This window comes from Amblyomma americanum, chromosome 5 (assembly GCF_052857255.1).
Source record: "Amblyomma americanum isolate KBUSLIRL-KWMA chromosome 5, ASM5285725v1, whole genome shotgun sequence".
In the NCBI taxonomy this organism is placed as follows: Eukaryota; Metazoa; Arthropoda; class Arachnida; order Ixodida; family Ixodidae; genus Amblyomma; species Amblyomma americanum.
This window is the reverse complement of record NC_135501.1, coordinates 109,839,475-109,910,637: the sequence shown is the minus strand read 5'-3', so window position 1 is coordinate 109,910,637 and position 71,163 is coordinate 109,839,475. Positions and strand designations below refer to the sequence as shown.

The 71,163-nt window shown below is 48.2% G+C and overlaps 2 protein-coding genes and 1 long non-coding RNA gene across 4 annotated transcripts; all 3 read right to left on the bottom strand.

Moving 5' to 3' along the window:
• Positions 1 to 17,442: 17,442 nt before the first annotated feature.
• LOC144134911 (uncharacterized) lies at positions 17,443 to 24,765 on the bottom strand. Of its 2 annotated transcripts, XM_077667718.1 has the most exons (5): positions 24,655 to 24,765; positions 24,285 to 24,445; positions 23,659 to 23,695; positions 20,749 to 20,850; positions 17,443 to 17,639 (listed from the first exon to the last, which is right to left on the bottom strand). In XM_077667718.1, the coding sequence occupies exons 2-5, from the start codon at positions 24,395 to 24,397 to the stop codon at positions 17,505 to 17,507; spliced, it is 387 nt and encodes a 128-aa protein (XP_077523844.1). In that variant the 5' UTR covers positions 24,398 to 24,445; positions 24,655 to 24,765; the 3' UTR covers positions 17,443 to 17,504. The 2 variants fall into 2 exon arrangements, 1 of the variants encoding a protein (XP_077523844.1); XR_013315297.1 differs by lacking the exons at positions 20,749 to 20,850; positions 23,659 to 23,695; positions 24,285 to 24,445; positions 24,655 to 24,765 and adding an exon at positions 18,819 to 18,943 and having other exon boundaries at positions 17,551 to 17,639.
• Positions 24,766 to 27,627: 2,862 nt separating this feature from the next.
• LOC144134910 (uncharacterized) lies at positions 27,628 to 41,996 on the bottom strand. The gene is made up of 9 exons (XM_077667717.1): positions 41,909 to 41,996; positions 40,844 to 40,972; positions 39,127 to 39,222; positions 37,572 to 37,685; positions 36,367 to 36,472; positions 34,953 to 35,087; positions 33,178 to 33,283; positions 31,555 to 31,683; positions 27,628 to 27,707 (listed from the first exon to the last, which is right to left on the bottom strand). Exons 5-9 carry the CDS (start codon positions 36,390 to 36,392, stop codon positions 27,636 to 27,638), a joined length of 468 nt encoding a protein of 155 aa, XP_077523843.1. The 5' UTR covers positions 36,393 to 36,472; positions 37,572 to 37,685; positions 39,127 to 39,222; positions 40,844 to 40,972; positions 41,909 to 41,996; the 3' UTR covers positions 27,628 to 27,635.
• Positions 41,997 to 44,287: 2,291 nt separating this feature from the next.
• LOC144134909 (uncharacterized) lies at positions 44,288 to 63,952 on the bottom strand. Its single transcript, XR_013315296.1, has 8 exons — positions 63,900 to 63,952; positions 63,010 to 63,143; positions 62,372 to 62,513; positions 61,684 to 61,784; positions 60,922 to 61,057; positions 58,758 to 58,849; positions 50,974 to 51,076; positions 44,288 to 44,324 (listed from the first exon to the last, which is right to left on the bottom strand). It is a non-coding gene; the product is annotated as an uncharacterized LOC144134909 (long non-coding RNA).
• Positions 63,953 to 71,163: the final 7,211 nt, after the last annotated feature.

Sequence of the window (71,163 nt, the reverse complement as noted above, 5' to 3'; positions counted from 1 at the left end):
TGCCTCCTAGGCACCTATTACTGCTGCCTGAATAAAATAACTTTGACTTTGACTTTGACAGTTACTGTGCTTCGGGCGCTCGCTGCGCCATCTGGCATGATGTCACGCCGCGCGGCTCGCCGGTGCCGCCGTTTGGTAGGACGTCACAACGCGTTCCTCGTCGTTGCGCTCGCCTCCGCTCGCTTCGCAGCTGAGTCGCATCCCTGTAACGTGCCGATCAGAGTATTGAAAAAGAGAGCTCGCGAGCGCCGCAACCACAGTTGTGTCGTCTTTAGTGCGACAACATAGCTAGACAACCAGACTAACCTGGATTTGCAATCACGATCAACCAAGGCTAACAATGCTATGCCTTAGCTTTCGCTACGTATATCTTGGCATAGCCGAGCTGAGCCACTGCCAAATTTTATTCTCTGGAATGGTGTCATCTCAGATGAACACATAATTTGCGCATTAAAAATACGACGCCATCGAAATAAAGGTTAGTTCCTATATATAAGAAATTGGTCACACTCGACTTTACACCCATAGATCTCTGACAATCCTCATACCTCTTCAGGCGCAGTGGTGCAGCTGCTAAGCGGTGAGCCACTGCCCTGCGATGGCAGGGGATGCTACCAGTGGGACTTGCCCTACGTAGGTTGCTTTTCCTGACTGATAATTCACTTACTGCCACCTGTAAACGTGGTCGCTTTCCTCAAATGCCGGTGAGAAATTTGTGATGATGTCAGAAGGTCATGTGCGCTAGGTGGCCATCTAGGTTGCTTCTCCTGGGATTTTTTCTCGCAGCGCCAGCAACGACGCCGGATACTTCCTGCTCAACGGAAGTTGTAACGCAACAGCGTAAAACTCTTTAGGGGACGCTTTAAGTTACCGGGCTACTCACCGGCCACCTTCGAGTTCGTTCATTCTTCTACGCTCCTCCGTGACCCTGTAGACCGTGTACTGCTAATAGAAGAAGGAATGCAGTGCTGCGAGTTCACCCCCAGCCTCCGCCATGCTTTACCTGAGTGGGGACTGCGTGCAGACAGGCAGTCAAATTTGATTTTTTTCGTTATTGGGCGAATATAACAAATTTCCTTAGATCCTGGAAAGAAATGATATGTTTCAAAGCAGTCTGGAGGAAGAATATTTTGTGCATATAAAAATAGACAGTGGTAGACAAAGTATCAACTTTGTGCCATGTATGATAAAGCGTTAACGTGGAACGTGTGTATATCGTGAAAAAGGCCATGGAGTGCGATGAGGAGTGGCCACGAGTGCTTGACAAAATGTTCTTTGAGGAACTGCGAGATGAGCTGGACCAGTGCAATCTTGAAGCATGGCCGCCATGGAGTGCGATGAGGAGTGGCAACGAGTGCTTGACAAAATGTTCTTTGAGGAACTCCGAGATGAGCTGGACCAGTGCAATCTTGAAGGCAGCCGACGCGCCGGCCATTAACCCACGCGGCGATGTTTCTGCTGGAACGAGTCTGCTTGGTATACGGAGTCGCACCTACCTGAGTCATCGTTTATGGATGGACGGGCCCAGTTAAGAGCATTGGGAAGAAGCATGATCAAGAATGAACTCGGTGCCACGTGTCGCCAGGGTACAAGAAAACCTGTCGCCGCCAAGGTGAAGCTCAGTCTGCTTTCATTAAACGCCAGTTATTATTATTAAACAGTTTTCACCACATTTCTGCGTGTATTCTATGCGCTCCGCGTCCGCGTGCTTCTGTGCTCACCGGTGGCATGTTGTGCTTTTACAAGGATAGTTGGTTAGTGCTTCTGCCGAGATCGTGATCTCGTGGTTGCTTGTGTCACTGTCCATATAGTGCGTGGCACCGAAAAAGATCGTAGCTAGGCACTAACCACACGCAGCTGCGATGAGGCACGCACTTGAGATGTCCTGCCCGAACCGCGCCGTAATGACAGGGATAAATGAGGGAGTGAAAGAAGAAAGAGGAAAATGAAAATTGGACTTTGCTTCATTGGCACTCTACTCCATACCTTAGCCAATCCCCCCACGTGGGTATGTGCCATATTACTTGAGGAGAAGAAGAAGAAGAAGAAGATGAAAGGCGCGGCGCAGCAGTGTAACACCTGTGGCTCGCCGCTACCTATAGCTAATACTAAACCTGAGCTGATTTTCAGCGACTCTAAAACAGCCATTCGGAATTTGGCGAGGGGCAGAAATATCTCTCACAGCGTCACGGTTGCTAAATCGGGCCACGGGGCCAGGGACTACGGAGGTGGAAATTGTCTGGGTACCGGCACTCTCTGGGAACCCTGGGAACGGTGCTGCTCACATGAGGGCTTTAGGTTTCGTCAGCCAAGCAGGTGAGCCAGACGTTTCGGGGAGGTCCACGAGAGATGAGCTTTTTGTCTTTTCACAACATTACTAACCATTACAATCTTGAGCGGAGAATTTACCCGCCCCCGGACAAGCAATTGGTGAAGGCGCAGGAAAGCGTCTTGCGAAAATTGCAGACGATATCTTTAACTTATACGTGTTAAAAAAAATCTACCCGGACGTTCAGTCGAAATGCAAATGCTGTCAGGAACTGGAAAACTGTGACAACATATTATGGAGCTGTAGCATGGCGCCGCCACCGGCGGATATTATGCGTGATCTTTCTCTCGAGCAGTGGGAGGCAGGCCGTGTTGCCCAGCTCAGACCCGGTCGTCCGGACCAGGGCCGTGGAGTGGGCCACCCAGGTCGCCGTCAGCCATGGGTTGATGGTCATCTAGCACGGAATCGTCCGCACATCCATGTGGCTCGGGGCAACTATTGACTAGCGACGCTTACCCGAAATGCGCTGCTTACTAGAGAGAGAAAAATGATATGAAAAATGTTTTTTTTTGTAGGGGGGAGGAAATGGCATAGTATCCGTCTCATATCGGCGGACACCTAAACCGCGCCGTAAGGAAAGGAATAAAGGGGAGGGAAAAAATGAAGAGGTGCCGTAGAGGAGGGCTCCACAATAATTTTGACCACCTGGGGATCTTTAACGTGCACTGAAATCGCACAGCACACGGGCACCTAAGCGTTTTGCCTCCATAAAAACGCAGCCGCCGCGATAGAGTTTGAATCCGAGAACGTGATCCTGATCAGTGCCAGAGCGCCCTAACCACAGAGCCACCATGGAGGGTCAACTGGCAACATGCCAAAAATAATTTCGTATCAAAGCCTGGCAAACCCCTCAGCCTGGGAGATATGCGACCTATATCCCTAATCTCATGCGCCGGAAAAGACACGGGTTCGATCCCGGCCGCGTCTGTCGAATTTCGATGGAGGTCAAATGTTGGAGGCCCATGTACTGTGCGATTTCAGTGCACGTTGAATAACCCCAGGTTGTCAAAATTCCGGAGCCATTTGCTACGGCATCCCTCATGACCTGAGGCGCTTTGGGACGTTAAATCTCTATAAACTATAAACCGTAAACTGTTGGAGCATGTTGTCCTCAACATGCTGAGTCGATACATGGTCGACCAACGGCTGTCCGCACACCATGCTCGGCTATCGGTTTTGAGGAAAGGAAATAGCGCTATATCTCTCTCAGTTCTCGATGGATACCTGAACCGCCCCTTGAGGAGAGAGACGAACGTGGGAGTGACAAAGAGAAAGATGTGCTTTAGTGGAGGGATACGGAATAATTTGGACCACCCTTGGATCTTTAACGTGCACTGACATCGCACAGCAGACGGGCGCCTTCTGCGATTCGCATCCACCGGAACGTGGCCGCCGCGGATGAGGGGTGGAGCTTCACTACGACGCCTCTTTCTCTTCCTTCTTTAACTCTCTCCTCCATCCCTTCACTCACGGCGTGGTTCGGGTAGCTCGGGTGTCTGCTAGATGTGGGGCAGTTATTATTCCTTTCCTCAAAGCCAGTTTCCCTTAAAGAAGGTAAGCAAGGATGTGGAACCGGACTGACGCAAGAGAGAGCATGAGACGTATTAAAAGAAGCAAGGGAATCACTTGATCGCGCGGTGCTTCGCTGACGTGGCCTTCCTTCCCACAATGCAACCTGTGCGACAGCCGCTGAACCAGACGCGTCTGCAAATATCAAACCAGGAGGAGGCCAGCGCACATTGTCCTGGGCCCGATGCCAGCCTTCATTGAAAAAGGCGCTTAGGGGATTCCCGGAAGCTACCAGACACTGAATGTGGAGGATACCTGGGGCTAAAGATGAGACCGGCAGCTGCTTTCCACAGAAGCAATTAGTGCTGTGGATCGACACGACATCGCAAAAGGTGAGGACTCCAGGGTCCACTAGTAATGGGAAATGGTACCATCAACAAGGTGGGCCCGCAACGAAAGGAGGTTACTCCGGGGAAGTATGGTTTGGACGTCTGGGAACCATTCAGCAGCCTGCATTTTCGCCTGCTGCGTTTCAGAGTTTGGTGTGCTTCTCTGCTACTTTAGCCGATGAACTCTCTGCGTCTGTCTTTGTCTATGGCCGGTAAGAAAATGTAGCCGGCATTTGCGTGTGCGACCTGATTCTGAAATACGTGCTTCAGCTGCGAGCTATTTTAACGGGGGTTCGAGGCTTTCGTTAAGCCTAACGGCTTAAAGCGGTGAGAGATGGTGGCGATTCACTTTCCCGCATGGTCGGGTAGGCTATTAGCCTCTATAGTCCTAGCGTCGAGAACCGCCGCGTTCAAGTGAGACGCCAGAAACGCTGCCCGTCGGTGTGCGTCTGTAGAACGTCGTGTTTAATCCTAGCCTTGAGATAATAATAATTGGTTTTTTGGGGAAAGGAAATGGCGCAGTATCTGTCTCATATATCTTTGGACACCGGAACCGCGCCGTAAGGGAAGGGATAAAGGAGAGAGTGAAAGAAGAAAGGAAGAATAGGTGCCGTAGTGGAGGGCTCCGGAATAATTTCGACCACCTGGGGATCTTTAACGTGCACTGACATCGCACAGCACACGGGCGCCTTAGCGTTTTTCCTCCATAAAACCGCAGCCGCCGCGGTCGGGTTCGAACCCGGGAGCTCCGGATCAGTAGTCGAGCGCCTTAACCACTTAGCCACCGCGGCGGGGCAGCCTTGAGATGGAATATATGTGTTTCGGACGCTGCAGCCGCTGCCCAGGCCTTTTCCTGGACGCTGGGTTGCCCGGCCGTTCCGTGGGCCGAGTGGTCCAGATTGTGCGAGATCTTTACGACTGCATCCTGCTCCTCTATAGTTCGCTCCTTAAATACGACCTTCATTATATGCACTGTCAGGGAGAAGAGTGTAAGTGCATTTAATATGAAATAACGGCGGAAACGCCCGTCGTCCGGTCGGGAAGACGGCGACGCCGATGAATGGAAGGCGTACGACGCTGTTGCCACGGCCGTTGCATGAGTCGTTTCCATCACCGCGGTTTGTGAACAGCGGCGGCTGTTCCAACGAGGCCATTAAGTAGTTCAGTGCGCTGCTGTGCCCGTGTAGTCGACTAATACGTCACAGGCATTTCATAGTAGCGTGCCGGGGAACGACTGGTGCTGGATGGATCCCGTTCTCCGCGGCCGTTCCCATTACACTGCAAAGTGAGCAGACGGCTCAGTTAGCGGGCGTCTCATTATGATCTGTTCCCTGTATTGGTTGTCTCGCCGTCGCCGCAAGTGATGGGGATGCATGTCCAACATTCTTGGGCAGAAATTTTAAATACAGGAAACTTTAAGGTACTGATATAGAAATATTGAAGGTATTCGTCCATTCTTCCTATATGTATCAAAATCATTCTTTGTTTCCGTCGCTCACATCGAGCACATATAACTGCCATAGAACACAAATGGGGGAACGTTTTTGACGACAGCAAAAACGCTTAATAGCTAACAAATCGTCCAGTCGTCGTGTGTGTGCGTCTTTTCGCTGTGTTCGTTTTTTTTACTGTTTTTGTTCGTGAACGTGTACCAAGTGACCCAGATTTCAACTCTACAAAATTTAAGCTTGCCAATGCGAGTTCTGCGGATGTATTGATGGTTATATAGTTAAATCTTACAATGTACGTAAATATTGCCTCCACCGAAAGGCTGCCGCCGCGGTTGGGTTCGAGGCCGGGTACTCCGGATCAGCAGCCGAGCGCCCTAACCACTGAGCCACCGCGGCGGGGGTGAACATGCAATGTCAATTGAGACGGAGACGGGGGTTGAGAATGGAACGCCACTGACTGAAAGTGAAACGCTATCTCCTGAAACAGACACTATAGAATTTTGAACGCTGCCGACAGTGATTGCATTGAAACGCTGCCAATCTGGAACAGAACGCTCACCTATCCTCTCTTCCTGTTCCCTCACCTCTTTCATTTCATTTCTCCATTCTGCCTGCCATCCTTTATTTCCGCTGCCCCAGCTCAGGCGCTTCAGTATCGATGGCAGATGCCGGGGCCAGCAAACATCTTTTCCTTCCTTTTTACTATTATTTTTAATAAAACCACTACCACCAGTCCATGTTTTGAAGTAACGCCTAGGTATATAACCGACTCCACCAGCGGAATTGGAGTGGAGCGGTGTACTAGCGAGATGTACAAATGAGCGTCGGACGGAAATACCAGCACGCCACATTGGCTGACATTAAGTGATAAATAAATTTGGACTATATGGAACAACCGCGGCGAAAGCCAATCTGTGCGGAGCTGAGGCCGTCAACGTGATGAACATGCTCTGTGAGGCGACTGTGAACTACTCTTTCATTTAGCTTTACTAAATTTGAGGTTTACGCAATCGGCCGAATATTAATTGTCTAAATAATAATAATAATAATTGGTTTTGGGGGAAAGGAAATGGCGCAGTATCTGTCTCATATATATATCGGTGGACATAATAATTTGGTTTTTTGGGGAAAGGAAATGGCGCAGTATCTGTCTCATATATCATTGGACACCTGAACCGCGCCGTAAGGAAAGGGATAAAGGAGGGAGTGAAAGAAGAAAGGGAGAGAGGTGCCGTAGTGGAGGGCTCCGGAATAATTTCGACCACCTGGGGATCTTTAACGTGCACCCACATCGCACAGCACACGGGCGCCTTAGCGTTTTTCCTCCATAAAAACGCAGCCGCCGCGGTCGGGTTCGAACCCGGGTACTCCGGATCAGTAGACGAGCGCCCTAACCACTGGACTACTGATCCGGATACTGGACTACTGATAATAATCGAACTGCTTAATTTGTAAACAGCCCGAAACAATAGACCATGCTTTTTGCATTGCTGGGAAGGGGTTTATTTTTGGGATGTGTTACAAACGCGCAGGGAATTCGTTATTTAAGCACAGACAATGAGGATGGGGTACCATTTGATCTGATAATGCTCTTAGGCCTCCACTGTATATGGCGCTCCAGAATGGCAGGCTATTATTGTGACAAAGACGCACGACCTGCCCGAATTTATTTTTGGGAAAGAATGGACTGCTTTCTGGCCACCCAGAAAGCAGCTGCGGAGCCTTCCGAGTGGCTCTCGAGGCTAGAGCCGCTCTGTATGCTTCGTGAATTTTAGAATGACGAAGCCAGCCTCATGCTGGCTGACCACGACAGTGTCTTATGTACATAGTGTTTTGCGTGTTTTTTGTTGAATGTTTTTTTGGTTAAATGTTATGAGCAAAAGCCAGGCAATAAAGAAAAAAAAAGAAATGAAAACGCTTTCGTTTCTGTCTTCTCCTACCATGTCTTATTCGCGCACTTCTACCTTTTAAAGAAATCAACCAACTAGCCCACAAGAACATTCTACTTAGGAGATATGTTCTGCAAGTTGTCCAATCTAACTTGGGAAAAGAAAGACAAAGAAAAGCGGCAGAATAAATAACTCGAATATCCCGAAGCGAAGCGGACGTGCTGACGTGTTCTTGCTGGCCGCTGCAGTTTTCTGCATCTTCTGGTGGTTCCGGCTTGTTCATCCTTGGTGAGCCCGTACTACGTTGGGGGGAAGGGGGGGGGGTTTGAGCCAAGGCGTAGTTTAAGACGCAGTTCATGTGAACCGGAGAGCGCGTTTTGCTGAGAGATGTCGTTTACCTCCCCAGGTGGGGGGTCGGCAGCTTGGTTTGCCAGCTTGCCAGCCCAAAGCCTGCCACTTGAGTCCTTCCACAAAAATGGCATTGATGCGGCTCCCGTGGCTACCGTCGCAATCGGTGAGGGTGCGATCAAAATGAAATCCCCCAAACTAATTCAACAGGAGCTAAGATCATTGACTGCCCAATACCTGCAGATCGCTGAAGTGCGTCCATTTGGCCGTCGAGGAATTGTGTGCAAGTCCTCGGACATCGCTTGTGTTGCAGACTTGCTTAAGTGCACAATTTTCAGCTCGCTGCCGGTGAAAGCATTCACTCCCGAACAGCTTGCATGCGTCAAGGATATCGCACCTGGTGTCGACCCAGCATCATACCCGCAAGAATTTCTAGAAGAATTTCAGGATACAGGAGTTGAGGTCCTTCCAGTCTACCGCTGTAGTAGAGAGGCAAATGGCTCGTAAGTTGCTACTGAGTCTGTAATAACAACTTTTGCTGGCTCTTCCTGCCCTGCTGGATTAAGAATTTGGTCGATTGTATACCGTGTGGACACTGTGAAATGCCGCCTTCTTCAATGCACCAACTGCTGGCGGTTCGGGCATATATCGGCAAAGCATGCAAGTCGAAGACCCGCTGCCGTTTATGTGGGGAAGGTCATTCTGCTGAAAACTGCACCTCAGGGCAGCCTCATTGTTGCCTCTGCAGCACCATTCACTCAGCTAATGATGATGACTGCTCAAAACGTAGTGAAGAGCGTAGCTTGTTGGACATTATCAAAGAGAAGCGGTGCTCAAGAGCCGATGCTTACGCTGTTCTTAACAGGAAAAAACACTCATATGCTAGTCGTGTGCGCGCTTCTATTGGGGACATTGAGTCCAACTTGACTGCTTCAATTGTGACCACAGTAGAAAATGCTCTTAATAATGTGGTTGAGCGAATGCTAAACACTTTTTCTGAAGCGTTGACTGAGTTTGTTGCAGTTCAGTCTGCGTCAACAACAGCACCCGTCCTGGCAGCAACGTCTGTATCTGTTTCAGCTTCTGCAGCTAGTGTTAGCCGCTCTACATCACTTTCTGATGCTCCCCAGGTCCCACCTCACATCTCTGTTCCTAGCAGTGAATGTCGCAGTGGCATTCGCACAACAGATGTCGAAATGTCGTGCCCTACGCAGAAGCGCCGTGCTTCCTCATCACCATCTAATTCTAGTTCTCCACAGCTGAAAGCTAAACGAGACCACCCAAACTTCATCCCCATGTTGATGTCCTTAAAGAGGCGGTTTCGGCCTCTTCAATTGGTCAATAATCATGGCAGGCATCAAAGTGTTACAATATAATTGCCGTTCCGTCTTGTCTTCTCTTCCAGACCTAGACATACTTATTCACAAGCATAAGCCCGATATTGTACTTTTTACAAGAAACGTGGTTATGACCGTATAAATCATTTTCAATGAGAAACTTTCGAATTTTCAGGTCAAATCGAAATGTTGGCAGGGGAGGTGGATTGGTAACCATGCTATCTAAAAATTTATGTCATCAGGCATCTATTTCTAAGAAAATTCTTCTCCATGACTGTGAGCTTTTAGCGATCAAAATTTCATTTTCGCATTGTGCTGATATTACAATTGCTAATGTCTATTTTCCTTTAGGTGTACACAGGACAGACTGTTTAGACAGCTTGGTGACTGGCACAAACGGTGCAGTCATCGGAGGAGATTTTAATTCTCACCATAGTGACTGGGGAAGTCGTACTGATTCCTGCGGCCAGCTTCTCTGGTCGTGGCTGTCTGCAAATGCTGTACGCTGCGGCAATTCTAGAGAAATAACCTTTATGCGAGGAGTTTCTCGCTCAGCCATTGACTTAACATTACCAGCAGGTAGGCTAGATGGGACTGATTGGTCGACAGAGGATTCGGGTACGTCTACTGATCACTTTCCTATAACTTTCACTATCCGGTTATCTACTCTTAAAACTAGTTGTGTAATTTATAAATTTGTCAACCACAAAATTTATAAAAATCTGATGTCCGCCTCACTTGCCTCTATAGTTAATACAAGCCGGGATGACAGAGCTCAGCAAACGGTTTCATTTTTGCAAAATGCAATAGACCACTCAATATTCGCTGTGCCCGCAGCAGCCTCTAATAAACAGCCGTCTCCTTGGTGGACAGAAGAATGTGAGAAGGCCTATCGTCGCAGAAAAGCGGCCTGGATGAGGCTGTCCTGCAACCAGAGTCCGGCTAATTGGTTAAATTACAAATTCTTCTCTGCATCTCTCAAAAGAAAACTAGCAAAATCCAAGGAGGAGTACAACCAAAATTTAGACACATATCTTTCAAATCCTTGTCATCGGAAAACCCTATATAGATTCATGAAACGTAACAAGAGTTCTGCCGTCCCTCTTCTCACTAGTTCAACAGTGTTATCACCGCAAAAGACTCAGGAGAGCTTGGAGTGTATTGCTCAGGGATTGGTGTTACGCTTCCAGACGCAGAGAAACGTCCCTTTGTGCACAATTTCACCCTCTTCAGATTATACCGATGTTGACGCATCAGAGCTCCTCTCAGCCCTGGCAATGTTGCATCCTGCAGCTCTTGGGCCAGATGGTGTCACTGTTGGTATGATTAAAATTTTAGCCCAGGAGTTTACAAGCGCCCTCTTATATATGGCCAATTCTTCTCAGGAAAATGCATGGATTCTAAGCATTTGGAAGACGGCGAAAATTATTTTATTAATGAAAGATGTAGGAAAAGGATACGTCTTAGATAATATTCGGCCCATTGCGCTGACTTTAAATTTAGTCAAATTAATAGAAAGGATAGTGCACAGTCGCCTCACAAAACATGTTCATGACATCAAGGGTCTCAGCTCAGCCCAGATTGGCTTTCGTCGTGGATGCTCCATATGGTCCGCGCATGTGGATCTAGAGCGCAGAATCCGGCTCTCGCTATGCAGAAGAGAAGTTTCAGCTTTGGTCACTCTTGATGTAGCAAAGGCCTATGACAGTGTACAGCATACTATTTTACTTAACAGACTTGCTCAGTTACATCCTCCAACCTATATTTATGCGTGGATATCTGAATTTCTGAAGGACAGATTAGAGAGTTTTAGTTTCACATACGTAGAGGGTTCATGTACGCAAACGTGAGAAGTCTACGTAGCCTGCACGCAGGTGGTTTGAAACCCTTATAGTTACACGTACGCGAAACACGCCGCGCGTTACGCCTAGCGGCATCTACTAAGAAACACAGACACTGGTTGTAGCCAAAATCATCTAAGACAAGTCATTAAGCGAAGTCATTCATAGCGAGACCGTTGCTATGACGACGACCAACGCTACTTCGTCAGGCTGAGCAGCTGAAAAATCGCCCTTCTGTCTGAAAAACAAAAGCTATTTGTCGCTTGAAACCTTATGCGAGGTAAGAATGGGCAAATCGAAGGCGAGTACAACAGTTTAGGACACTATATCGCGTCGAGGGATTAGCGACGAAGCTGTTATCGCTGTGAAGCGGCGGGCAGGGCGCCGCCATGTTTGTCAACGCTACGTACGCAAGCAACGCAAAGACCGCAACGTAAAAATTCGAATCTCACGTACGTACGTGAGACTCGCGCATACCCTTTGCGTTCTGCGCATGCGCACTGGTCACCCGTAAGAGCTCTACGTGCGTGAAGCCTCTACGTACGTGAAACTAAAACTCTCTATTCTTTTACTGCGCCGAGGGAACCCTATGTTCAAATGCATATTATCAATCACGAGGTGTGCCGCAAGGATCGGTTCTATCCCCCTCTGCTTTTTAATATTTTGGTCAGTGGCATCCCCATTCATCCTGATATAAGTTTTTGTGTAAGCAGATGACATAGCTTTTTTCGCCTCGGCCAGATATATCCACTCCCTTTATCACATTCTGCAGGGATATTTGGATGCTCTTGGAGTATGATTGCAGGGTATTAATTTATCCCTGAATGTAGACAAATGCGGAGTTTTGGTATTTCCTTCAGACAGGCCTTTGCACATTTCATTAGTCCATCGCTCTCTCCAGATTCCACAAGTGGAATCCGTAAAATATCTGGGTGTTACTTATCACCCAGCCTTAGATTGGAGCCTTCATATAAAGAAAAATGCGTTTAAAGGGGAACGCGCTCTAGGCCGGCTGACAAGAATCGCCAATAAAAAGTTTGGGATGCGCCGCGACACGTTATTGTTACTATACAAAGCCTACGTAAGACCTATACTTGAATTTGGTTGCATTCTGTTCTCTGGTAGCGCAAGCTACAAGATTCAACCCTTAATCTTACTGGAAAGGCGCGCTCTCCGCCTTTGCCTTGGTATCCCAAAATCAGTTTCAAACGCAGGCCTGCTTTATCTGGAAGCCCGTATCCCTGATTTAACTTCCCGTTTTCAAATACTCACGGTACGAACTTTCCTCAGGTCGATGGACCCAGCGACTGATGTCAGTACTCGTATTTTTGTCTCAGCCGGCCTTATTCTTTCCTCATCATTGGCCACGGTATCAAATGCAAAATTACGTTAACGCAGAACCTATTACCACTGATTGGTGTTGATCTCAGTTCTTTGCAGTGGGTTGATGACACGCCGGCAGCAGTGGAATTCCATTTCGACCACATCTTCCCTTCTCATGCGAAACACATGCCCGCAAACATTTTAAACGGTATTCTCTCGGATCACATAGAGGAATACCCCCATCATACGGTGCTTGCTACCGATGCCTCCGTCAACTGCCAAAAAGCTGCAGTTGGCATGTTTTCGCAGGATTTGGCATGGAGCTATTCGGTCCGCATCCCAGATTATATTCCTATATTCTTTGCGGGATTTTTGGCTCTTGGAATAGCCCTTCACAAAATTCCATGCCATGTGTCTCGTGTTATTATTCTCGCTGATTGTTTGTCAGTGTTAGTCTCCCTTGAAACTCCACAAGAATATTTTTGAGCCGTACCCTGCGATTTTTTGTCCCATGCACTTTGAAGGTGGTCCGTTTTGTCTGGGTTCCTGGCCATGCTGGTATTCATTCAAATGAGGTGGCTGGTTACTTAGCAAGGTCGGCTCTTGACGGGTCAGTTAAACATCCCGTCCCGAATTTCAGCCTGCTGGCGATTTCCAGGTTTCAGCTGTTCCTACATATATCAGCCAGGTTACGAGATCCCTTACTAAATACCACTAACTATCAGCACTTAACATATAATTGGAACGTCCGTTCGTGTAAATCCAAACTGTGTGAGGTAACAATGACGCGGTTGCGGTGCAGGATTCCAAGTTTGAATTTATATCTATGGAAGTTTGGGTTGACACCGACGAACTTATGTGACGCATGTGGGAAAGTTGAATCTTTAGACCTTTTTCTCCTTTACTGCCCAAAGTTCGCACTTCAGAGAAAGATTTACCTGGAGGTCCCTTTCTCCAGGTTAGGGATCCCTTTATATTTGCCAGTATTATTATCGTTTGGTGCGAACGCCAAGGGATTTGCATTGGGTTCTATTTGTCGGTTTCTCCACGATTACATAATTGCAACTGGTAGGTTGATGTGCTAACTCTTTTAAAGTTCTACGAGCTCTTCTTTTTTCACCAAAATGCTGTCTGTTATTTAACTGTCAATATTGTTCTGCTGTTTTTATTCATTGATTTTTCAAAATTCACGATTGGTGCTACAATTTTGTCATCTTCCATGGAAACTTCTTTGTTTATTCGACTACACCTTGGCCAATTTCCCCGCGTGGGCATGTGCCATATACCTAGGGTGAAGAAGAAGGCAGAGTTGCCGTAGTGGAGGGCTCCTGGACAATTTCCACCACCTGGGGATCTTTAACGTGCACTGACGTCGCACAGCACACGGGCGCCTTAGCGTTTTGCCTCCATAAAAACGCAGCCGCCGCGGTCGGGTTCGAAGCCGGGGACTCCGGATCTCTAGTTGAGCGCGCAAACCACTGAGCCACCGCGCCGGGCTGAACATATGTGAAGTACCAGGAACAGAGTAAAATTAACTTTTTCGACTCCTTTATTCTTCACTCTCGTCATCGCCGGTGTCACTGACTGGCTAACCGAATCTTTTATTAAGCCTTCTTCGGTCCCCGAGATTACACACCAGACCGAACTATGGAAAAGGAAAGGGGACATAGGAACGCAAGGTGGAGTGTTCGGTGGTGGGGGTGGGAGGCGACAATTGAAGCTGTCATGGTTGGGTGGTGGTGGGGATGGAAAATAAATTTATTGGTCAGATTTTGGTCATTATTGTGGAATTTATTGGTCAGAGGACTTCGGTCTGGGAGTGGAAGAAGGAAAATATCTATTGCCGAAAAAGGAGGTTCAAGGGCTTCTGGGCGGGCCGCCTAATCCTGCAGTCCACTGGCTTGCAGGGCAGCGTGGGCCCCGCGTGGCAGTCCGCGCTGGTGATCAGCGTCTCCGCTGAGCAGCATGGCCTCCCATTGCCCAAGGTCTGGGTTTGGTATAGGGTCGATAGCGGGATCTGGTTGGCAAGCCATGCATAGCCAATGCATTGCGGTCAATTCGCGCGATTGCGGAGAGGCTGGGCCTCTTAGTAGAAACGCGCAGCTCTGGCTGCAATTTATCGCTCTTGGCGAACCAGCAGAATCTAGTGGCAGGGCAAGGGGACTGAAAGTCAATGGTCCCAAGTGGGGCAGCAGCTGCGGATGGGCGGTTGGGCAGTGCGGGCACATTCACACACTAGAGTGTCATCGGGGGTCTGTGCGAAATCTTCGAGTTGTGGGGCTGTCACTGGCGTGATGGGAACGTTATTTTCAGGGCAGGGGAAGGTGCCTATGTGTAGCTGATGGTATAAGACTACTTCCTTTCTAGACAGTGTGCTGTTAGGTGGGTATAAATTCTGCGGTCCTCACGGAGGCCATTGTGAGAAATTCGAGCTCAAAAGAATTAAGCGACGATCAATGTAATTGATGAGACGGAACGCGATAGCATGAACTTTGTGTCCTGACTTAAGCGTTTCTTGTTTGATGCGACCCTGCTCCGATGGTTAACATCTGCTGTTTCATTCCACCCGAAGCATGTCAGATGACGCTCCAATGCGCCTTTTTTTGAAAGGGAAGGGGCGCATCAAGGCCATTTATGGTTTATGGGAGTTTAACGTCAGAAAGCGACTCGAGGTATGAGGGACGCTGTAGTGAAGGGCTCCGGAAATTTCGACCACCTGAGGTTCTTTAACGTGCACTGACATCGCACAGTACACGGGCCTCTAGAATTTCGCCTCCATCGAAATTCGACCGCCACGGCCGGGATCGAACCCGCGTCTTTCGGGCCAGCAGCCGAGCGCAATTACCACTCAGCCACCGAGGCGGCTTCTCAAGGTTATTTAAGATAACGTCCTTACTGACGAAGGTCATAGCGCTTAAGAAATGCGATTGACTCTATTTGCCAGGCTCTTAGAATCCTTAAATAGATGCACAAGACACATATCCCCACGGGCCCGAGAATCCAGGAGCTTATGTTCATGAAATATAAAGAATAAAGCAGTTTCACGAATTTACCGCAAAAAAAATATTAAGAACCACCACCTCACCGGGCACTGCGTGGCGAAAGGCAGATTCAGATTCATTATGGTTTAAATACTTGTTACACATAGTTACTTCTCTTAGTGGACTAAGTCAAAACTAGAAAATTTTGTGGCTCTGCCTGGCGCCTGACTTGTTTGAAGTTTTCAGAGCTGCTGATGATGTAGGCTTTTTACTTTCCACGTTTTATGCCGGACATAACACATACTCAATCCGAAAAGCGCGGACAAAAGCCTTTCGAGGAAAGGGTGCAGTCCCATTTCACTGTGTAATGTAGACTATAATATGTGTTTGAGAATACATTCTTCCCGCTTGCACATTATGGCGGTGTAGTTTCGTATTGCGCATGCATCAAGCATGCTGCAGGATCCCTCAAATGACTGCGCACAAAGGCCAACATCTCAACCAGGCGATGGTGAGAGACCAAGCATGAATGTGTGGACGTGGTGTGGCGCCATCCCGTGGCAAAGGAAAGCATTTGACCTGAACAGATGACCGCACCGTTTGAACTTCTAACGCATTTATAGCCTTACCTCAATCGGGTCTTTTATCTGAAGCGCACAATGAGGCTCTAGAGGACACCAAAAAGATATTCGGAATATTACGGTGTGTGTCGCCAAGGTGCTCGATGGACTCTACCTGTAAATTTTGGCCCACTGTATTGTACTACTACTAAGACAAAATAGGTGCGCAGATTCGCCTTCGCACAGGTGCACCAAAAGAGATTGGGTGCTGTGTGCCTAGGAGCTCTTGAGGCAGTCGTTGTTACCGTGGCTCCGTCGCGTCGTTAGTGCGAGAAAAACCATGCACAAGTTTTCCACTTCTCGCAGAGGACACCAGGAGCGCTGCGAGTGGGTGTGGCATCAAAGTTGATCTTGAAGAAGATGAGTAGAAAGGTTCCATTGCACAGGGGGGCTTGTAGGAGCAGTGCGGAGTGATGCAATGATGTGGATGGTAAAAAAAAATTAGCTGCCGTTTAACTACTGATCAACATGGTTAGGTAGCAAAAGCTGCGGTGTATAGGGAAAGTAGATGTGGCTTGGCATCTGTAACGTTGCGTGCGTTCCGCACACTCTAAAGGCAGTGCGCCCACTCTGCCACCCTGGCAGGCAGGTGGCAGGGTGGCGCGTGGCTCTAGTGGTGAGTGTAGGGAAAGTAGATGTGGCTTGGCATCTGTAACGTTGCGTGCGTTCCGCACACTCTAAAGGCAGTGCGCCCACCCTGCCACCCTGGCAGGCAGGTGGCAGGGTGGCGCGTGGCTCTAGTGGTGAGTGTGCGCCAGAACGTTGTCAGCACTAATGCATACAGTTAATTCATGTCTCTCGCACTATCGCTAGGCATTTACTAACCCAGGGAGGAAGTTATGAGCTCTTGCTTTCCTCAAAATCATCGGAGTCTAGAACCTTGTCAAAGCCAACGCCAATACCACCGACGGTAGTAGCGCGCTTATCTCCCCTTACCGCCATGTAGGTTAAAGCTCCACTGAGGTGTCCACCGTCTCAACGGGTCTGTCATGCACATTTGGTTTCGAAGCTCCCGCTCATTGTCAGTTTCGGCACAGCTGCGGCTCGGCGACGTCACGTGATCCTCCTCGGTTCAAGGCCCTATGAAAAACACGTCGAACAAGCTACAGAAAGTAGTAGTAACGCTTTCGCTTTAAAAGTGGGCACTTGCTCCTAAAAAAAAAATGTGAAGGAGCCGGTGAACTCTAGTAGCGCAGGGATTCTTTGTCTTCGCCTTCCATCTGGGTGCTCGAACATGCAGGAATGTTGCGTTTAACTCAAGTTTAACTCTAAGTTTAAAGTCAAGAAGAGAGCGATAAAGGATGAATGTTTAGAACGTAAAGCTTCAATGCAAGTGGCGCGTCTCCAGCTGAAAGTGGACATACCGGGCTTGGAGCTTCCTTTTTCATTATAAATTTTATGTTTACCCTCCTGTTTCTCTTGTTGTCACACACAAGGTCCGTACAGGTTGTGCTGGCGTATGTTGGCTGCAGCCCCTTGGGCTGTAGCTAAGGCAGTGTTGTAGCTGCCGCGGTACCTCCTCGCTTGGACTTCTTTCCGAGCCAGACATCAAGGGGTGGGCTGTTTCCAGAAAAACAGGTCGGTGCGGGTGCCAGGTCTGGCTTCCATGTTGAACACCGAGACTAAAGGAAAAGGAAAACACGAGACACGATTAGTGAAACTTAATATACCAAGCATTGAAATACGCTCGTTACATATACCCAACTATTCAAGACAAAAGCATTTTTGAGCGGGAAAGAGGGCAACCGTATCTGCAGATCAGGCTTGCATTTTTTCGCTATTAAGGTTATTGCTATCGACTGCCAGACGCGAGCGAATGAAACACAAAAAGAAAAAAAGAATTGACCATTACTTTCAATATTTAAAATTTTTGTCTCCTAATGTTTGACACAATGTAGAACGGTACTACGTAGTGAGTCTTACTCGGGGGAAATTTCTAACAGCTCCATTTAACATGTGGTAGGACATTTTACATTCGCCGGAGACTCATTTGATACCTCAACCTAATTCAACCTAGTAAGGTGCCATGTAAATAATTATGCAATAGTGACCGCCATCCCAAGAGGCGCAAAAAGGAGAGTTCAAATCATTCGCATGCCTTGACTTTTCTAAACCTCTCAGAAACTGTGTGAAAAAAGCCAATCGCTCTCGTTATTGTTATCGGTATCGTTATCGCTCTCGTTACCACAGCGCATTAAGTAGCGATTACTTCACTCCGGTGATCCGTCACTTGTGCTAACAATTTTTATTCCACACCACTGTACATGTGGTTAGGCATTTCACTAAGCCCTCTGACGGCTTTCCCACAACAAATTAAATTGGTAATAAAATTTCACGTGACACTGATTTTACCGAAACGTTGCCAAGCTAACACTATAAGTCACTCATGTTAGGGCGACGCAAGCAATTAATAATTAACCTAATTCATCTGAACAGACGCGCAGTCAACTGAGGTCACTGAACTTCTATGTTCACACCCCACTGTGGGCCACGAGGTTCTTCGTAATGGAAGCCTTTCGAATATATACGCCTATCTGTGGTTCTACAATGGGAGATAAAATTAAAATATGCAGCCCGTTCAGAATTTCGCCTTCATCAGAATACCATGGCTGAAGGACAAAATACCATCAAAGCGAACAGTGAGCTGTACAGGGTATGCGGTTAAACTACAGTACCGCGCCGTTAACCAGAATACCAGCTTGCATGGATTTAGCAGAGACATTCATGTCTTGTAAGGGCACCAGTTCTATCACGACAACATCGGCCACGAGCGCGAAAGGACGGGAAAGACGCAAGCGTACCGCAATTGCTTGCCCCTGGAGGTCTACGAAGGCCAAATGGAGAGACAGGTGCCATTGATGGTCCAACCCTTGGACAGATGGCCACACTGGACGCGGGTGCCGATAGAGTAAGCCCCGTCGTCCGAGACTCTAGGTGAAGGGGAGAGCAAAGAGGCCATTCATTACCTTCCGATGGGCACGGGAGTAGTGCTGAGATAAGGGAATGTCGTTGGATAGAGAAGAACAGGTTGGAGGAACCCGGGCGGTCGCCGATGTCTTTGCTCGGACGGTCGCTATCCGACGGAAGCACTCAACACATTCCCTTTTTAATGGTCCAATAAAAGTTTTCCACTGTAGAGTAATGACGGAATTTCGGACGCTGCTCTTCGGGCTGCTCTCCGCGGGGTTGCTACATCTGAGGTCCATACACGAAGACGACCCAGAGAAAGCGGTTTAAGGGCTCTAGGGCAGAATTTCCGATGGGCACGGGCGTAGTGCTGAGATAAGGGAATGTCGTTGGATAGAGAACAACAGGTTGGAGGAACCCGGGCGGTCGCCGATGTCTTTGCTCGGACGGTCGCTATCCGACGGAAGCACTCAACACATTCCCTTTTTAATGGTCCAATAAATGTTTTCCACTGGAGAGTAATGACGGAATTTCGGACGCTGCTCTTCGGGCTGCTCTCCGCAGGGTTGCTCGATCTGAGGTCCACACACGAAGACGACAAAGAGAAAGCGGCTTAAGGGCTCTAGGGCAGAATCCGTGCTGCGTAAGACACATTCGGTGGTCGATTGAGTACTTTTACGGAAACACTGAGCACGGAAGGAACGCGAAGTCTAGGATGGTTAAGAAAAAAAAGGAAATTGGGAACAGCAATCTGCATAAACTGATAGATTGATATCTTAATAAATTGATTAAATTGGTTATTTGGTTCAATTGATGTAATTTATTTGATTATTGAGAAATGGTTTAATTTAGAAACTGACTGAGAAATTGCTCGATCGGTTGATTGAGACATTGATTGATTGATTGAGAACATGACTGAAAATTTGAGAAAGTGAATGATTGAGGAATTGACCATTTGAATGAACGAACCCAACGAAATTAATCGGAGAATGAAATGCGCGATGGGTTCCATAATCAACGTGTGCGAAAGTTTGCAAAGAATTCCAGTGTAGTGAATAGACTAAATAGAACAGGACTATTTTTAAAATCTCTAACATTATTCTCTGCGGGAAATAATGGGTTAGCGTTCTGGTACCGCCATGAAGATAAGTACAGGAAAGATGCGTGTCGTACCAGAGTTACTGCAAACACCTTTGTCGTGCGAAAAAGCCCAGGATAGGAGCCTCTGTTGCACAACACAATGCACGAAGAAAAGCTTTTCTCGCGGCACAAAATTGTGTCACGCGACAAAAAGTTCTGTCGTGCGTTTTTTCGTGCCGCTCGCCAGTCAGCCGATATTTGTTCCAGATCCTTCATGCTTCTTTCTTCCTTGAACCTGCGTCCTTTTTACGTAGTTCGAGGGCTGTTTGAATATGGTAAGGATTAAAATTTTTTCACGGTGACTATTATGTAAGCAAACGAAAGCACAGGACATGAACTGGCTAAATTAAGTGACGCTATTCAGTTGTAGCTCCTGGGCATTTGTGCTGGATCGACTTCTCATCCTTTCACTACCAGATTACCTTGCTCAACAATGGGATGAGTACAGCAAACAGGAAGCATTCATTCATGCGCACAGGCTGGATAAATATTTCTTACTCATTTCTTTGATAACAAACTATGTTTTCTCTTTCATGTTAAATGCTGCTTCATATTTAACGGCTGCCTTTTCTCCACGCAAAAAGATACTGAGAAAAATTGAAAACCAATATGTGCGACACCGACAATACTACAGGGGAGACCAGGGAACTTGTAGAATCAATGACGTCATAATGATTTACCAACCTGTGATGTATACGGCTGGGTGCTGCCCTGGTACCACAACCAGGGGATGAAGGCATGTTCTCGGCAGGTGATGTGGATGTCCTCCTGCCAGCCTTGGCAGCGCTGCGAGAATAGGAACGAGCTTATTTTATATGTTCGAATAAATGGGGTTGTTCGAGCCTACGCTAAGTAAAATCTCCCCAATCAAATGAAAAAAAATGACGGTTCATTTGCGCAGTTAGAAAAAAATGCGAATTTGGTGCACTAACAGTTTGTTTCTGATTTCGGTTTCGGTGTTCAGATCCAGTCTTCACGGATGGCAGTCGTTCGGATAACGATAATGAGTCCGTATGTGCGGAATCGCATTCACTAATTTACATTCATAGATCTCTGTTGGGAGAACTCCTACCAGTCCTGGTTCAGTGGTGCAGTGGTCAAGCGATACGCCGTTCTATTTCCCTTCCCTTCATACGCTGAATGTTGTGCCGAATGCGATGCCGAAAAGCTATAACCGCGAACGCGCGGGCCCAGGCCGGTGAGATGGGAAGAGGTGGTCATGCAAGTTGGGGACATCGTTAATGACTAACCGGCCTGAATTTCCGCTCTGGATGTGGACAAACTGCAAGCAAACCAGTGCGATGAAAGCAATTTAAAAATAAAAATCACAGCAATGCTCCAGGTTTAGAGAAACCTCCCAGAAAATTAGTGGAAAAAGCCAGCCGCTCTCGTTATCGTTATCGCTGTCGTTACCGCAGCGCATTAATTATCGATTACTTCACTCCAGTGATGCGTCACTTTGGGCTATTTGTGTTCTACGCTACTGTACAGACCAAGCGCCCAGGTAAGCGGCCTTTTACTCTGCCACGCAGCGCTGCCTTGCGACAGAGGAGGAAGGCAACCAAACATTCTTGCACGCAGACTGATTACAGTGCTCAGCTTGCAGGCAGATGGCGGCGCCTTCCTGAACGATTATTGACGGTACGATTCGTTTTGCCACCTCGTGGTGAAACTGCACAAAACTGCTCTTGAATGCTTACCCGCCTCCACAACCTGCTGTAATACTGCAGGTGGTAAGCGCGAAAGCAGGCGTACGTGGCAGAAGGCGGCATCCCTCAGGGGGTTCAGGCTGGCAGGCCCACCGCGAACAATGGAGGCCAGTGCGGGAGGAGCTTCACCCTTCCTCACAATTGCCTGGGGCTCGCCTTCTTTGTGGCCACTTGCGCAGATACGGAACCACTCTCCTCCTTCCCTAGACTGCTCGGTCCACCCTCTTCACCGATGAGGTCCCCCCGCACTCTAGACCACGTAGAGCAAATATGGATAATCATTTGACCACAGGAAGGAAGCGAAAGCATTGTATGATTGTTGTATGATTTGCGGCATCAGATCAAGTCGAATATCGGAAGGAGTTTTAAGGAAGTGATTGCTCCACCAAACAGGATAGCGGTGCAATTCACGCTGCCAAGCTTGCTATCAGTGCAGCCGTCAGCTCGCGAGGAGTGCGTTCGTGGCCGTAAATTTAAGACAGTTCTGGTCCAAAAGCACGACAAACTTTTTGCCATCCGGTCGCAGATTCACTTTTCTTCAAGTACTACGAAGCCGCCTTCTTTGAAAGAACTCCATCTGTCACTGTGAAAAGAACGAAATAAGCTTCTGTTGTTACTGGATCAATTCCGTCCTTAAGAGCCGGCTACTAACTACCCCTACATTTGTTTCAGGCCGCATTGATCATCTTCGCGAAGTAGGTGTTCCCTCATGCCATACTAAACACACTTTTTCTTCTTTTGTCCCCAACACTTCAAACAGTTGGAACCACCTTCCCAGGCACATTGTCGATACTACTAACCCAAGATCTTTTAGGACTGCAATCTCTATTTGCAGATTTTAGTTTTATTTTGCGTTCGTTTTTGCTGTCTTATTGCTGTCCGCCGGAAAAGTTCTCATTTTTGGGGATTTGCTGTTTTTTCCCCTTTGCCTTCTTTTGCCTTATTTTGAGTTATGATTTATTCATTTTTCGCCGCGTTTTCGTTTCTTCTATTGTGCTTTTCTGCTGCACTGATCGGACACAATGTATGTCCTTCCCACTCCCCTCTTTAATGCCTTCGGGTCCTGAGGGTATTTGAATAAGTAAATAAATAAATAAATAAATTCTTGTTGTTACTAAAAGGCCAGGCACGAAAATACCACCGGGAATTCTGTACCGACGACACAAAATTTTCTGCTGCGTTTTGATAGGACAGCTCCCATAGTACATGTAAAAATGCCTTTTCATGGCCGCACCCACATCAAGTCATCGACGCGATGATTTGGATGGCAGCATCGGAACACAACTATCAAAACAGCGCAGGTTTACGGCCGAGGAGACGAATGTCGCAAAGAGAAAAAGGGGAAAGCAAAGTTGCGCTGCAGCTGGCATGCCCTCGCGTATGTGTAGAGGCAAAGATCAGCTCTTACAACCTCACTGGCATCAGGGATGGTGGGTCATAAACTGTGCACCACTTGCACTGCACAAGCGAAGCATAGGAATTCACATGCAACCTTTTGTGAGGAGATCTCGTTGCATTCATTACTGTGTATGGCTCCTACGGAATAGTTGATGTGTAGCTGCTCCCGGGAATGCGTGTTCGCCTGGTCAAGTTGAGCGATGTTGGTGGCACTTAGTGCACATCGAATTCAGCACCTTGGGATTTTAGGGTGCACCACCTCCGTCCATTCAAGCGCCCTACCTACGTAGAACGATCATGAGGTATGGATATGTGTATGGATATGTGTGTTGCTGCTGAAAACAAAGAGAACCTTAGAGGCCCGGTTCCTGAAAACGTGTTACGCATCACAAAGCCGTTGTCAGAGTTCTTGGAGTGCAGTTGGAAATGTATTGACAGCTGCCCCTCCCGAGTTAATTTACAAAGTATGGCAGAGTTGGCCACGTACCTGATAAGGTGAGGCTGACGGCAGACAGTCGCAGCCCCTGTAGTGGGAAAGACAGGGTCAGCAAAGATGCGCGGTGATGTAGTGTTTAAAAATACTCCGCAACAAATTGTTTTAGATACTGTTTTAGTTTTAGTGGACTGTTTGCTGATACAACGCAACTGTCCAATTTGCCTAGAATCCTACTTAAAACTAAACATGTTGACAGATTTGCTGTCTGATTGTGTTTGATGACTTGATCTCTAACCTGCTCCCCTCCGTGGGCACTTAGCGTCACATTATTGCAAGCCGGCCTCTCCACCTCTCGTTTCATTAAATTACTTTCTCTCTTTCAGCTGCGCTGTTTTCTATCTTTACAATCAAAGATTTCTACGGTCACATTTAGAAGCACACATCGCTTGCAAAATCGCACCCAGGATATGGTTTTTTCTGTTCCTTTCCCATAGTAACGGATCTGTTGTGCCGACTTCTATTACCTGCATTGGTTAAGTGACTTGAGGCTGTTCACTTTAGAGACATGCTGCAGATATGTGTTTGGTCCGGCACGAGAAAAACACTGCTCAACTATGACTTTAGACGGCCGACCGGGGCGCACCGGACAGCGCGGGCTGCGCACTGCTCTCACTCACCACGGCGTCTCCTCTTCCTTCTTTGTTCGCTGCAGCGTTGTTAGAGGCCAGCACAGGATGAAACAGGGGGACTTGTCGCTCGCTACTTCCACTACGGTGCTCATGCCTGGCATGATGCGGGACACGCAGGCGTTGGCGAGCGCTTCAGTCTCCTCTGCTACCTGGGCTCCAAGTGGTAAATACTCTAGTTACTCGCCCAAGTCTCCTCTAAAGGAGAAGCAGAGTTGTTTTTAAAATGTTGAGTGTAAATTAAAGTTTTTGGATGGAGATACGTTGAAGCCATTTATATGAATCCTGCTTACACACAAATACCATCACGACATGTATAGCAGTCAAATGGATACCGCAGCGGCGGTCTCAACAACCTCACCTTTCTGCAATCTGCCTATCGGCCACGCTTACAGGGCTAGTTCAGGAAAACAAAGCCGACCAACGCAGCCTCCAGAATAGTTGGAACATCGAGATAGTCGATGCAGCCTGCGTATAGACGATACAGGCATCTCACTGCATATGTACCGCGTATCGTATTGCATGGTGAGCGAGGGAGCACTGTCCGGGATCTCACTGAGCGAGAAGGAGCGGATTAGCCACCGTCTACTTCTTCAATCTGGGCCCTGCTTTTCTACCCCAGCATCTGCTGCCGCTCAGTGCCCAGTGTCCCTCAGTGCGCAGTGTCCCGGTGTAGAGCGCCGCACCGCCCTTACAAAAACATCTTCACACAATCTAAAGATTGTCCATAAACTTACAAAAGAAATCTTTCAGATCTTTAGCTTACCCCTGTCCACTTATCATATGCAGAATGGATGTGCAAACACTTCAATGCGTGACCAGAGTTTTTTTTTATTTTAAGAGTTTCATTGCAACCTTCTAGTCATTTTCTTTCTCGAATCTCCTCCCCAACACGGCACCATGTCAGCAATTTTCTAACGCCGGGTAAAAAGGTCATCCTAATTTGTCGTTCAGGTTAACCTTTGTCTTTACGGTCACTCCGTGTGGTATCCTGTGGGTACATAAAATCGGTCCTCAAAAATCCTATCGCATAATTAAGCATCGGAAAAGTTATATTTTTTGCATTTAACTAAAGCTTTTCAAAAACGTGACTGAAATCGAAACTAAATCACCCGGACCGGAGAATGCTTTATGTTTGCGTGCTGTTGCATTAGTGACCAATGCAGGCGCCGTGCATGCAGAAATAGCGAAACACTGCGAATACAGGAAAATAGGAAGTGAGACGCAAAGTGCCCCCGTGTGTGTCACTCCTTGCAGCCAAAGTCAACACTTCGGAGCATTCCTCACCTTGGGAAGCTTCCCAGCCTTGAGCCTTTCTGTGAACAGAGTAGGTTCAGGCTGTCGTTCGAACCATTCCATGTGACGACCACCTAGCAGACAGTGGCCACAGACCTAGTCCTGCGTAGAAAACCCACCTTTGAGGAACATACAACTCAGCCACGAACAGCCTAAAATACTAAAAAACTCAAGCACGTGGGTTTGTGTTGTTGAATTTGTAGATAGACGAACACAGATCTGTGACGCAAAGGATCTGCGGTGGTGCTTGTATCGCTGGCCGGACCGACTGGGTGAAAAACGTGGGGATGAAAATTAGGCTTTGCGCTCGTAGGAATACATGGAAGCGAAAGTTTTCAAAGCAGTTTTCTCCTTTCACAGAGCAACTATGAGAACACCCTCACCCTAGTTTATCATAGAACAGATTCTGAAATTATCAAGCCTTGTTTCGAAGGCGATATATTTTTAAAGCATCGAGTTAAGTGCTCGTGGGGGGATTCCATCAAAACGCGGCCGCCATGGTCGGGTTCGAACCCGGGAACTCCGGATTAGTAGCAGAGCGCCCTAACCACTGAGCCACGGTGGCGGGGCTCGGTAAAGCTTGCAGTGATTATCGTGGGGGTGATCTTCGGGAGCATGGCGTATTGTAACACAAGTAAGCAAGACTTTCTTAAAATGATATGCTACGCTATATGCTTCTACACATGCGACAAGAGATACCTTACAAGCAGCCTATGAGTTCTTTCACAACTGGTTTGAAAAGCTTTCCATCTTCACAGTGGTTTTATGCTTTGATGAAGAGAAGGGGCTACTGAAATTTGGTGAATCGTTAAGTTTGTAGTGAAGCACAAACAAGGACACACTGGCAAGAAACTTGGAGCAGTGTGGCGCTCCAGGCCGAAGGAGAAGCGCAGCACTGACCTCTTGAATGCAAGAAGCTGCAAGCTAATTACCCTACAGGAAGCAATCAGAATAGCAATTACCGCATGCTAGTCACTACATTCACGTTATATGCTTCTGCACATGCGACAAGACATGCCTCACAACCAACCTATGAGTTTTCTCACAACTGGTTTTAAAATCTTTCCTTCTTCACTGTGTTTTTATCCAGTGATAAACAGTACAATAAAGAAACACATTAGACTTGCTTAGTAGTATTCCTGCCTCAGATTCCATGCCGGCAACTGCAAAATTGAAACAGTGCAAAAAGAAAAACTGCCAGCAAAGGGACAAATTTTCTTCCAGCTTTCAGTGGGATGATTCAACTCTGATAAAAACAACCTTTCTTAGATGTGCCTTAACAATGACAATAAATTCAGTAACCCTGCAAGAGTACGGTCAAGGAAAAAAATTTAGAGTGCCCTCAGCAATCCTTTCGAATGTGGCAGCTTCACTATTTTGTAATTCTTTCAGTGCAGCTAAAGTCTCTCAAAGATGCCTTCTTTTTTTTGAGTTTGCCTGTTCTCAGTTTCATTAAGACAAATGTGATACATACGGTAGACAAGGAAGAAGCACTGCCAGTACTTCAAAAGTCCACTTTCTGATTACCAACATCACTCGCAGTTTATAAATTGTGGCTTCTACTTTTTTTATGATTATTAAGGTTCAATATAAAAAAGGCGCCCAATAAAGCCAAAAGCACAATGCCTAGCAAGTGCTCCAGTGGCCATTGAGACATGACTGTCTCAATGATGATGCCTGCCACAGAAAAGAACTCTTTCAGACAAATGAAAAGAACCTTTTCTAGAGACTGTTATACTGGGTACATCAGGGAAGGAGGATGGCTAGAGAGATGACTAAGGGAACAAAGACAGCACTGCATGTACAAATAAAAAATAGATCAATAATTCCCATCTGCTAGTACTTGCCTGCAAAGTAAACATCCAATGTGTGATCTCTCCACGGTAGTCTTTGTCCGACTCGCCGGGCTTTACCGGCGAGATATTTCTGCACGGCCACATAGAAGCAAGGTCAGACAGACGCTCACTGTAGCTTACCTGCAAGTCATATTACTTTGTTCAGGTAGAAAATAAAGAAACAGCCTACTTCAGCCTCACAGCCTTCTTGTCATATGTGTAGTAGAGGAAGTACAGTACTTCGCAGACACTGGCTGGAGGTTGTCTGCCCCTGAAGTGCTCCCTGTTAGAAAAGCACAAAGCAGATGTCCATGCCTAAAACTTGGGGAGGCACTTAACCTCCGTCTGGTATGACATGATAGCGTTAATCGGTCCCTTCTGCAGCCAGGGTACTCTTTGCATATAACTTAGCAGTCATGGACACTGCCCTTCCTTTGGTGATCATAAAACACTTTACCTACCATTAAGAGTACAATTCAACAGCATTAGAGATGACTCTTGCGCAAGTACTCCTTTTCTGTCGCCTAGGTTCTGCCTATGCCCATATATGCAAAATTGGTCATTCTCTACTTTCATAGATCGCAGAGATTCCTCATAGCAATCCTGGCGCAGTGGTGCAGCGGTTAAGAGATTTAAAAACACTGTCAACGGTGGGGCTTGTGAGACCGAGGTTGTTTCTCAAGCAACCTCTCCTGACCAGTGAATAACTGTCACCTGCCACAGTGGGCAGATAGTGAGGACCTGACAACTGTGTGCTGTAAAACCGACATACTGTGAAACCAAAAAACTCAAAAAAGGCGCTATCTGCGCTAGGTGTTCACATGAGGCGCCATTCAATAATCGGTGAAACCATGATAGATTTCAACCGATGACTGTTTCTCGATGGTGTTCATATATTTCGAAATGTGTTTCTGTATAGCGTGAGGAACTGGAGACTGCGGGGAGATGTTCACCTATAGTATGCTCAATTGTTCTTCGAGTGTTGTTTTTAGACCAGTGGTTGACAGAAAAGGGATTGTGCAAAGTGATGGTCGCCGTGGAATTTGTGAATTTCTTGCCACATTTTCTTAGATGTATCTGAAATATTTATTGATGATTTATAATCTTCCAAACAGCATTTTTCTCCAGCACACGAGACTAGGGGAAAAAGAGCATAAGACACGGTTAGTAAAGATCTATTAATGGATTTCCGCGAACGAATGCGCGGCACACAATATACCGAAATACGCTCTTTACATATACATATACCTCTTTACATATAGCAGAGAGACGCGAGCGATGGAAAAACAAAAAGGAAGGAAGAATTGATAATTACCTACAATATTTAAAATTTTTTATCTCAGAATGCTGGATGTGAAAAGGTGCTACGTGGTGTGTCTTACTCGGTACGCAAGCAATAATTAACCTAATTCATCTGAACAGACGCGCAGTCAACAGAGGTTACTGAACTACTATATTCACTCCCCACTGTGGGCTATGAGGCTCTTTGTAATGGAAGCCTTTGGAATAAGTCCGGCTTTATGTGGCTCTAAAATGTGAGCCGAAATTCAAATATACAACCCCTCCAGCATTTCGCCTCCATCAGAATAGGATGGCTGAAGAACAGAATACCATTAAAGCGAACAGAGAGCTGTACAGGGTATGTGGTTAAACTACAGTACCATGCCGTAAACCAGAACACCAGCTTGCATGGATTTTGTGGAGACATTAACGAATTGTAAGGGCAATCCAGTTCTATGGCGACAACATTGGCCGCGATCGCGAAAGGACGGAAAAGACGTAAGTGCACGTTTGCTATATCATATATTTTTCCTGCTCAAAGTGCTGAATGTGATGCCGAAAAGCCATCACCACGAATGCGCGGCACCAGGCCTGTAAGATTTGCAGAGGTGGTTGTGAAAGATTTTCCTATGAGTGATGGGGACACCGCTAGTCACGAAGAGGCATGAATTTCTATTCTGGATGTAGACACTGCAAGAAAACAAACTGTCAGCAAAAATAAATCAGATAATCAATTCAAAAATAAAAAAATGGCAGTGGTTTAGCTCTGGTTAAACCTGGAATGACGCGATAGCTACAGCTGGTAGAGTCGAACTTGGTCACGTGACCAACCACCTGATCACCCATGGCGCCACGCCACCGGCAGCTGCTCCACACCACGTGACAGCGTGGCGGCGCTGCCACGCTGAAGGCTCGAAGCTGACAAAATATCAGTGAAGGGCCTGTGTGTTTTGTCATGAAGAATGTGCTCATTGCGATCCCGAGGGTACAGATTCGTCCATCGAAGGCTCGAAACCTACAAAATAATATCAGTGAAGTACCTGTGTGTTTTGTCATGAAGAATGTGCTCGTTACGATCCTCAGGGTACGAATAAATCCGTCGAAGGCTCAAAACCTACAAAATAATATCAGTGAAAGACCTGTGTGTTTTGTCATGAAGAATGCGCTCGTTGCGATCCCGAGGGTACGGATTCGTCCGTCGAAGGCTCGAAACCTACAAAATATTATCAGTGAAGGACCTGTGTGTTTTGTCATGAAGAATGTGCTCGTTACGATCCCGAGGGTACGGATTCGTCCCTCGAAGGCTCGAAACCTACAAAATATTATCAGTGAAGGACCTGTGTGTTTTGTCATGAAGAATGTGCTCGTTATGATCCCGAGGGTACGGATTCATCCGTCGAAGGCTCGAAGCCGACAAAATAATATCAGTGAAAGACCTGTGTGTTTTGTCATGAAGAATGTGCTCGTTACAAACCCGAGGGTACAGATTCGTCCGTCCCCGTCAAATTCATCTAAAACCTGACTCGAATAAGAAGCTGAAAGCTGACGGTTTGGGCTGAAAACAGACTGCGCAGCCGCAGAAGCCAAATACACCGACTGCGGGAAGTGGAGCCGACGGGAGAAGTCGAGCCCCTGAATCAGCAGCATCCTGAAACAGTATAGACGAGAAGCAAAGGTATATTATTGTAGCTATTGCACCCGGAGTTGCACCCTATGCGACCGTAACCCGGTGTAGACTTGAACTGCTCTCCTTTTTAAACAGGGGATATGGAACACGATCAAATCTCTCAGCGTGCCTCATGGATTGGGATTAGTAGTATTCGATTGGTTAAATAGTAGTTCCGAAAAACCGGCCGGCTGCTGAACAAAACCGGATAGCCCGCTAAGCTCAGAGGCACTTTTAGGGCACAGCACCGAATTCGTGCTAGGGGCTATTACAGTTGTTTGTTGCGTGTCCAACCGAAACAGGTTTTATTTGGTTCTTTCGGTTCTGTTATGCCTATCATGCTGTCATGCCTGAATAGTTAAAAAAGTGCTACAATAGTAGCAATTTATTGCAGCCGTGGAGAGGGCATGATGCTCGATGAGAAATATCAATGAAGGCTTGCCTTTGCTGTTAACAAAAGCTGGATGCCGCCTCGCACAATGATCAGAAGCTGGCCCAGGGCATCGTTAAGAAAATAGAGATGAGCGCTAGGAGGAACTAATAAGTGAAAACATCAGGATGAAAGGGCTCCACTAGGCTGGTGAAACAAACAGAATGACTGGCATCACCCAGAGCTCCGAAATCGATGTACGATGCAGAGCGCAGCGCTTAGCTCGCAGATGCGGGGAATCCTGGTGGCGTTCCAGTAGCACTGGGACCTGGCGAATTCTCATTGGAAGTCGGCGGCTACCAGGTATTATTCATAGTCTTGACAAGCAAGTAGAGGGCTAATTCAAGCTCAGGAAAAGTCCGTGTAAAGCAATCACTCTAGTGCTTTCCAATAATTATTTGTAAAAATTGTATTTTGAGTTCAACCAATGTACAATGCACCCACATTACAGGTATAGTAGTAAACAGGGAAATACTATTCCGAGGCTGTTATCTCACTGCAGCAGGTAAAAGTTGGTTCAGTCTTGTTTCGATCACAAGCCAATGGGAGTTTAGAAATCAGATGTTACTTATCTGTTAGTATGCATAAAAAGCCTGCCACTTTTTACAGTACATATCATGCCACAACCTCTTGCTATAACAGGCATCCTTTTATCCGCAGACCACAGAAAGCGCCACCGCTGCGTTGCGGGTCATACTGAGCGAGACTATAAACGCATAAGCCGGTTAGGAATCCTCCTCACATCGCACTTACTTTCGGCAAGGAAACAGGTCTCGACACCCTCCGATGGCACCCACGTGACGATTGCACTTCAGAGGCACTGGGCATCTGCCTCCATTGTGTTGATTCTGGCTCTTTATTGAACGAAGGACGCCGCTGCTCCTAAAAAGAAAAAAAGCAGTAAGTCACTGTTTGAACAATTTCATGTATATAGCAAACACGAATCAGATCAAGAAAATGCACTTGGCTTCCTCAAAGATGTTTACAGATAGAGTAGGGTCCTTCCCGTTTATTTAGGCAGTGAGTATGTAGTGGCGAGTTTCGCTCAACCGAGATGAGAAGCAAACAGAAGCAACTTTTAGTTATATAGAAGAGGGGACAGGAGAGAACGGAAAAAAAAATTCCGGAGGGTACATACGACTACTAAAGTGCTATCAATGTTACACCGCTGACTTCTTTCTAATCCACCCACAAATCCACTGTAATCTGTCTTTCATGCACCATAATCCCCTAACCCATATTAATACTATGGAGACTATTCTTAATCGAGCAGAATCCATACTCTACCTGTATAGGCGTTTCATACTGCACCTTCTACTGTTCAGTCAATCGCATGTTTTTTATCTGATGCAGATAAGACACAGTCTGCCCATTTCTTACTCCATTCACTGTGAATAAGTTCTTGGATCGAAGAGGAGAATGAACGTTCAGTCCGGTTTGCCTTCGAAGTAGAGCTGCCCTTCAACAATTCACCGACCTCGCCAATCCCGAAAGCAGTTTTCTCCTCTCGATGTGGATAGCTGGCAGTTCTATTGCACAACACTGAATAACGAACTTTCGACATTACCGGTTATACAACTCTTCTCGAAAGCAGTCGCATAGCAGCGGTCGATTATTGCCGCTGTTTTCCTCAAGTAACACGAACGCCCTTGCCATACGATGCCTCAGATACTACTCAAGAACTCAGATCGCGAAGATTCAAGAGCATTCGTTCAAGCTTCAGGAATAACTTAATTGGCGAGATTCAACTTCTGAGGGGCTGTCTTCTTGAATGCAAGCCGCAACCAAGTCTTTCTGACACAGACTCCACATTGGAGTCACTGTATTCTACGCCATTTGCCTTCTGCTTTCTTTTAACGGAATACTGATCATCAATTTAGTCTAGCTAGCCTGTTTCGTAATACCCAAAGGTCGCGAACGTTGGCGCTCTGTCAAGCGCTGCTGAGTATCCCCCGGCTAACATGTCCGGAATATGTCAACAGAAAGTAGATACAGTCTTAAGGCACTGCACACTCTAGATTCACCTTTCTTTGCTTGAAAAGCAACCTGGTTTTGTGGCCTATGGTTTGTATTCTGGCCTCGCAATGTAAAAGGCCCGGGATGTATCGCTTAAACGTTCGAAAGAAATTTTGTTTTTCATTGATAGCGCGGTGGTGGCGTACCGAAGACCTTCCTGACAATAGAGCATTTTATGCCCCTGGCAATGTGTAAAAATGACACCCCCCTTCCTCCGAATCCGCCTCAAAATGGATGGGGGCTATTTTTGAGCTGCTTTCTACCACGGGCTTCCATACACTGTGGCTGGTACGATGGCGAGGGTATGGCTTGTGGACATCTAAATGAAGTGCCGCGAATGACGAGTTGCTGCAAACTCACTGTCCGAAGCAGACAGGCTGATCCTTGAGCCGGAGAAGCCATCACACCGAATGCGGGAAGTGAGATGGCAGGGTCGAGCTGAGCTCGCCTGGCCATGAGGAGGAACCTGGAACAGTGTAGAAGAGAAGTGGTCAGAGGAAAACCAGTGGAACCACTGGATACGAAGTGGAACGCCACGCGACCGTAATCAATTGTGCTCTTGAACGGGTCTACAAACTGCTCACAAACTTCAGCTTGATAAATAGAGCAGCTGCTGCAAGGTCCTCCCAGACCTCTCAGCACGTAGCGTGGTGTGACAGTTTTCGATAGGTCGGCAAGTTCTTCTTGTGAATTTTTCATAAGGATTCAAGAAGAAAGACCGCCAGTGTGTGTCTGGCATTGATTTTTGTTAATAGGAGAACCTTCACCGAGAATTAGAGACAAGCACTTCTGTTTCCTTGGGTGCTAATACTTAGCGCATGGCTTGGAGCATTAGAGAGAGCTGCGACGTCATCTGCGCCGTATGAAAATGACTGAGTGGGTGCGGAAAAGAACGCCATAGGCCCCTAGGATGAGATGTGCCGGCAGAGGGATGCCACGAATTTCTGATAAATGCAATTACAGCTTCTTTGTAAACCCAGCAGGAACGGGCTTTGTTCAGTTAGTCAGCTTTGTCACGCATAAGCAGCTAGGAATATAAGGCCTGAAATTTAGCGTCAAGGACATCTTCAATGCTGAAGCACTGCAAACTGTAAAATACCTCAGCCGAGACCTTGAAATGATGCCCGAAGAGACAATATCAATGAAGGCTCTTCTATGTCGCTAACGACAGCTGTATGTGGCCCCACACAAAGATTAGTAGGTTGCCCAATGCATCCATAAAACCTGAGAGGGACGGACGGTACGAGAAATCAATTAGGAAAAAGCCTGGAGGAAAGCAGCGGCACCACGTAAAGCATGGAATTCTGAGGACGCCGAGCGTGCTGTCGTGCGGTCCGGCTTGGAGGTCCGGGCGATGCCGGCGGCAATTTCAGCAGCCAAACCACCATGCAAATACCCACTGAAAGTTTGCAGCCACCCGCTATTAATTTCTAGTGTGCGCTCTAACGGCTTTTCTGTAATATATTGTCTTGAATACACTTTGATGAGAGGTACAGAGCTGATTTCATCACTATGCACTCAAGAGTTGAAAACACCTCCGTAAAGATCAGTCCGGGTTATGCCACACATAGTTTATAAGGATTCCTTTCTATCGGTCAACGCCTTTATGCTGCATACACATTATTACAGATAGCGGTTAAAGAGAAATACTCTTTGATGAAGTAACCAATTTCAATGCTGGAAGTGCTCTTCGGAATATAACGTTACCGCCCTGCGACAGACCATGCTGGTTGGTATACTCATGTCCGCTGGCGCATTTAATGTAGCTGGATGAGACGGGAAGAAGCTCAGCGAGACTTTGTCGGCCTGTGTCAAAGATGTGGCCATGCATGGCAAAGAACCGCTGCGGGGATCACTCACAGTCAATGCGCTTTACGACCTGCAGCACGCAAGTGAGTGAGTCTGACTTCTTTCACGAATGAGTGCGAGTCACAAGAACTGAGAATGTTATATATGTATTGCGCATTAAAAAAAAGAACAGTGTCGCTTTCTGCGGTGCCAGTTTTGCCGCAGTCTCCTGCTATATATATTACGCAGACCACTTTACCCGGAGACATCAGGAAAGGCCAACACTTCGTCGCAGGTCATACTGAGTGGGACAGTGAAAGCACGAGGCCATCTGCAATGCATCTTACGTCGAGCTTTCTTCTGGCGAGGAATCCGTTCTTGACGTCCTCCGGTCGCACCCACAAGACGACTGCACTTCAGAGGCGGTAGGCATCAAGTCTACGTTGTCTGGACACGTGGTGTCGGCCCAAAGAATGTCGCTGCTGCATCGGGGCAAAGCGATGCGTCAGTATTAGAAACACACAACAGTCTGAAGTCGAATTAGGAAATTTTCAATTGGAGCCCTTTCATTGGAGCTCTGCTTGCTGCGAAAAATGGAAAAGCTATTGGTATTGGGCAAATGCTTTCATCGAAGTTAGGCACCCATGGCGAACCTGAAGCTCAAAAATAACATATGCAGCTAAATTGGTATACATGGTTTACGCGCTTTCCTCGAGATAACGTTCAGCCGGCTGATATGTCCGATAAAAGTCCGTTAAGATTTTGCGTGGGTTCCGGAACGTAGTCTCATTTTTTGGCGCTTGCAGCCAACAGGATGAATTTCATGAACGTAGAAATCGAAATGTCAACAGCAGAGTCAGTCAAAAGGGTTGCTTGAGGTCACACTTACTGCGCAGCTTGTCAAGAAAGACAGTTGAATCGATAGCAAAGCACGCCACGTGACGAGCAATGTCCGTACACCATTCAGTCAGATGTGGTGCTGCTTTTCAGAATGCCCCCAAGCTTACATATGCACTTAAAGCCAGCACACGCCACACGAGCACGAATCGTCATCACCTAGGTGTACCTGCTTGGTTCCGATAAATGTCTGTTCTGGAGTCTGCACACTGCCAATGTCGTCGATAAGTTGATTTAGCTTCTTTCGCACGTATCGAGGCATGTATCACCGAACTGGTGCTGAGCAATGTCACCCAGTTTCAGCCTATCTAGCCGAGAGTATCTACCTTTCATTGGGGGTGGGTGAAGCTGACGGCTAAAACAGCGTGCATTTGCACTTTACCGCCGTGACCACTCTTCTGCTGACTTTCGGGTTTCGGATTCCATTTCCCCAATTCGCATATTTTCGGAAAAATGCAAAACACTGTTTTGTGGCCTATGGTTTCCGTGCTCGCCTCACAGTATAAAGTGCTGGTTTCGATTACCCGGAGCTTTGGAAGAAATTTCTTTTTAAGTGATGCCACGGTGACGACGTGGTGTTTTTCGTGACCGCTTTTGTAGTGAACCACTCCGAGGTTGGCAGCCAATGAACCTTGCAATGCTGGAAACGGCTTACCGAATAGCTGAACATGCCATGGACCACGGGAATGCATAAAAATTTCGCCCCTCCCTGAAATTTTTTCTTACTCCGATTTCTCATTTTTTTTACCTTTCACCTGGTCGGCCATCACACACTGCAGCCGCTGCGATCACAAGAGCCTATCTGTGACCATTGCGATCAAATTCGTTAAAAAATTGTGGACAAATGACGAGCTGCAAACTCACAGATCGGGTCGAGCACGCTGAGTCATGAGCCGCAGAATTAAGCCATCAGACCGATTGCGGGAAGTGGGATCGCAGGGTGGAGGATGGCTTCCGAAAGACACCGAACCTGCAACAGTACAGAAGTGAAGAGAAGAAAGAGGAACCATTGGAACCGCAGTAAGCGTGCAGAAGTAAAGAGAACAAAGAGGAATCAATGGAACCACTGCATCCGGAGTGCTAGACAACGTGCCATAAACAAATGTACTCGTAAAAGGGCCTCCAAAGTCCTCCCAAACTTTGCCTTCTTAAGTAGAGTGCAGACAACCATGGTGTGTTGAATCTTTTAGTACGCAGCATGGAGTGGGAACAGTAGTGCTCCATTTGTCGGGTCCCGAGTTCTTCATAAAGAGGCTATTCTGTAGGCTGCTCGAGTATGTCCTGCACAGACCTTTGCTAAAAGGGGCAATTTTACGGAGGTTTAGGGAGAAGCAATTCGTTTACTTGAGTGGCACTACATGCAGCATGGCTATGATCATTAAATATACCGCTTTCTCATAACCCGTGACGTGTGACCGAGCGGGTACAGGAAAGGACGGAGGCCCCTGGGCTCAGATGAACTTGTGGTGCCCTGTCCCGACTTATTGGTTATCGTGAATGCAGTTGCTTTTCGGGAAACTTTGTGAAACCGGCCTTTTTAGGTTAGTACGTCTTAGGGGCCGGGGGGTTAGGGGCTGAGGGCCACGCCAAGCCACAATTTCTGGCTTTTTTCCCCTGCACCCTCACCATGTGTACATGGAAAAATAAATTGTTACGCAAAAGCGGCTAAGACTATCATGCCTAGAATACATCCAACAATGCGTGTAATGCTAAAGCATTCGAAGCTGTAAAATACACCAGCCGAGGCTGTGAGTTAACCAATGAGACAAGCTGTAGGAAGGGCCTTTGCTAACGGCACCTGTGTGCAGCCGCTCACAAAGACGAATCGGTGGCCGAACGCGTCTCTAACACTGCAGAAATGGGATGTACGAGGAGTCAATCAGCAAACGCCTCGGGAAATGCACGCTGCCGAGCTTGTGATATGAGGTGGCTGAAAGCGGCGGCACCACAAACAACATCGGCGAGATTTATATGACGTCAGCGCTCTGCGACAGACCATGCTAGTGCTGTGTTGCAGGTAATACTGAGAGCTAATGTAACAGTGCAAGGCCATCTGCAATGCATCTTACTCCGGCCGGGCTTTCTTCCGGCGAGGAAGCAGGTGGCACCCACATGACGACTGCACTTAAGGGGCACAGGGCACCCGGCCCCGTTGTCTTTTCTTCGACGCCGGGGTGCCGCTGCTGCATAGCAACAAAGCAAAGAGTTAGAAAAACTTCACACACACATTCGAACGAAGAATTGAATCAACCAACTTTCGACCGCACCTCTTCACTGATGTCTACAGCTAGCGCAGAGTCCTTCACATCTGCACAGGCAGTGAGTGCGTAGCTGCGTGCTCGGCACAGCCCACCGGCGAAAACTTACCGAAGTATAAAGCTTGTAGGGATCGTGTAGGTGGGTTAGTTGCATTATAATTGCAGGACAGGAGCGCGATAATAAAGAACAAAGTAGATTTTGAGTAACTGACACATGAGCAACTCGCATGGCGGCGTTGCGAGGACAATATACAATGCATTAAAGCGTGGCAGACCTATCCAGAGCAGGGCATAGATGATCCACTGTTCAGAGTGCACCACACCTTGTGAACCAGAGTAATTTGATGATGGCGTAAATTAACTTAAACATTAGAGTTATAGTGGCCAGCTGTAGTGAACGCAGTGTATGTAAAGGGTGCTAAATTATCTTCTTATGTTTTAACTCTTGTTGCTGATAGTACAACATAAAACCTTTATACGCCATTCGCTGCAACTTGTCCGCAGATGAAACAATTTGACTCACGTTCAGTTCCGTTTCCCTTGGAATTTGTGCTACTGTTAACCTCAATTCATCGACCTTAGCGATGTCGAAAGCAATTACTCGATACGGATAGGTGGCCGTCTCATTTCACAGCACTGATTCATGAAGCTTCGGCATTATGAGGTTTACATCTGTTCACAAAAGTAACCAGCATAGCAGCGGTCGAATGTTACGAACGCTCCCGCCTTCCTGTGGCTCATGACTTGAGAACTAAACTGTGTCCGTGAAGTTTGAGGCCATTATGTTCAAGCTTCAGCCAGAACTTGACGAGATTAACCTTTTCATGAACTGTCTTCACGAAGGATAGGAGTAAGCAAATCGCTCCACATCACTCCGCACTGCATTCTACGACATTCCTATTCTCTTTTTTGCCATTCCTAGAATTAAGATCATCAATTCAGTCAAGACAGACTCTTTCGTACTAACGCAGCAGTCAATAAATTATGTGCCATTTATCTCCTGAGTGAATTATCAGGGACATACCTAGAGCATATAAAAGATTACTCGGGCACTTTACCATAGTCGGTTTGCCTTGTGCACCTCTTCCTTACATGAAAGGGAAAACGTCTCAGATATTTTGTAGCCTTAACTGAGACACTCACACCTTCTCTTCTATGGTGAAGAGCGATAGCCGGGGAGTTTAGAAATATTTTCCACCCCCTGTATATATGCCTCAATTTTGCCTTCCTTTCCATCACACTATCTCAGCAGCTAATCCGTTTGTACCCTTACTCTCCTGTTTCTCCTCCTCCCTCATTTCTCATTACGCTCTGAATGGCAAATGTTTAACTTTCTACTAGGATAGCGTCAATGAAAAATACTCACCGCTTTTAGAATGGACATGATTGCCGGACTAATACAGGACGTCGCAGCCGACCAACTGCTGCAGCTCGATACGACGTCCCCACATCCAAGGCGCTGCTGCTGTCTGCAAAGGCCATGCATATAAGCCTTACAACGAGCCGCAGAAGAGCCGCGGAAGCTAAAGTGTGTCAGTGTTACGGAGAAAAATCGTTACTAGTCAACGGGCTCTGATAATTCATTAGCCTCTAGGCTCTCTATAGCCTCATCATATGCCGCTTGTTCCGTCTGCTATAATACTTTAGTGGTTAATTGTGTTAGAGACAAGACAGGTGCATGCGGGAATGCTTACTGCCTAGGTAATACTCAATTGCAAATGCCGATAAGTTGGACCGTGACGTGCTGAGTGACAATTCAAACCATGCCGTAGACGATACCCCGGAAAACCCGAAGTTAAAGGTGCACTAAAGAGGAATCTGAACTCGTCTTTTTACCGCGGGAAATATATCTACATCTTCCGGGCTTTCTTAGAAATTTCTTGATTGTCCTGTGCAGTTGATAGCCCTAATTAAATCGGATTAAATGTCCCAGCTGCCGCCTTTATTTTTTAACTCAATGCGGTAGGCAGGGTACGTAAACCAAAAAGAGTTCACGTGTATTTTTGTTTCCATGAGCCTAATTCGCGGCTATATTGTCTGTGACTGAAACAGTTCGTTCACAGAAACCTAAAAAGCAAAAGCGAAGTCGCCACTGGACTGGCTAAAAATACTATACCCGTTGGTTGTCTCCGCCTCCCTACCGCGTTGAGTCCAAAAAAAGGCGGGAGCGGGGACGTTTAATCCGATTTAATTAGGGCAATCGGCCACACAGGACAATATTTCAAAATTTCTAGGAATGCCCGGAACGTGTACACAGATTTGCCGCGGTAAAAAGACGAGTTCAGATTCCTCTTTAGTGCACCTTTAACCTCTCTTCGCAAAAGTAAAAAAAGCCATTCCCTTGCATCTCCTAGGAAGCCCACTGCGTCCCAGTTAAATGCTTCAAAGTTTTATGCGCCAGGAAGTGGCTGAGACTACGAATGGGTCCTTCCAATAAATTTGACGATTATATCGCAACACTTACGTAAAAAATGGATGGATGAGTGATTTCACTTCGGTGATCCGTCACTTGTGCTAATATTTTTTATTCCACGCCACTGTACATGTGGTGCGGCATTTCACTAAGCCGTCGGACGGCTTTCCCACAAAAGATTAAATTGGTAATAAAATTTCACACAACACTGATTTTACCGAAACGTTGCCAAGCTAGCACACTAAGTCACTCATGTTACGCGAGATGCAAGCAATTAATAACTAACCTAATTCATCTGACCAGACGCGGAATCAACTGAGGTCACTGAACTTCTATATTCACGCCCCACTCTGGGCCACGAGGTTCTTCGTAATGGAAGCCTTTGGAACATATCCGGCTTTATGTGGTTCTAACATGGGAGCCTAAATTCAAATATACAACCCGTCCAGCATTTCGCCTTCATCAGAATACCATGGCTGAATAACCGAATACCATCAAATCGAACAGTGAGCTGTACAGGGTATGTGGTTAAACTCCAGTACCGTGCCGTTAACCAGAACACCAGCTTGCATGGCTTTAGCAGAGACATTCACATCTTGTAAGGGCAATCCAGTTCTATTGCGACAACATTGGCTGCGATCGCGAAAGGACGGAAGAGATGTACACGTACCGCAATTGCTTGCCCCTGAGGGTCTACGAAGGGCAAAGGGAGAGACAGGTGCCACTGATGGTCCAACCATTGGACAGATGGCCACCCTGGGCGTGGGTGCCGAAGGAGGACACCCCTTCGTCCGAGACTCTGGGTGAAGGGGAGAGCAAAGAGGACGTTCATTAACTTCCGATGCACATGGGTGCAGTGCTGAGATAAGAGAATGTCGTAGGATAGAGAACATTAACAGCCAGAGAACAACAGGTTGGGGGAACGCTGGCGTTCGCCGGTGCCTTTGCTCGGTCGGGCGCTAGTCATCGGCGGCACTCAACACATTCCCTTTATATTAGCCCAATAAACCATTTTCCACTGGAGAGTAATGACGGAATTTCGGACGCTGCTCTTCGGGCTGCACTCCGCGTGGTTGCTTGATCTGAAATCCATGCACGAAGACGACCCAGAGAAAGCGGTTTAAGGGCTCTAGGGCAGAATCCGTGGCGCATAAGACACATTCGGTAGGACGGTTACGAAAAAAAAGGAAATTGGAAAGAGCAATCTATGTAAAGCAATCTATGTAAAGCCAGTCAGCCGATGTTTATTCCAAACCCTTCATGCTTCTTTCGTCCTTGAACCTGCGTCCTGTGTACACAATTGCTGACGGGCTGTTTGGATGTCGTCTGAATTGAATTTTTTTCACCGCGGCAATTATGCAAGCAAACGAAAGCACATGACATGAACTGGATAAATTAACTCACGTCACTCAGTTGTAGCTCCTGGCCATGTGTGAAGGATCGACTTCGCATCCCTTAAGTACCAATTTGCCTTGCAAAACAATGCAGTCAGTACAGCAAACAGGAAGCATTCATTCATTCACATTGGCTATAGAGAAATATTTCTGACTCATCTCTCCGATAACACGCAGTGTTTTCTCTTTCGCCTTAAATGCTGCTTCATACTTCAGCGGCTGCATTTTCTTCGTGTAAAAGGTACCAAGAAGAATTGAATACCAATATACCCGACACCGGCAATACTGCAGGGGAGCCCAGGGACATTGTGGAATCAATGACGTCATTTTGTTTGACCAACCTGTGACGTATCCGGCTTGGTGTTGCCCTGGTACCGCAACCAGGGGAAGGCATGTTCTCGGCAGGTGGTGTAGATGCCCTCCTGCCAGCCTTGGCAGCGCTGCGAGAATTGGAAATAGCTTATTTTCTTCGTTCGATTAAAAGACGATGTTGGGGCCTATACACATTAAAATCTCCCAAATGAACTGAAAAAAAACACGGCGGAATATTTGAGTAGTGCGGGCATATGCTAATTCGGTGCACTAGCAATTTGGTATTCCCTTCGGTTCCGTTGTCCAGATCAAGTGTTCACGGATGGAAGTTGTTCGGATAACGATAATTGGTTAATGCCCGTATAAGCGGAATCGCATTCGCTACTTTACATTCATAGATCCCTGCTGGGAGTACTCCTACCAGTCCTGGTGCAGAGGTTCGGCGGTCAAGCGATGCGCCCTTCTATTTCTCTTCCCTTGTTTGGTATATTATGTATTATTCCTGCTCAATGTGCTGAATGTGATGCCGAAAAGCCATCACCACGAATGCGCGGCACCAGGCCTGCATGATGGGCAGAGGTGGTCATGAAAGTTTTTCCTATGAGTGATGGGGACACCGTTAATCACGAAGAGGCCTGAATTTCCATTCTGGATGTGGACAATGCAAGAAAACAAAGTGCCAGCAAATATAAATCAGATAATAAATAAAAAAATAAAAAAATTGGCGATGGTTTAGCTATGGTTAAACCTGGAGTGACGAAATAGCTACAGCTGGCACAGTGGAATTTGGTCACGTGACCAACCACGTGATCAGCCACGGCGCCACGCTGCCGGCAGCTGCTCCGCACCACGTGACAGCGTGGCGGCGCCCCAACTCTGAAGGCTAGAAATGCTACAGTACTGTAGCTATCGCTACAAGATTACGGCAACGTTGTACGTTAGGAGGAATATTGAACACTATACATCCTGTCCTCTGGACTACAGTGCAAATACGGATAATCATTTTACCATAAAAAGGATGTGAAGCCATTCTATGATTGGTCACAGGAGAAATCAAATATCACGAGTTTTATGGTTTATGAGAGTTTTTAACGTCCCAAATCGACTCTTGCTATGAGGAACGCCGTAGTGAAGGGTCTGTAAAATGTCGACCACCTGGGGTTCATCTAGATGCGCTGGCATCGCAGAGCACAGGGGCCTCTAGAATTCGGCCTCTATCGAACTTCAGCTGCCGGGGCCGGGATAGAACCGGCGTCCTTCGGATCAGTAGCCGAGAGCCGCAAGCAGTGAGGCACCACGGTGGCTCAAAGGGAGTTAAGTGATTGCTCCATCAAACTGAATAGCGGTGGAATCAACACTGCCAAGCTTGCTTTCAATGCAACAATAAGCTAGCAATGAGTAGGTTCGCGGTAGTAAAATTAGACTGTGCTGGTCCAAAAGGGCGACAAATGTTTCGTCATCCGGTTGCAGATTATTACGAAGCCGCCTTCTTTAACAGAACTGCATCTGTTACTGTGACAAGAACTAAAAAAAATTCTTTTGTTACTGCAAAAATTCCTGCTTTTACTACAACGCTAGGTCCGAAAATAATACGGGAAATACTGTACCGACGACAGAAAGCCTTCTGTTTTGTTTTGATAGGGCGGCTCCCATAGGACACATAAAAACTCCTTTTCATTGTAGGACCAAAATGAGGTCATCGTCGCGATGATTAGGATGGCAGCATCGGAACACAACTACCAAAACAGCGCAGGTTTACTGCCGAGGAGATGAAGGTCGCGAAGAGAGCAACACGAGAGCAAAGTTGCGCTGCAGCTGGCATGCCCTCGCGTATGTGTAGAGGCAAAGTGCAGCTCTTACAACATCGCTGGCATCAGGGATGGTGCGTCATAAACTGTGCACCCCATGCACTGCACAAGTGAAGCACGACAATTCGAACGCAACATTTTGTGTGGATACATCGTTGCACTCTTTGGTGCGTCGAGCTCCTAGGGAATAGTTTGTGTATAGCTGCTCCCGGTTCCCATGCTGACGGCGTGTTCGCCTGACCAAGTTGAGCGGTATTGGTGTCACTTATTACACATGAAAATCTGCGCTTTGGGGTTTTAGGGCATACCACCTCCATCCTTACAAGCCGCCTACCTACGTACAGTGATCATGAGGTGCCCCGATCATTTCAATCGACATCAATGGTGAAGGTCTTGCCAGATACGGCAAAGTGAAGTATGGATATATGTGTGGATATGTGTGTTGCTGCTGAAAAGAAGGAGAACGTTAGAGGTCTGGTTGCTGGAAACGTGTTACGCATTACAAATGCATTGTCAGAGTTATTACAGTGCAGCTGGAGATGTACTGACAGCTGCCCCTGCCGAGTGAATTTACAAAGTTTGGCAGAGTTGGCCAAGTACCTGCCAAGGTGAAGCTGACGGGAGGCAGTTGCAGCCCCTGCAGTGGGAAAAACTGAGTCAGCAAAGTTGCGCAGTGATGTAGCGTTTCAAAATACGCCATAACAAATTCTGGTAAATATTGTGAAGAAGAAGGGTATCATCCTAGCCACACTGCCATCGCACAGAGCGAGCGCCTGCTGACCTGAACAGACGAGAGACTCTGTCGCCACCGTGCTTTCGCCGCCGCCTGAGCTTAAACCAAGGCCCCGTTACGTTTGGTGGAGGTTCAGTTTAAAAAAGACGAACTGCGCAACAAGAACACGGACGAAAGGGAGGCAGACACACACTGTTCTTGTTGCGCAGTTCGTCTTTTTTGCATTATGATCAACCAACTAGCCCGACAAGTCCTGTTCAGTTTAACATCCTCGTACCGCCCTGGGCCTGCGCAGCCGCACGCTACCGACCCTGTTATACCTGGCGTGGCTTCCACTCCAAATGAACAAAGACGCGGACTCCCCGACCCGGATTTCCAGAAGACCAACGAGAAGCCTATTGATCCTTCTGTAAGAATCGTGGCTGCAAGAATGTCTGAAGCAGCGACGACAATGGCGTCCCCATGTGGTCGAGCATGCCATCGGGTCGACGAACCGAGCATTGTTCTCATCAGTCACGCTGGTGTTGAAAATTGACGGAGAGCTGCGCCTTCAGCAGAGGTTCTGCGTTCCGGTCATCAGACGAGGAAGTGCAAGCTCTTGAACCCCTACTGGGAAACAGCCCGACATTCCTGTCCCACATGGGCCCGCATTCCTGTGTCACGTGCGTGCATTCCTGGGCTACATGGGCGCATTCCGGACTCACATGCGCGCCCACCTGGAGGCTGTGTTTACACCAACGTGACCGGGTCTTGTACTCTTTCCATCGACCGAGCTGCGAGAGAACATCAGCACCGTCCCTGCCGTGGGCGGTACGATCAGTGTCATCATCTGCAGGTTTGATTGGACATCATTATTCGAACTGTATTCCCCAGCCAGGGATCTGGGGAATACGATGGGTACTTAACGAGCTACTGAGACACTCCCGACCGCTAAGAAGCTCCCTTTACTGCGAGACACTCTCAGTTGCTCTCACCTGTAGAGTATGTAAACAGTCTTTGCTAAGACACTCCCGACCGCTAAGAAGCTCCCTTTACTGCGAGACACTCAGTTTCTCTCACCTGTAGAATATGTAAACAGTCTTTGCTGAGACACTCCCGACCGCTAAGAAGCTCCCTTTACTGCGAGACACTCTCCGTTGCTCTCACCTGTACAGTATGTAAACGGTCTTTGTATGAGGTCTTCCTTGTTTTCCCTTCTTAACCTCGTCCCCGATCCTCCTTGTCCCTTCTCTGGCCCGACCAGGCTACCTGCTTCCTAATATCTCGTGTAAGCTGTGGGATGCTGCTACCCGAATCCTAACAACTGTTGGCAGTGGTGGTCTCAGAAGCCTGGACGCGCCAATAACCCGCGATATCTTATATGCTCGAAGCCGCCGACCACCAAGCCATGCAGGTGGGCTCACCAGTCCTCTTTTTCGGCTCCCTCGGGAGCATTCTTATGCGGTCCTGACGATCATGGCGCTGAAGACTGGCTCACATGATACGAGTGGGTGAGTACATGAAACGAGGTGTTTGTTGTCCTCATACTATGGCACATGCCCACATAGGGGGTGTGGCCAAGAATTCGGGGCACATAGAGTTTTTCAGGTAACTAATTCCTGGACGAAATTAAAATGAATAAGGACGGAAGAAGTAAACAAAAAGAAAGAATGAAATTAAACGGGGAAATGCAGAACGCACGCAGGAGATCGAGACTGATGTTTATAGCCGAGTAGTTATAGCCTCGTGTTTATAGCCTCGCGCCACTGCCATCAGCGAACAAGGGGCTGAGGCCCTTCCACCGGTCCCTCCTCCCGCACCAGCACAGCCGCCGCCCGACCTGTCGCTGCACCCCTCACCTACGCTGCCGCCGTCGCACGGCGATGGCCGCCTAACTACCGCCCAAACTGCACTCCGCCTCAAGCGTCTGTGCCTCAAGTTTCTCACGCTACGACGGCTTTTTTTGCAACCACTTCGACAATTTGCCAATCCCTGACGTACTAGTGACAATCGGCCTATTTGATACTCTTGCGGACTGCCTGGCCATTGGCCTGGCTTTGCCGTCGTCATGCGCCAATCTCCCCAGATGCCGGTTACTGGCCTCCTCCGAGTGAATAATCACCGCAAGCCGAGCTGCCACAGAGTCGCCCGCTTTCACCCGATCACAATGCCTTCTCCACCCAGTGCTCACCTTTTCCTCGTTGCCGCTCCCTTTCTACCCCGCGCCGGCGTCCGAATCTTTCGCAAGATGAAAACTACACGCCGCAGTTCCTGAGGCGAGAACTGCGCCATAAGCGAAATGTCCAACGCCTCAATTAACTGCCGCCAATCTGCACGCCTTTCCGTAGAGATTGTTTCTGTTCTGGCGCTTGTCGACACCGGTGCTACTGTGTCTGCCATGGCCGCCTCTTTTTGTCGCTCCTCGCGAAAAGTGACGACCCACTTTCTGGATTCTTGCTGCGCACTGCAAGAGCGCAGGTTTTTCCGCTGTTAGCGACGAACGGCTCACGTCGATATTCAGGAAACACTCTACGTGATTGAATTCATCATTTTGCCAACCTGTTCTCCAGAAATACTCTTGGGCTGGCACTCCCTGTCGAGCCATAAGGCAGTCATCGATTGTGCTCGTGCTGAACGATTTCTTTGCGTTCAGCAGTTCCTCGTCTGCCGATTCCCATTCTGCTGCTGCTGCCAAAGCTGTCATTTCCGAAGACACTGAACATGCCTGCCTGTTCTTCTGTTCGTAATTGTGCCCATCACATCTCACCTTGTTCGCGACGGCAACATACTTTTTACACCATCGCCCCTCTTTCTGTGCCGCAAGTACCTGTCCACACCTTACACCATCTTCACCCGGTCAGCTGGCCTTAGCATGTTGTTCGTGACCAATCCGTTTACATATGCGTCCGCTGTGCGTCGCGGTGAGTGTCTCGGTACCGCATAGATAACTGATTTCAATCTCTACCGCAATGAAACTGACGATTCGCAGTCCCTCGCAGTAGATACCCTCAGCTGGCCGGTTCCTGCACTCGACACTTCGCCTCCAGACGTTTTCCTTCCCTCCATCAACGCCTCTCTTGCTGCACCTCAACGCACTCAACTTCTCGCGCTCCTTCATCAATTTCGTTCCTCATTCGATTCACACCAACCCGCTTTGACCCGCACGTCGACTGTCGCCCACCACATCGACACCGGTGACCACGCCCCTCAACGTCAGCGCCCACATCGCGTCTCCGCCAGTGAGCGCCAAGTTAGTCAAGACCAAGTTGGCACAATGCCTCACAGAGGCATGATTCAAGCCTCACACAGTCCTTGGGCCTCTCCCCTGGTCCACGTGAAGAAGAAAGATGGCTATATTCGTTTCTGTGTTGATTACCACAGCCTGAATAAGGTAACGCAAAGGACTCTTTACCCTCTTCTCCGCATTGATGATGCTCTGGACTGCCTTCAAGGAGCGGAACTCTTCTCTGCTCTCGCTTTACACTCTGGGTACTGACAGGTCCTCATGGCAGCCGACGATCACCCTAAAGCTGTATTGGTGACTCCTGATGGCCTGTATGAATTTAACGTCATTCCTTTTGGCCTCTGTAACGTCTCAGCTACTTTTGGGCGCATGATGGACAGCATTCTGGGCGGTGTGAAAAGGAACTCTTGCCTGTGTTATCTCGACAACGTCATGATATTTCAACCCGATATTGCGACTCATCTGTCCCGGCTGAATCACTTCTTAACATGCCTTACGGACGCCGGCCTTCAACTGAACTTAAAAAAGTGTCGCTTTGCTGCTAACGAGCTGACAATTTTAGGCCATGTTGTGTCAAAAGAGGGCCTCCGCCCCAACATCGCCAAACTTCGTGCTTTGACTGCGTTTCCAAAACCTACTTGCATAAGGAACTGCGCAGCTTCCTAGGCCTCTGTTCCTATTTTCGGCGTTTTATTCGAAACTTTGCGGCCATTGTTGCCTCTTTAACTCAGCTTCTCGGCAGCAATGTGGATTTTTCGAGTTGGTCGCCCGCCTGCGACGACGTCTATAACAACTTGCGCAGTCTCCTCACGGCACCACCCATCTCGCGTCACTTCGGCCCTCAAGCCCCAACCGAAGTACACACGGACGCCAGTGGCGCCTCGGGGCTGTGGTCGCCCAACGGAAGTCTGGATTCGAGTGCTTGGCTATTCTCTGGGTCCTTGGAAAGTTTTGACCTTATCTCGAAGGCCGTCCACTGAGCATCATGCCCCAAGTTGGCGTGCTTCACTACAAGATCCCTCGGTAGCCTTGCTCGATAGGATCTCCGTCTCCAAGAATATAACAAACGTGTCGTATATCGGTCGGGCCGCAAGCATCAGTACGCTGATGCCCTGTCCGGCTCCGCCCTACCGGCCGAGTTTGCCAGCCTTTCGGCCCTCGAATCATATGCACCTTCGCTCACCACCTGTGACATGCCTTCCGGGCAGCGTAAAGATGAGTGAATTGCTTCTCTTCTTGACTTTATCTCCGACCCATCTAAGCCTCCACCATCCCAAGCCGTTCGTCGCCAAGCTTCAAATTTTACAATTCGCGATGATGTACTCTATCGGCACAACTATAACTCAGATGGACGGAAATGGCCTTTTGTCATTCCCCGACATCTCCAGTGCCAAATCTTCACCTGTTTCTACGCTGACCCGCAATACGGCCACGCGGGAGTCATCAAGACGTACGCTCGCATCCGTCTCCGGTACTACTGGCGAGGCATGTATAAATTCATACTGAAGTACGTCCGCTCCTGCCCGTGCAGCCAAAGCCTTAAGCAACTGCCTCATCGCTCTGCTGGAGAGTTGCAGCCAATACATTGTTCTCCTCGCCCCTTCGACCATGTTGGCATCGATTTATACGACCTCTGCCGTACACCGCTGCTGGCAACCACTGGGTCATTGTTGCCATTGGTCACCTGACCCAGTATGCAGAAACTGCGTCCTTCATTATGCAGCGCTTTATACTTCGCCACGGTGCTCCTTGTGAACCCTTCAGTGACGGAGGACGTGTCTTGTCTGACGTCGTTAAAGCTCTACTCGCCGAGTGCAATATCATTAATCGGACTTGTGCAGCCTCCCAACCGCAAAGAAATGGTCTAACTGGACGATTTAATTGCACTCTGGGCGACATGCTGGTGATGTACATTGCTGCCAACCACATGATCTGAGACCTCATTCTACCCTATGTTACGTACGCCTACAAATCTGCTACCCAGTCCGCCACAAGTTTCTCTCCAAAACGATCAATTTTTCAATCTCCTTTTTATCCTGTTTAACCAACAATTACCTGTGCGAAAATGATTAAATATTGCCCTCAGGATGAGAGTTACTATTTTGGTTGTATTCTAAGATGTTTGGATGCAAAATCCGCCGTTCGAAAAGCGTTGAAATTAGGCCAGAGGTTGAGCCGGATGTTTGGCAATAAACTCCGATGGTGCGCATGCGCAGAACGTTAGATCGCGCGTCGGCAAACGCCAAGAAAGAACACAAGGTTTTCGCATGTAGCGCACCCTGTAGAAGATCCCCTCAACCCTTCCCGCTTACGCAGCCACAAATGGAACTCACACCGCGACCCGACGTGACGCGTATGGCTCAAGCCCTTCAAGACGACATGCTAGCAGCTGGCGGATTGCCGACAGTCTTGTGGGCACTCCGACATTGCCTTTGTGATTTCGTTATAACCGTACAGAATTTGCACCGGTCAAAGGATAATGGACACTTGTCAGTCGAGCCATGAAACAACGGCACCTTCGGTTTTAACGGTCATCCAGCTGAGGTGTCGTATGGGCAGCAGATTTGCTCAGTGAACGATTGATGCATGATAGATAAACACACTCTGTGATAAAGGAACTCGGTGATAAAGATGGACAAAGACTCTGTGATCAAAAACATACATCCGGGCAACACATTTTGCATGAACTTGAAGGACGGTATCAATGTTTACGTGTATATAGGAAGCATATGTTTTTGGATAAAGTATAATATTCCATGACTTCACCTCTACTGCCCCCGGCTTCCTCATTGACGAGAGTGTGCACTAAAATCTCGTGCTATCAGATATGGTCTAAAGTGTGAGTTTAAGATGTGATTTGAGATAAACTGAGCATACTGTGATGGTCTTGCAGCTAAGAAGTATGGAATAGGCCGTCGGCGTTCAACGAGTTCATTGGCGCATTGGCAACGTTATAGAGGACGATGATTTTTGAGGAAAGGAATGGTTGTTTAGTGTTTAACGTCCCCAAACGACTCAGGCTATGAGGGAATGAGAGGTACTACATAACTGACTCCCTGGATCATTGGACAGCTCAGTCGCACCCTCAGGCAGTGGTGCCCGCCTGCGAATGCAGCTTTCGCGGAATATTTCGCGCTTAGGAATGCTAAACCACCAGCACTTTTCAAGTTTAGCAAAGCTCTCTGATTTTGTCCTTAGTGTCCAAAAACAAGTCTGCAGAGCATAAGCTGACTTAAAATCATCGCTGTTTTCGCGACCATTGGGGAAGAACTTAGCAAAGGTAACAAAGGATTCTGCCTGGACAGATCACATTGAAGTATGGATGCTTACTCGGCCGCAACTTCAGGAGGGGCTCAGGCACGCACCCCTAGTTCAGGACGAAGAAGCCGCCAAAGCAGCACTGTTCAATGATGCCGAATCCAAATAGCCGGTGCTGCAAGAGAAAAAAATAGTATAAGCAACTTGTGCGAAGGGACCACCGAATATCTCTCAAGGATCACACAGTAATTCTCGACTTCATATTTCCTTCCTTCATGCCGTATGCGGGAGGTGCGGTGTTCGATCCCCAGTGCCGCCGGGTACCCACCGGTGATACAATGGGTACAAGCTTTCGCCTGGTTTGGTGCTCGGCTTATTTAGGGTGAAATGCTTGGGAAAAGGGTCTTTGACCCCACCTTGAGAAAAAGAAAAAATACCTTGTGACATGGCGCTCTTTAGCCATAGCTGCCCAAGCGCCATAAAAATCCATAATCAGCATCACCTTCCTTCATGCATTTTACGCGAAAAAGGAAGGTGCTGCCGTTCTATTTATTCCGAAAAGAAGTGTGCACCTGTGGGCTTAATTCACTGAATTTTGTTCACTGAATTCAGTAGGCTGATCACTGAAATTAGTGAATTCACTGAATTTTGTAAATCGCTGAATTCACGTCTACTTTTCTATTAGCCGATAGCGTACACAGTTCGTTCGGTCGAAAAGCCATCGGCGTAGTAACAGTGGGCAACGCGTGTCGGAAATAATCGAAAGCTCAGTAAAAATTGTTGCATGTTAATTGTTGGTTGTAGTGATTGATAATTGACTGGTGTGATCTAAATAATTGATTAATAAAGAAATGAAGAAAAAAAACTGGAAAAATGGGGGTTTAATGGGTCCCGCCGTGATGGCTAAGTGGTTAGGGCGCTCGATTACTGATCCGGAGTTCCCGGGTTCGAACTCGACCACGGCGGCCACATTTCGATGGAGGCGAAACGCAAAGGGCGCACATGTGCTGGGCGATGTCTATGCACGTTAAAGATCCCCAGGTGGTCGAAATTATTCTGGATCTCTCCATTACCGCACCTCTTCCTTTCTTCTCTCAGTCCCTCCTTTATCCCTTCCCTTAAATAGGCGAGACTGCACCGGTGCCTTTCATGAAACCAAGTTTAACATTCATTTTAAAGGCGTCAAAATGCTTAGAATGAAACGCCAATGCTTGGTGATGCGAAATAAGAACATTTAGAGTGTGTAACTGGCGAAATAAATAAAAAAATGAAAAAGAATTACCAGCCAATGTTTGGTGATGCGAAGTATCGGTGTATATCGTCGCTGTATTATGAATCTTATAATCTAATAATAAAATGACGCCCCAAACGGTGTACGCTATCGCGTGAACTCATAAGCGCAGCATATGAGTCCAACGTTTTTTCCTGTACTCTAATCAATTAACAATGAAGGATGAAACTCCTCGGAGGAAGCCGGCTAATCAGGACTCGGGGCGGGTTGCCACATCCAAATGACCGATTCTGCTGGAGGATATCACGCCTAACTTCCCTATACAATCACCTCGCGAAAGTTTCAGAGAGTATCGAAGCATACTTCAGACTATCGCGGTTAACACTGCTTTTTATTACCATAGGCCCCGAAGAGTGGGTTGGTGCAGTTGTAAGCACATGCTTTTTTAGTTTATTACTTGGGCTATCTGATATAATCACTAACGTCAGCTGGAGTAAAACCCTCCCGAAGGACTCGACGCGGGCAATCGTGAACTGACCAGTTGCGGAAAACAATCGCAACACCTCAACAACAGAACTGTTCACAGGAGGCATTATGTCTTAGCATACAGCTTCTGTTTCTTACGTTGCTCATACATCAGAGGAACGCTGGGTTCAACTGTTGTAGAAAAGCATTCCATTGCATCATAAGTCAAGCTTCTTCCGTATACTAGTAAGGCTATCTTCTTTTTATACTAATACTTCCTGTTCCGGATCTCAGGTGGTTGTAGTCGACAACCTGTCACCCTTCCTAGACAGTTACGTGTTAAGCGTGGGCTTTTAAAGCTTTAGGGGCAGCAGTATTTGTCATGAAGTACAATTTGCACTGTGATAATCATGTCAGTCAGGTCTGGTGCGAGGATGCAAACACTTATCATTGAAAGCAATTGGGAGCTCAAAGATGTAGCCGGGAAATCTGGGACGCAAGCAACAGAATTCTTTTGTGTATTTAAAAAATTCAGGGGCGATAAATTACACTCATGCAGAGAAATTGCACTATTTACGCATTTATTCCAATGATGATTCTGTTCCAAATGTAGCCGGAAAAACCGGGGCACAAGCAACAGAATTCGTTTCAGTATTTAAAAATGTAGGGGGTGATAAATTACACTGATGCACATAAAATGCATTATTTACGAATTTAATCCAATTATGATTCTATTCCAATACTGGGTCCACTGTCTTTCACTCCCCAGTGTGCTGCATTTCTGATTCTATTCTAATGCACACTACGCAACTACGAAAAATGTGTCATATGTTTTGCCCGTCTTGAGCGAGATCCCAACACTCGTTCTGGGAGTCGTGAACTGCGACACCCATTTAGGACGCTTGGATGATATAAACTGAAATAGGTATTAGGAGCCGGTTGGGGGGGGGGGGGGGCTAAAGGCTGTCAAGCATGCCAAGAAACGCGCCGCTCGCTCATTCCTAGGAAGTGCAATTTTTTGGCGTGAAGGCGTATCAAGCTTAGAATAAATGAGAAAACAATCGCCACTAACGCTTTAAAAATTGAGCGAACAGGTCATACCAAGACATGGGGCAGAGAAACAGTGACATGGTTCGGTGGCGAAACGGGAGCAGATGAGACGAAGTCGTTATATATGTTAATGGCTTTTCAGACGCGATGACGTGCTAGAGCATGCAGTATGAGGTATTCATATTTTAGGCCTCTCAGCAGTAAACCACATTATTGTAATACGTTTTACTAAATCTGATACTCCTTCGGCGACACATATAATTGGGAAATAAAATTCCAGGAAACAACGCTTGAGCCACATGTTGTCAAGCTTACAATATAGAAGCCAGTAGAGTTAGGCCTAAAAATTCGTAAATTCGCTTTGTGAACTACTACGAAGACCCGGTAATATGAAAGACGTTATAAGGGTATCACAATCTCAATTTTCATGAGCGAGAACAGCAGACACAGCAGTCTATTATAATAGTGCCGCATGTCAGCCACAACGCTGTCAGCGCTAATGCATTAAGGCCACATCTCTCTCTCACTACCGCCACATGTATCAAAGCACGAATGAGGCGTCCGCATATCAAGGGAGCCAGTCATGCGCCCTTCCTTTCCTCAAAGCCATCGGCGTCTAGAACGTTGTCAACGCCAATGAACACAGTGAACGCCGGCATCTTTCGCTTTGTATATTGCTACGCTACTAACTACTTTAGTGGCGCCATAAGGCTAAACTGCATTTCCTGGCAGTTGGCAAGCCTTGACTCATCTCGGGGCTAGATGCTTCGTCTTTATCTCTCGTGCTGCCTTCTGCCTTGCGCGTTCCAACGTCTTGCGCGTCTAATTAAAGCAAGTAAACCAGCCCTGCTTACGTCAACCGTTTCTCAGTGACTAATTTGGTGGAGGTGCTGGGTCACGGCCCATGTACGCTGACTTCGAGGACACCTTTGACGTCAGCTCTCAACGCGTGGCTACAACACCAGACCACAAGGCGAGCCGCCGCCTGCGAGGCCTACAATCCAAGTTCGACCAACTGACAGCGCCGATAAGGGCCGTGAAATCCACCGCGGCTAGCCAGACAAGTCAGCACTCCGGGAATACACCGCCATTTGTCCTTGACGCACCTCGATCGCCGCCACCGTTCCACGGGGACAGGTTCGAGGACGTCGAAGACTGGTTGGCCAGGTTTGACCGAGTGGCGGGTTTCGATGAGTGGGACGGCGAGCGCAAGCTGCGCAACGTCTACTTTGCGCTGCAGGACTCGACCAAAACGTGGTTTGAGAACCACGAAGCATCCTTTACCACCTGGGAGGCTTCTCGTCGAGAGCTGCTAGCGACATTTACCAGCAGCGAAAGAAAAGAGAAAGCTGAAATCGCCCTGCGCTCGAGATCACAGCAGCCGAACGAGGGCGTCGCGATGTTCATCGAGGACATGACCCGGCTGTTCAATCGGGCCGACCCTGCTATGCCCGAAGCCCAGAAGGTACGCCACTTAATGCGTGGCGTAAAAGAGCAGCTGTTTGCCGGACTGGTCCGTGACCCGCCACGAACAGTGTCCGAATTCACCAAGGAGGCAATGGGTATCGAGCGCTCTTTACAGGAACAGGGCGCCCACTACGGACGTCAGGCTACTGTATCAGCCGCTTCCCAGTCCCAGTACGCGCCTACATCGCTGCCCCCCGAGGACCTTCGAGAGTTTGTAAGAAGCCTTGTGCGCGAGGAACTGGCGAAACTTTGCTTTGAAGCTCCACAGGTCAGCGTCGCTGCCTTTACGGATGTGGTCCGCGAAGAAATCCGACGAGTTGTGCAGCCACCCCAGCTCCACACCCGGCGCCCTCCGTTATGACGTACAGCGAGGCGCTACGAAGTCCCGGGCCAGCGATGCGAGCCTTTTCTCCCATCGCTCCTGTGCAATACCTGCAGGAGCCAATCGCAATAGCACCCTCCGTGCCGCAGGAGTTCAGGCCTCCCGTGAGCAAAGCGCACGTTTGGCGTACGCCAAACTATCGGCCGCTCTGTTACCACTACGGAGAGCCCGGCCACATCCTCCGCCATTGCCCCTACCGCAGGATGGGTTTAAGGGGTTTTTCACCTGACGCACCTCGACCACGCTACGGTGAAAGACCACGGGTATCGAACAGTACTTGGCTGAAAACGTGCAATCTTCCACCTCGCAGCGACCCCAGTCGCGATCGCCATCCCCAAGGCGGTTCTCTTCGCCCGGCCGCCCGTCATCCTCTGGCGAGGTCAGAGGTACGTCCCCACGTCGGGAAAACTGAAGACTGCGTCCTCCAGGGGTAGGGCTGCCGCTACTGGACCGAGTCAAGAGCCTCCACCCGACGATTCGCCGCGACGCTCCGACCGACGACGACCGGACCCGACGACCTCGACGATGCGCTGCGACCGACTGGCCTCCGCCGAAATTCCGGTATCCGCCGACAACCACGACGTTACCGCACTCGTGGATACCGGCGCCGATTTTTCGGTAATGAGCAGATGGTTATAGTCACGGTCTTGAGGAAGGTTCTGACCCCTTGGTCTGGGCCGCAGATCCGGACAGCTGGTGGCCACGTGGTAACTCCGACCGGTGTCTGCACTTCGCGAATCCAGATCCGCGGCATTACTTTCCCTGGTTGCTTTGCTGTGTTACCCGAGTGCTCCAAAGACCTCATACTCGGTTTGGATTTCCTTCAAGATTACGGTGCCGTTATCAACCTCCAGGAGCTAATCGTGTCGTTTTCCACCCAAGGTCCTGTCGACGACGATACCGAGCCACGCAAGGCTAAGTTATGCGTCTGTGACAACCACGTTTTGATCCCATCAAGATCCAGCATGTTTGTTACTCTATAGTGCGATAACAGCACCAAAATTCGTGGCATCGCTGAAACGAACATGGTCGGCAAGTCTGTGTTGCTTGAGGAATTGTTGAACTGAACAAGGGCCGAACCGAACTCTTGGTGACCAATATTGGTTGTGAACCTCAGTGTTTGCCTGGCAGAACAGCTATTGCGTATTTCGAGGAACTCAGCGAATTCGCGGGACAGCACGCTTTGTCCGGAGCCCCGGCATCAGTGGAGGAACCGAGCACTCCCGTAAACACTGACGTGAACCCAAACCTCCCAACTAACCAGAAACGCTGCTTGGAAAGCGTTATCCAGTCTTTCTGCGACTGCTTTGCCTCGACCTCCAAGGTTAGGCAGACACCGCTCACAAAGCACCGAATTATAGTTGACGCCAACCAACGGCCGTTATGTCAGCCGCCCTACCGCATCTCTTCGAAGGAGCGCGATGCCAATCGCCGCCAAGTTCAAGAAATGCTCAAGGACGACGTGATACAGCCGTCGACGAGCCCGTGGGCGTCACCTGTTGTTCTAGTGGCAAAGAAAGATGGAACCCTACGGTTCTGCGTTGATTACAGACGTTTAAACAAAGTCACTGAAAAGGATGTTTATCCTCTCCCGCGTATTGATGACTCCCTGGACCGGCTGTGCCACGCCAAGTACTTCTCATCGCTAGATTTACGAAGCGGCTATTGGCAAATCGAGGTGGATGAACGCGACCAGGAAAAGACCGCTTTTATTACCCCGGACGGTCTGTACGAATTCCGGGTGCTCCCTTTCGGCCTGTGCTCAGCTCCTGCAACCTTCCAGAGGATGATGGACACCGTTCTTGCCGATCTCAAATATTTGGCAGTCCCGTCTCGTGTACTTGGATGACGTTGGCATCTTTTCTGACACGTTCGAAGAGCACCTGAGACGCCTGCGCGCTGTGTTCAAAGCAATTCGGTCGGCCAGTCTTTCCCTGAAGCCCCAAAAGTGTCACTTCGCTTTCGAAGTTTTTGGGCCACATCGTGAGCGCTAAAGGGGTTAGCCCAGACCGCGATAAGAATGCTGTCGTGGCTGCTTTTCCTGTGCCCGCCGATAAGCGCAGCGTGCGCCGCTTTCTGGGTCTCTGCGCCTATTATCGGCGTTTTGTGCAGAACTTCTCCCAGATCGCTGAGCCCCTCACGCGACTCACGAAAGATTCCGAACCATTCCTCTGGGGCCTGGAGCAACAGCAAGGCTTTGAAGACCTCCGCATTCGTCTCCAATGTACGCTAATCCTTGGACACTTCGACGAGTCAGCCGACACTGAACTACACACAGACGCCAGCAACATCGGCCTTGGTGCGGTCTTTGTGCAGTTGCAGGATGGTCTCGAACGCGTAATCGCATACGCGAGCCGCACCTTGTCACGATCTGAGGCGAACTATTCCACCACCGAAAAAGAATGCCTGGCCATTGTGTGGGCAGTAACAAAATTTCGCCCGTACCTATATGGCCACCATTTCAGGGTCGTCAGCGACCACCACTCGCTGCGTTGGCTGGCGAACCTGAAAGATTCCTCGGGACGGCTTGCACGCTGGAGCCTTCGACTTCAGAAATTCGATGTCACCATCGTCTATAAGTCTGGTAGGAAGCACAGTGATGCCGACTGTTTGTCTCGTGCTCCTATCGAGAACAACCGAGCTGACCCCGACGACGATTCTGCTTTTCTTGGTGCCATCGCACCACTTTGGCGGAATTTCGGGCACTAATCTTCCGGGCGTCCACCATGGTGCAGGGAACACCGAAGCAGCGCACGCTTCATATGCCCGATTACACGAAGGAAATCAGACTGTCTATTTCCCAGCCTATTTCTCAGCGGTCTAATTTCCACCATTATGCACTTCCTGTCTAACTCATTGATCGTGATTTGCAGTTCACCTCCTGAGTGACTTAGCAAGGCAATGTCATCTGCGAATCGCACATTATTTAGGTATTCTACACTAACTCTTATCCCCAACTGTTCCCAGTTCAGGACTCGGAATACCTCCTGTAAACAGGCGGTGAAGAGCATTGGCGAGATCGTGTCGCCTTGCCTGACGCCCCTCCTTATTGGAATTTTGTCTGTACAGATGTGATAAAACATAAAACTCTTTTCAACATCTCACAAGAAAATGTAGCACAGGAAGCTTGAAATAATCCATTCACTCCCAGTGGCCCACGGTTGCTCACTTTGTGATAACGCTGAGCGTTCTGTCTCCCACATTCAGTTCTGGTTATAACGGAACAGACATCACCAAATAAGAGACAGGAGAGGGACACACCAGTGACGTATCCGGGTGGGTGTTGCCTTGTTACCAGATCCAAAGAGAGGCCTCTGCTTTCTTGGCTGCTCAGGTGCTCTCCTGTGCCATCACTGCAAGAATAAGGACGAACTTGCTTTCTATGGTAAAAGGAAGGGTGATTCAGGGGTCTGCACAGCATAAAAACTATACTATCAGCTGAAAACGCAATAAAGTACAACACCGTGAATTTAATCTGAAAATTATCAACTGGCCGCCAAAAACTAGCCAAAAAACCTACCATCGTGAAAAAATTATGCGCCGAGAAGCTTGGCGATGATAGTCATGTGCTTTTGCGAGAAAACTACGCAGCAACGAAGCTTTTTCGGAATTCCATCACATACTCTATGCAATGACGAAGGGATTTTGAACACGCAGGACCCTGGGTCCCCGCTCAGCCCCACTGCAGTCTACGTTCGTGAGTTCACAGAGTTCCATGCCATAGGCGGCCCAGTTAGTGGTGATATTTTGCCTGGCCGGGTCCGTCGAGAGCAGTAGGACCTCCCATTCCTCACTCGTGGTCAGATGCTGGCGGGTATGTCGGGATTATTTCTTCCGATGGTCGTCACGCATGCTGTCGAGCACATACCAGCACAGCACAGCGAACGATGATATCTGGACGATCGCCAGTCCAGCACGCACTACCTCAACTCGGTGGTGCTCTGGGCGCCTGTTGATGCGAGCCCTACAGTGTGCTATTTAACGAAAGTCTGACGCAATACGCTTGGGTAGGAACCCCACGGCAAATCAAATTATCTCGGTTTTCAGATTAATACGGGCCGAATAATGATTTACTGTACTACAGTTCCGGCGGCCTAAAGAAATAGATTAGAAATATTTGTTTTTAACATCAAATGCAAAACTCTATAACTCGGTTCACTCTAAATGAGAAACCACAAGGCATCGTTTATCGCTGTTACTAACTTTTTAACTCTGCGCCCACAGGAGAAGGCGGCCAAACACATGAGGGCGTACGGACTGGCGTCTCCGGACTGAGGGGGATCGTGGACAAAGCCCCTGAATTATTTGTCTGTAGTGAATCCTCTTAGCGTTGAATAATCTACTACAGTGGCAAGGGGGACAATTGCACGGGTACCGAAGGGGCACGGCTGATAAGAGGCGGAGGTAAATCTCGGATGTCGCTGTTAATGCGTGGTCATTGGTCCCCACCAATCCCCACCTACGAGGTATTTCCAGCGGCGACGCTGAGATCTGCCCTCGCCAGATATCTGCGTCTCCCTGCGTCGCCTTGCTGCAATCGCAGGAATTTCGCCTTCAGCGACGCTAGTGACCGAGACGCCGAAGCTACGCCGAAGAAAGGCTGGTTCGACCTTAAAAGTTAACGCACGAAGGCCAAAGTTGTGACAAAGAACAGTGCCTGGCGGTAGCCATTTTCTGGCGCAAAAAAACGCACATTTTAACCCTAGCCCTTCTTGTCAGTACCAGTACAACGATAATCTTGACCAGAATGACCACATTTATGCCAAGATTCAGGACAAAGCTAGCATTTTTTACGGTAATATGAGATGTTGTGAGATCGTTGTTTCAAAGGTGCGAAAAACCCAGGACTTCTCTGCCTTTTTGCCGCTGGTCCAAAGCTGGAGATTCCTGCCCGAAACGTTAAATGTGATTGCGAAAATCTATCATTCCGAATGCGTGGCACAAATCGGGGAAGGTGCACCGCATAGAAAAAAGGCCTTCCAGTCTTGTCTGCGAATGACTGTTACACCAGTAGTCACTCTAAGTTGCCTGTATTTCTGGTGTGGATGCGTTTGTGGTTGTTGGGTTTCATGACGCATAAGCAGATGAGGCTCTCTTCTATTGTCTTTAATTGAACAAAAAGGGATGCCATCGAACATATATGTGTACCTTTCTTGTTTCAACATATTTGGCAAATAAATAGGCGAAAATATTCTGGATCAGAATCAGTTTATAGGAGTGAAAGTAAAATATAAGGTGGACAAATTTATACAGAAGGAAATTATATTCCAATCACCTCCAGTAACAAACTAGTGGCACAGAGAGTTCCCACCGTATATGCACCAGCCTTGTACTACACTGTGGCCAGCTGCTTGGGAAAGACAAGACAAGGCAGAGATGCTCGGGGGCCAAGCACGTGCACGTGACCATTGGCAGTAATTCTCACCTGCGTCCCGGCCACCGAGGCTGCTGGCCAACACCGACCACGCCCACGTGGTGACAGTAGTCCAGGCACTTATATGACTGCAGGTGGTGTCTGCCACCACACAGATGACTCCGCTCTTCACTGGTTCCCTCTCAGTCTGAAGAAGCAGCAGTGCACATCATTGTTTCCAGGATCCACTGAACGGTATCCAGACAACAAAAAAATAGTGATGCCGCCACCGTCCGGAAGACGTTGAACAAGTGACGTCAAAAATGAATAACAAATTGGATACATCACGCAGACCCCAATAAATCGAGAATTGTGACGAGTAAGAGCTAACGCTCTTAAAATATGTGCCGAATAGTCCCCATTGTATCGCATGAGTGAGCTCTCCAGATGAACCTGTTAGGATGAGGCAGTCGCATGAAGGGAACGGTCATGTATTGGGAAATCTTCTTGGAGACACCGTTGCTGATGCTGTACTACTGTTTGGAATCCTTTCGAACATTGTCTGCACCTTTAGCGATGCAGTACTGTTGGCGTTCACGTTTATGCAAGTTTATGAAGCCCAAGTTCATTGCATATGCTCTTTTCATTCGTTTTACTTTTTTATTCAAGAAAAGAACGCTACCTTTCTTTTCTTTTTTCTTTTATTGACTATATATTTGTTGCTGCTGTATCGCCGCCGAGTTTCAGTCGCAGCTTGTCGCCTGGCGACTATTTTCTTATTTTCTCTTGATTTTAATTAACTGCAGGGAAGAATTCCACTGTTGGAACACTTACTCGGCCATTCCTACAAGAGGAGCACGAAGGATCCGTAGTTCTGAACGAGTAAGTCGACTGCCGGAGGCTCAAGTACGGTTCCCGCATCCAAACAGCCGATGCTGCCGGAGAAAATAAGATACACAAATGTCGCTGCATTAGCATCGCCATAAACGTGATCGGCAAATGAAACACTTTTCAATGTCACATGCGTTTTCTTGGCACTCCATTTACCGCACCTGCATAAAGTTTATTGTGTGGCTGAAGCCAAATGCCTTTGTGGTGGAGACCTTCAGGTTAAACGCGTTTATGGTACAGGCCCTTAGGCCACACATTGATTTTGCACTGACAGCGCGCAAGTACCTCAAGGATCCATCCCTTGAATGCGCTGGTAACATTTCTAGCAGCACACAAAAGCCCACAATTGTGAGAACATGGCGATCTTCTCCGGTGTGCGCCGGAAATCCCAAATTTATTTTTTATTACGCATTTAACTGCGCACAGCCGAATGTGCGAAGCAGGTGAAATATATTTCCACATTTTTCTAGAGAAAAATTGCTATATTCAGAACCTTTAAGAAATAATCCGCGAAAATTTACGCTCCCGCGTCTCGGGCAGATACAGCCATTGCTAAAAGCGCCACCGATGCACTTGCAGGTCATATTGAGAGCGACTGCAAAATCTCAAGGCCGTCAGCAATGCTCCTCACTTTGCGTCTTCTTCTCTCGATGTTGACGATGTTGAAGCTCTCCGGTGGCACCCACATGACGACTGCACTTCAGAGGCACTGGCTTCCGACTGTGTTTTGTCTTGACTCCGGGTCATCTCAGTTCACGGGATGCCGCCGCTTGCTTCGGAAAAAGTCGACGCGTCATTGTTAAGCAAAATTCTATGGGATTGGTATTTCATATAGACTATTGTGTAGGTGTCTATAGAGAGTCTCTTGACTTGATAGACAGAACTGTATGGACAGTCTTTGGACTGTAAAAAAATTTTTGTAAGGGCAGCTACAGTAGAGTCGTTCACACATGCTTAAGCTTCTAGTGTGCACAGGCAATTTTTTCATGCTGTCAGGAAACAAATGTAAGCGGCCTAGAGAGAACTGGCATGCGGCCCCGCCTACCAGGGGTCCTTGAGGAGTTTGCTCTGTCATTCAAACTCCGCAGCCCAATTCAAGCACGAGACCAAAAGCGTCATATTTCGAGGGGACTTAACTGTCACATTCTAGAATCGCTGCGAAAGCTAACATTGTCCTGTGTGTGTGTGTGGGGGGGGGCGGATCGTTACAAGAAAATTCAGGCAAGAACCCCTGCTTCTGCATGAACTGCACAAGACAAATACACTTACCGGCTTCTGCAACAGTCGCCGTCGTATCGGGTCCATCGGAACACGTCGGTTGCTATTCGGCTGTACAACATCCACCAGGAGCCTTCTTGGACTCCTGCTCGCTAGCACCATGTAATGCAGCTAGGTGCCAGCACCTGAGAGGTGAAATAATTTTCAAAACCAAAATTAAAACAAGAACACTGGACGTCATCTTGGAGGTTCCCACTAAGGGGATGTCTCCTCCACGAACCGCACGCATCTAAATGCGGAGGTGGCCACTGTCTGACGAAACCTGGACAGTCATACCTGTTAAGGGTTCTCGGCCGAAATTACGCTTGCAAATGGAATTCACCGTGTAGAAATGATTGTTACAGACAGGGACGGATCAGAAGGGTCCGGGGGCCTGGGTCGCATTCGAAATCTTGCGAAACCCCCTGCCCTCAGCAGTGTTGTCAGGCATGGGCCCTGCCCCGTCATCCCAGGCTTTACCCAATACAACTGCCTCGGAAATGAAAACTGGTGTTGAGGAAGTAAATGGCTCAATAACTCACATATCTCGGTGTACACCCGACCCGCGCAGTAAGGAAAGGAGTAGAGTGACAGAATAAAGGAAGAGGTGCGGTAGTGGAAGGCTCCGGAATAATTTCGGCCACCTGGAGGCACAGCTCACGTGCGCCCTTTGCGTTTCGCCGCAATCGAAACGCTGCCGACGCGGTAGGATTCGAGCCCGGGAACTCCGGCTCCGCCCAGCTATTCCCGCACAATGAGAACAGGTTTGATTCACAGAGTCCGACGCTGAAACGTTCAGTCCAACCCATGTGATACCTTCCTACTGAGTTCATCAGTGTACACCAGTACCACCCTAAATCTAGAATCCTAAAATGCGGGCAAAGGAAGTTTAATACACTCACTACTGTGCGACATCTGTCCTGAACGCCGGACGCGGCCGCACCAGAGATAGCCTAGTCCAGGGCAGAGAAGCCAGCTTCCCAGCTGTTGCTCTTGCCGGCGCCATATCCAATGCGTCGTTGCTTATTGCGAAGACCAGGCATACGCGCGTCAGTGGGTACACGCAGCTTCGTATGGAAAGAGGTTACCTACGGTCGTTCAACAATAAGGAACACGTGTCGTTGTCTATGGCACTGCATTCCCCCAAATTAAGAATTTCTTAAGCACGTCTCTACCGCGTTGTGTCGCAAGTTTTAATCGTGTACTGGACTTCACTTAGCATACTGCATTTCCTGTGGTGTTTCTCAAGCAAGAACTGTGGACACTCTAGCCAGTGGATTAATTTCCACGTAATACCGCACAGAGGATGCTAGAACGAGCGCCGCTAAACTGCGAATATCTGCCGTGATCGTCTGGCACCGTTGCTCGCTAGCGTCATCTTCTGCCGCTACGATCATCAGTCTGGGGGAGAAGATGGGATGAAAATTAATTGGTCTCTTATAACGACATCCTGAATTTGCAAGTGGGCCAAAAGTTGCGCCGTAGTAGAGCGTTGCGCACACATTTATACCACAGCTGGAGTTTTTGATTTCCTTAAAAAATGGTCTATACACAGTCTACACACTTCTTATAGACTCTTTTGCCTTCCTATAGATATTTCGTCCCGTCTACTCGTAGTCTATAGACCGTCTATACACAATAGTATACTAAATCTGTATGGGCTTAAATACAGAAGTCTATATAAACTGCCTAAAAAACTTTTGCCCGGGTTCAGCCAGTCCACACCAAGATCTACAGCTGACGCGCATTTTTATCCTCTTCGCCTGCGCCGAATTGGAACCGCCACGCCCTGACCACGTTATAACGGATGGATTGCAGCCGGGTATAAAGAGCCGAGTTGAGCAGCACAGGACGGATTTAACGGCGGCGCGACCATTCATTACATGTCCTGTTTCCACTTCTTACAAACCAACTATGTTCACAAAGCACAGTTACTGGGAAATTATAGGGCTATTTAGTTTATCCCGCCTCCATCTTTGCGTGGCTATTATAGATGCGTAGGGATCTTAATTGTCTCATACGTTTAATAATATTGACAAGTACGAAAACACAGACAGCATATTTAGCGTGAAGAGGGCCACCGTGGCGCACAATAAAAAAAATGGTTCAGGAGGTTTAACGTACCAAAGCGACTCGTATAACTATGAGGGACGCCGTAGTGAAGGGCGCCAGAAATTTCGACGAAATGGGGTTCTTTAACGTGCACTAATACGGCAGAGCACAGGGGCCTCTAGAATTTCACCTCCATCGAAATTCGACCGCTGCTGCCGGAATCGAACCGGCTTATTTCATGTCAGATGCCGAGCATCGTGACCACTGAGCTACCCCGGTGGCTAAATGAAAAAAAAAACAAAATGAGCGTGCTGTGTTATACGAGAGCTACGATTAATTAGGAGACAAAGATAACAGCCGATTTGGAAGGGGATATCTGCTCTTCGCCCAGCACGTCTTGGACGTACCGTGCCAAGAGTGGCCGTATACCAGACACGATTTGGTCCACGGTGGCAGTGCGAGCCAGCTATCCCGGTTCTCGTAACGTATATGTGTCTTGGTATGGATTCCACAGTGCTTCGTTTGGCTGTTTGATGCTGCGGGCACTCCGAACGGGCATGCTTGTTTTAACGCAATAGCTTCAAAGACCCCTTTACCCAGAAAGTTTGGCGTCGGCGTTGTCAACATTGTGACTGATAAATCACGAGCATGACTCTGGCAGGTGGTGCCCAGAGAGCAACCCAAGAGGCAGGTGGGCCAGCTAGGTGACATGGCCTTGCAGCGTCATCACAATATGCCAAACCGGATTGTAAGCAAACTATCCACCGTGGCAGGCGGCAGTTAATGATTGGTCGGTCAGGAAGAGCAAACCTGGCTAGCACAAGGTCTACCGCTGGGAGCACGTGCCATCGCAGGGCAGTGGCGGGTCCCTTAACCGCCGCACCACTGCACCACGTGTGGTATCCATCTGTGAATGTAAAGTACAGAATGACCTTCTGCAAATAAGACGATTAACTTAATACGCTATCGCGTCGTAACCTTAAGGAGGAGCTTAAGTGTCTCCTCCAATTTTTGGGATGTGCATGGCAATGCATTTAAGTAAAGCTCCCAGGTTGACGATGTGAGTTCATAGTCTTAGGTGAACAGTGTGAGTGTGTGTTAGAACACTTTTTAGAGACCAATGGTAGCAACTATGAGGGGCCACAGAGCGGTAGTAAGACTCGAGCAGCCATAGCTGAGGTCCAGATACGACCACCCTTCCTCTGAAGAGGCTGCGTCCTTTAGCTTAAAGCAACGAGGGACGCTCAAATGACTACAGTGCCAGCCTGCGTCTGGGTTATTAGTTGTGAGGAAATAAATGTCCCCAGCACAAATCTCAGAATGAGTGGACATCTTGATTTTACCGAAACATTGTCAAGCTGACACACTAAGTCGCTCATGTTACGCGAGACGCAAGCAATGAATAATTAACCTAATTCATCTGAACAGACGCAGAGTAAACTGACGTCACTGAACTTCTTTATTCACGCCCCACTGTGGGCCACGAGGTTCTTCGTAAGCCTTTGGAGTATATCCGCCCATCTGTGGTTCTACAACGGGAGATGAAATTCAAATATGCAGCCCGACATGCATTTCTCCTCCATCAGAATCGTGTAGCCACGGCTGAAGAACAGAATACCATCAAAGCAAACAGTGAGCTACACAGCATATGTGGCTAAACCGCAGTGCCGTGCCGTGAACTCGTAAACAAGCCTGCATGGCTTTAGCAGAGACATTCTTGTCTTGTAGGGGCAATTTGTTTCTACTGTGACAACATCGGCCGTGATCGCGAAAGAACAGAAAAGACAAACGTACCACAATTGTTTGCTTGCCCCAGGAGTTCTACGAAGGCCAAAGTAAGAAACAGGTGCCTTTGATGGTCCAACCCTTGGACAGATGGCCACACTGGGCGCAGGTGGCGATGAATACGCCCTGGCCTTGCGCCTCTGATTCTGGAGCCTTGCGCTCGAGACTCTGGGAGAAGGGAGAGTAAGGAAGACATTCATTGCCTTTCGATGGCAGTCTATTAAAGAAATTGATTGATTGATTGATTCGAAATGAAACGGATAATGAAACCCAATGCGCGACGATACAGTAATGAATGTCTGCAAAAGTTTGTCAAGAATTATAGTGTAGAATATAGACGAAAAAGAACAGGACTCGTTTTTAATCTCTACCGTTATTCTCTGCGGGAAATAATACCTGGTATGGCCATGCCATGTACACAGAACTTACTGCAAAAACCACAGTCGCGCAAAGTAACCCAGGATACGAACCTCTGTCGTACAACACAATGCACGACAAAAATGGTTTGCTCGCGACACATAATTGTGTCGAGCAACAGAAAATTATGTCGTGCGTTTTCATAGGGCCGCTCGCCAGTCAGCCGATATTTGTTCCAGATCCTTCATGTTTCTTGCTTCCTTGAACCTGCGTACTGTGTACGCAGTTGTTCACGGGCTGTTTGGCTACGGTAATAATTAAAAGTTTGCCACCGCGACAATTATGTAATCTAACGAAAGCACATGAAATCAGCTGGCTAAATTAACTGATGCTACTCAAGTGTAGCTCCTGGGTTGTGTGCTGGATCTTCTACTCATCCCTTCAGTACCAGATCACCGTGCTCAACAACGGGAGGAGTACAGCAAAGAGGGAGCATTCATTCATTCACATAAGATAGATAAATATTTCAATTCTCTGATACCAAACCGTGTTTTGTCTTCCGCGTTAAATGCTGCTTCATATTTCCACGGCTGCATTTTCTTCGCGCAAACGATACTGAGAAAAATTGAAAACCAATATGTGCGACAGGGGAGCCCAGGGACCTTGTGGAATCATTGACGTCATAATGATTTACCAACCTGTGACGTATCTGGCTGGGTGTTACCCTGGTGCCGCAACCAGAGGATGCGGTCGCGTGCTCGGATGGTGCTGTAGATGCTTTCCTGCCAGCCTCGGCAGCACTGCGAAAATAGGAACGAGCTTATTTTCTACGTTCCAATAAATGGGGATGTTCGGGCCTACACGCAGTAAAATCTGCCCATTAAACTGTGAAAAAAAATGACTGTCTATTTGCGTAGTTTGAAAAAATGCGAATTCGCTGCACTAGCAGTTCACTTTTCCCTTCGGTTCCGTTGTTCAGATCCAGTTTTCACGGACGGCAGTTGTTCGGTTAACGATAATGGGTTAATGTTCGTATAGGCATAATCGCATTCTCTAATTGACATTCATAGATCTCTGCTGGGAGTACTCCTACCTTCGCACTGCCATCAGCGAACAAGTGGCTGAGGCCCTTCCAGCGGTCCCTCCGCCCGCACCTGTCGCTGCACCCCTGACCTATGCTGCCGCCGTCGCACGGTGGTGGCCGCCTAAATACCGCCCAACCTACACTCCACCTCAAGCGTCTGTGCCTCAAGTTCCTCACGCTCCGACGCCTTTTTTACGACCACTTCGACAATTCGGCAATCCCTGGCGTACTAGCCACAGTCGGCCTATTTGCTACTTTTGCGGACTGCCTAGTCATGTGGCCCGGCTTTGCCGTCATCGTGCGCCAATCTCCCAAGATGCCGGTTACTGGCCTCCTCCCAGTGAATACTCACCGCCGGCCGAGCCGCCGCAGATTCGCCCGCTTTCACCTGATCGCACTACCTTCTCCGTGCACCCAGCGCTCACCTTCTCCTCGTCGCCGCTCCCTTTCTATAATGCGTCGGCGCCCGAATCTTTCGCAAGAGGTAAACTAGACGCCGCAGTTCTCGAGGCGAGAACTGCGCCACCAGCGAAATGTACAAGGCCTCAATTATGTGCCGCCAACCTGATCGCCGTTTCTGTAGAGCCTGTTTCTGTTCTGGCGCTTTTCGACCCGGGGGCTACTGTTTCTGCCATGGCCGCCTCCTTTTGACGCTCCTTACGATAAGGGACGACCGGACTTTCTGGATTCTAGCTGCGCACCGAAAGCGCGCAGGCTATTGCGCCGTAAGCGACGTGCACGGCTCGCGTCGTTATTCAGGAAATCCTCTACGTGATTGAATTCGTCATTTTTCCAACCTGTTCTAAAGAAATCATCTTGGGTTGGCACTTCCGTCCCGCCAATAGGCAGTCATCGATTGCGCTCATGCTGAACTCCGGAATTCCTTGCGTCTCCCGATGCCCCTTCTGCTGCTCCTGCCAAAGCCGTCGTTGCTGAAGACACTGAACTACCTGACTGTTCTTCTGTTCTTGTACCCATCACTTCTGACCTTGTTAGCGATGGCAACGGTGCAAGTAATTGATTTCATTCTCTATCGCAATGAAAATGACGATTCGCCGTCACTCGACCTCGATGCCCTCAACCCGCCCTTTCCTGCACCGGACACTTCACCTCCAGACGTTTTCCTTCCCTCAATCGACGCCTCTCTTCATGCACATCAACGAACACCACTTCTCGCGCTCCTTCATCAGTTTCGTTGCTCCTTCGATTCACACCAACCCGCTTTGACCCCCACGTCGACTGTCGCCCACCACATTGACACCGGTGACCACGACCCTCAGCGTCAGCGCCAGTATCGTGTCTCCGCCAGTGAGCGCCAAGTTATTCAAGACCAAGTTGACACGATGCTTCAGAGCGGCGTGATTCAAGCCTCAAACAGTGCTTGGGCCTCGCCCGCGGTGCTCGTGAATAAGAAAAATAACTATTCATATCTACGTTGATTACCGCCGCGTCAATCACATCACGCGAAAGGATGTTTACCTTCTTACGCGCATTGATGATGCTCTGGACTGCCTTCAATAAGTGGAACTCTCCTCTGCTCTCGTTTTACGCCCTGGGTGCGGGCAGGTCCCCATGGCAGCCGATGGCCGCCCTAAAACAGCATTTGTGACCCCTGATGGTCTGTATGAATTTAACGGCATGCCTTTTGGCCTCTGTATTGCTTCGGCTACGGTTGAGCGCATAGATATACAGCATTCTGCACGTCCTGAAATAGATGTCATGTCTGTGTTATCTCGACAACATCGTTATCTTTTCGCCCCAGTTTGCGACTCATCTGTCCTGGCTGAAGCCCGCCGTAACATGCCTTCCGGACGCCGGCCTTCAACTGAACTTAAAAAAGCGTCGATTTGCTGCTAGCGAGCTGACAATTTTAGGCCATGTTGTGGCAAAATAGGGCGTCCGCCCCAACACCGCCAAACTTCCTGCTTTGACTGCGTTTCCAAAACCTGCTTGCATTAATGAACTGCGCAGCTTCCTGGGCCTCTGTTACAATTTTGGCGTTTTATTCGCAACTTCGCACCCATTGTTGCCCCTTTAACTCAGCTTCTCTGCAACAATGTGGATGTTTCGAGTCGGTCGCCTGCCTGCGACGACGCCTACAACACCTTGCGCAGACTCCTCACGGCGCCGCCCATCTTGCATCACTACGACCCTCAAGCCCCAACCGAAGCACACACGGGCACCAGAGGCATTGGCATCGGGGCTGTGCTCGCCCAACGCAAGTCTGGATTCGAGGAGTATGTGGTTGCTTACGCAAGCCGCACCCTCACGAAAGCCGAATCCAAATACTCAGTGACGGAAAAGAGTGCTTGGCCATTTTCTTGGCCCTTGGCATGTTTCGGCCTTATCTCTACGGCCGCCCATTTGACGTGGTCACCGAGCATCATGCCCTATGTTGGCTTGCTTCGCTAGAAGATCCCTCTGGTCGCCTGGCCCCAATGGGCTCCAAGAATACAACATACGTGTCGTATATAGGTCAGGCCGCAAGCATCAGGACGCTGATGCCCTGTCCCGCTCCTCGCTACAGGCCGAGGTTACCAGCCTCTCCGCCCTCGAATTCACTGCACCTTTGCTAACCACCTGTGACATACCCTCTGCGCAGCGTAAGGATTGCTTGTCTTCTTGACTTTCTCTCCGACCCATCTAAGCCTCCAGCATCCTGCGCCCTTCATCGCCATGCTTCACATTTTCCAATTCCCGATGATCTATTTTATAAGCGCTACTGTAAGTCAGATGGACTGAAATGGCTTCTCGTCATTGCCCGACATCTCCGGCCCCAAATCTGCACCAGTTTCCAAGCTGACCCGCAATGCGTACACGCGGGAGTCTTCAGACGTGCACTCGCATCCGTCTATGGTACTACTGCAAGACATGTGTAACTTCATCGT

What these genes read in the sequence shown, in the direction of transcription:
- LOC144134910 (XM_077667717.1), bottom strand. Translation starts at nt 36,392, where the DNA reads ATGACTCAGCGTGCTCGACCCGATCT. An exon ending in CAGCGTGCTCGACCCGATCT is followed by an intron (nt 35,088 to 36,366) that starts GTGAGTTTGCAG and finishes GCCCCGATGCAG; the next exon opens with CAGCGACATTCTTTGGGCCG. An exon ending in GACCTGTTTCCTTGCCGAAA is followed by an intron (nt 27,708 to 31,554) that starts GTAAGTGCGATG and finishes CTTTTCTAACAG; the next exon opens with GGAGCACTTCAGGGGCAGAC.
- LOC144134911 (XM_077667718.1), bottom strand. Translation starts at nt 24,397, where the DNA reads ATGCCAGGCATGAGCACCGTAGTGGAAGTAGCGAGCGACAAGTCCCCC. An exon ending in CGTCAGCCTCACCTTATCAG is followed by an intron (nt 20,851 to 23,658) that starts GTACGTGGCCAA and finishes CTATTCTCGCAG; the next exon opens with CGCTGCCAAGGCTGGCAGGA. An exon ending in CCCAGCCGTATACATCACAG is followed by an intron (nt 17,640 to 20,748) that starts GTTGGTAAATCA and finishes CTTTTCCTTTAG; the next exon opens with TCTCGGTGTTCAACATGGAA.